The sequence below is a fragment of the Hyposmocoma kahamanoa genome, unplaced genomic scaffold (assembly GCF_003589595.1).
Source record: "Hyposmocoma kahamanoa isolate Upper Pololo Valley unplaced genomic scaffold, ASM358959v1 78, whole genome shotgun sequence".
Taxonomy (NCBI): Eukaryota; Metazoa; Arthropoda; class Insecta; order Lepidoptera; family Cosmopterigidae; genus Hyposmocoma; species Hyposmocoma kahamanoa.
This window is the reverse complement of record NW_020653945.1, coordinates 8,478,681-8,550,769: the sequence shown is the minus strand read 5'-3', so window position 1 is coordinate 8,550,769 and position 72,089 is coordinate 8,478,681. Positions and strand designations below refer to the sequence as shown.

At 35.6% G+C, this 72,089-nt stretch overlaps 5 protein-coding genes across 7 annotated transcripts in view; 2 read left to right on the top strand and 3 right to left on the bottom strand.

Annotated features, from left to right (window-relative positions):
* LOC113232855 (ATP-binding cassette sub-family F member 1) overlaps positions 1-1,450 on the top strand; it is a 29,447-nt gene extending 27,997 nt beyond the window's left edge. The window contains exon 19 of the mRNA XM_026467711.1: positions 527-1,450. Within this exon, the coding sequence (XP_026323496.1) occupies positions 527-628 (102 nt within the window). The 3' untranslated portion in view covers positions 629-1,450. The remainder of the gene's footprint in view (positions 1-526) is intronic.
* A 23,935-nt stretch (positions 1,451-25,385) lies between these two features.
* On the bottom strand, positions 25,386-31,781 carry LOC113233091 (dynein light chain 1, axonemal-like). The gene is made up of 4 exons (XM_026468074.1): positions 31,627-31,781; positions 30,975-31,086; positions 28,567-28,713; positions 25,386-25,797 (listed from the first exon to the last, which is right to left on the bottom strand). Exons 1-4 carry the CDS (start codon positions 31,779-31,781, stop codon positions 25,654-25,656), a joined length of 558 nt encoding a protein of 185 aa, XP_026323859.1. The 3' UTR covers positions 25,386-25,653.
* Positions 31,506-37,382, bottom strand: LOC113233090 (dynein light chain 1, axonemal-like). 2 transcript variants are annotated; one of them, XR_003310671.1, is made up of 5 exons: positions 36,817-37,382; positions 35,807-35,918; positions 35,584-35,730; positions 34,756-34,981; positions 31,506-31,768 (listed from the first exon to the last, which is right to left on the bottom strand). XR_003310671.1 is itself a non-coding variant. In XM_026468073.1 (4 exons), exons 1-4 carry the CDS (start codon positions 36,963-36,965, stop codon positions 34,832-34,834), a joined length of 558 nt encoding a protein of 185 aa, XP_026323858.1. In that variant the 5' UTR covers positions 36,966-37,382; the 3' UTR covers positions 34,567-34,831. The 2 variants fall into 2 exon arrangements, 1 of the variants encoding a protein (XP_026323858.1); XM_026468073.1 differs by lacking the exon at positions 31,506-31,768 and having other exon boundaries at positions 34,567-34,981.
* A 2,704-nt stretch (positions 37,383-40,086) lies between these two features.
* LOC113232978 (dynein light chain 1, axonemal-like) lies at positions 40,087-56,191 on the bottom strand. 2 transcript variants are annotated; one of them, XM_026467902.1, is made up of 5 exons: positions 55,895-56,191; positions 44,142-44,332; positions 42,875-42,986; positions 42,014-42,160; positions 40,087-40,823 (listed from the first exon to the last, which is right to left on the bottom strand). In XM_026467902.1, exons 2-5 carry the CDS (start codon positions 44,306-44,308, stop codon positions 40,665-40,667), a joined length of 585 nt encoding a protein of 194 aa, XP_026323687.1. In that variant the 5' UTR covers positions 44,309-44,332; positions 55,895-56,191; the 3' UTR covers positions 40,087-40,664. The 2 variants fall into 2 exon arrangements, with proteins under 2 accessions (XP_026323687.1, XP_026323688.1); XM_026467903.1 differs by lacking the exon at positions 55,895-56,191 and adding an exon at positions 55,416-55,846.
* LOC113233303 (probable ATP-dependent RNA helicase CG8611) lies at positions 47,083-63,715 on the top strand. The gene is made up of 13 exons (XM_026468381.1): positions 47,083-47,121; positions 47,194-47,729; positions 50,223-50,391; positions 51,448-51,605; positions 51,902-52,181; positions 52,350-52,605; positions 52,696-53,246; positions 53,449-53,622; positions 58,514-58,602; positions 58,737-58,838; positions 58,911-59,062; positions 62,739-62,958; positions 63,560-63,715. Exons 1-13 carry the CDS (start codon positions 47,083-47,085, stop codon positions 63,690-63,692), a joined length of 2,859 nt encoding a protein of 952 aa, XP_026324166.1. The 3' UTR covers positions 63,693-63,715.
* Positions 63,716-72,089: the final 8,374 nt, after the last annotated feature.

Here is a 72,089-nt window from a genome sequence, read left to right as displayed (position 1 = left end):
AAATACAAAGACACGACGCAAGCACATAGAAAAATTCGTGAGGTCCGCTGGTTCGTTCCGTGGCTTAGTTGGTACAGCGTCTGGAACGGTTAACTAGAAGACGTCGGTTCGAATCCGGCCGGATCGAAGGAATTTTTTGAAAAAAATAATTGAATATCAATTCAATAAAAATTTAAAATAGTGTTGTAGTTAATGACACATTATATTTAAAGATCGTTTTTGCAATTCGTTCATGTTTTATATCACCCTTTTTATAAAACCTTATAGCATATACTCATTTTAACTTTCACGTTACGTTATGTTAACATATCAAACCAGGAATAAATGCGATTGAACAATTCAATAGCTATTTTCACACCTACCTATCGGAGTATGACGTTTCGACCAGGTTGCACTGGTCGTGTTCACGGGCTGATTGGTGATGCCATGTTACGTCTCCGTCTCGACGGTCGAATCTTCATACACCTCCCCTTTATTTACTTATAAGAAGATGGTTGCTATATAATAAATTTTATCTCTTTAACAGTTGGAAGGAGATTTCGACGACTACAGAAAAGAACTTCTGGAAAGTCTGGGAGAGACCATTAACTCACCATCCATCATTGCTAACGCTGCTGTGCAGCAATAGACCTGTGTACCACGGTATTTATCCGGATTGTATTGTCGTATATAGTGTCGTCAAATTTCTGGTAAAGGACCGATTCGTGAAAATTTTCTATATGCACAAAAAACGGTGCACATTTTTTTTAAATTCACTAATAATGCACACTATACGACTGCGTACTGCCTTCTGTTTGTCCTATCAAAATAAATTCTAGTACAAACTACCAATGTTTATATTACTTAATGTTACTTCAAATATTTTTAGTAGTTAGACCATATGTTTAGGTACTTAACTAAATGTAAACAATCTTGGGATGTCTATTTAATGAAATATACATTCATCAACATCATCAACCTGTCGTAGTCCACTGCTGGACATAGGCCTTCCCCAATTTGCGCCATTTCGCCCGTGCCTCAGCTTGTCGCATCCATTTTCCGTTAGCAACCTTTCGCAGGTCGTCGCTCCACCTGGCCGGAAGGCGTCCTACACTACGTTTGCCGAGTCGCGATCTCCACTCTAGAACTCGTTTTCCCCATCGGTTATCGGTTCTTCGACAGATATGGCCAGCCTACTACCACTTCAGCTTGCTTATTGCACGATCTAAGTCGGTGACCTTGGTTCTCTGTCGGATGACCTCATTACCAATTTTATCATTCAGAGAAACTCCGAGCACAGTGGCTTTAAATTGGTGGACTAGCTGTATCGCGATTGTCTACGTCAAATCACGAAACATACATTTGTAAAATGATTTTTACTTACTTTCAAATACAAAATACAAATATTTAGCTTCTTATGAAATTTTATACCTATTGATTTGTAAAGCATATGTTTCATGTAAAAAGATGTAACAAGATTGTTTACATTTAGTTAAGTACTTAAACAAATGGACTATAGTCTATGTGAAACGGACCTTATCCAACAGAATGGTATTTTGAAATTGTTATATACAAGTAAGATAAATATTTTTAATAATACTTGTTTATAAAACGTTTGTATCGTTGAGTATTTTTACGAATCGAAGTCTTTAAAGAAATTGATAAATCTTGGTTATTTAGAAATAATTCAACGAATTTTAAAAATTACATTTTCACTAGTTTCTTTCTGTAATAAAATCGCCTAAAAATCTTGACTCATAATTTCGTTCCTCTCTTCTGTTACGAATAAATAGACAAGTTCTTTAAGGAAATATACATATTTGTTAATCTTTATTTATTTAGGGGCTTTGCTCGTCATTGAACATAGGAAATATATTTCAATTCAGCACTTCATATCATGTTGTCATCTGTCAATCTCATTTTTCTGTGGCTCGTGTCAAGTAATTCTATCAATGAATAATCATCCCATCGAGTATATATGATATACTCCCTTTGTGCATGTGCTGTGTAAATTTATATTTAAAAACATGGTTCTGTAGTCTGTGTAGGTTCTCTGTCGTTGTCTTAAGCTCAACTTACACTCACGGAATATCGATAATATGTTAGCTTACAAGAACAAGACTATCTCAAAATAATCGTTATCAACAATCATCAAAATATACTAATAAACAGGCAATTTAAAGTAACCAAAGCAAAATTCGGCAAGACTTATGAATAAACTACTTAAATGAGTCTAATTACATGAGATATTTGGGCTATTGTATGATTTATAGGCAGAAAAATAACACATGCCGTGTAATGTAACATTCGGTTGTATTCAGCTTTTTCTACTGGCGCACCCCTTAATGCTGCAACGATGCATTTTTACCAATACTCAATTGTTCTCACTGTCAATGTTTTCATTGACAACAATGACAATGTTCCCATTTCATTACAATTCATGCGAATAGTTCACTAAAATTGGTTTTGACATTTGATGTACTTCCCTTTGACAACCGAATACGGCTATCAAAGGGTACTACAAAAATGGCAAAATCAGTACAGTTGACATTTAAGGTGACGTTACGTATTTTCGATTCCCGTGTTTGACACAAATCAATGTAACGCTATCTCTTTTAGCTTACGACGGCACGCAGTAGTTAAACAAAGACTATAAAATCTTAAATGGCAATTGTGTTCATTTCGCAGTACATGAGGTACATGATACGGTTGTCAAAGGGAAATACATCCAATGTCAAAACAAATGTTTTTCCAAGTGTTTTATTGAATTATTTGCATGGATAGTAATAAAATGGACAAAAATATTGACAGTGAGAACAATTAGGTATTAATAAAAATGCGTTTTTATTATTATTTTTATTATTTCAAGTTTACCTACAAATGAAAAAGAAAAAAGAATGGTTGGAAATCATAGGAGTGCCGAATATAAACATTGGATCAAAGGCCATCTTCATTTATTCTTTTCATTTTGAAGAGTCAAATTTCAACAGAACTTTGAATGTAACTAGATTACATGATAATGCAATTCCATCATTAGGTTTATTGGTAAATAATTTTATATTTAGTTTAGATTCAACAAGACTCATTTACTAGGCATTCTCAGTTCCTGAAAATAGAATTATCCACTCGTTTCCGATTTTTTCCCACTGGCTGACAACTGTAATACTAAAAATTCTGTCTTTTAAAGCCAGCAATACAATGATATGTTTATCCAACGTTGCCGGGTGAAGGCCAATACCAACTATACATAGCCTATTTGTCTTGTCTTGTCATCGTTCGGTGTCACTCTAACTGCCTAGCTGACCGAGTGAAGGCGAGCGCCAACGTGTATAGAGCTCATTTGGCGCTTATCACAAATCAAAGGCGTTCGGCCAATAGTGTACACACGCTTGTTCGTGCGCATACGAAATGCATACTGGTTTTTTAATGCAATTAAAAAAAATTGCCACAATTAACACAAAACAAAGAAAGTACATATAAATTAACAAAATGTCATCTTGTTCTATTTCTGCGAATAATCAGGATCGATTATTCGTAGAAACAGAACAAGATATTCCCAAATGGAATATTGATCTACTTTAATCAAACGTTTTAATCATACTTTGATTACAGTAAACTAAAGAAACAAAAAAAAAACAGTCAACATTCAAGCGATACATTTGCATATCGATAATGATTTATCGATAGATTATGATACAACACTAAAGAAATCCGCTATTTGTAGCGTTCAATTTTTATTTAGATATGCACGTTCATTTTGTAATTAAGGCAGCTCCTTGCCTTTATTTTTGTCCATCCTATAAGAGATTTGTAGATTCTCCTCTCAGTGTCGAAATGCACTGGTCGATTTTTGAGTAAAAACGCATGGGGACCATAACATTTAAAAGAAAAAGAAGAAAAAGAATTATAGTCATTCTATAGTAAATAATAATAATGTGCTAGAAAATCACACCAATTACCTAGTCTCAAAGTGAAGAATTGTACAGACTGCAGCACATCAAGCTACACATTGACTGTTCGTGTTCCGTTTCACTGGCGGCGACTATTCGAACAAAAGTGTATAGCTTGATGTGCTGTTCAAAGTCAAAGATTATTTATTCCATAGGTAAAATAAATTTACACTTGAAAACGTCACATTTAAGCTACTGCTCGTTCACTACGCTGACCTCCCTGAGAAGAACGAGCAAGAAACTCTAGGGATTGCTCTTTTCAAATAAACTTAAATGCTATGGAATACACTTTGAATCAAATTTGTGTGGATTCTTGAGCCATGTCGTCTTTCCATACATCTGTATCTAACACGTAGTATTCAATTTTGTAATATGATTTTTCGGTCAAAATATTTTTAATGTAGTTTTTAAACTTAGGAAATGATAAACTTAATATATGCTCCGGAATCTTATTGTAAAAACGTATACAGTTCCCCATAAAGGAGTTGTTTACCTTGGTTAAACGAAATCGTGGTACCCGTGGGATATCTTCTTACTTATTGAAATTATGTATATTTTTACGGGCATATAAAATATTTGAGTAAATGTACTGTGATGCCACAGCCATGGTACCCGTCTCCTTAAACTTTCCTTTGAGAGAAACCCGAGAGCCTAGACGGTACACAGAACGAATCGCTCGTTTTTGCAATACAAATATGGTTTGATTATCTGTCGCTTTACCCCACATGAGAATCCCGTAGGACATTATACTATGGAAGTAACTAAACTAGTCTAGCAGTACTAACATCGGTAAGCTCACGTATGCTGCGTATGCAGCGGAGCTTAATCTGCTGGCCAGGGAAGATATATGTGGAAACCATTGAAGTTTAGTATCTAAGGTCACTCCCAAGAAGACTGCTTTATTAACAAAGTCTTGTTGACTGTACTGTGAGTACCAGAGCAACGGAATTTACACTGGGGCACTACCCAAAGCGCCCGAACCACAACTAATTTAGGAAAGTTCATTTTACAAATTGTTTCTACCGGGAATAGAATCTCCTATCCGTTGGGTCACCGATGGCATCAAAGATATAAAAAAGGTATAGTTACAACGATTAGTGTTAATAATGTGCCAGACAATAACACCAATTATCTGGTCCCAAATTAGGGAATTCCCTATTTCACGAGTTCTAGAGTAACGGCATTCACTCCGGGGTAAGTGCCCCAGAACACACAGACCATAACCAATATACATAGAACAGTTCATTTCTCTAATTGATCCTATCTCCTCATTCACCACAGACAGTGAAAACCGTTGAGCTAGTGCCGAATGTTTGCTTTTGAAAGCTGGGTAAAATATATATGATGATTTAAATCATTTATTTCTCACACACATTAATTACGTTGTATAGAAAACAAGATTATATAAAAAATATAAACAAATATTAAATTATTTGTGTATTTTACTCGATTACGATAAAAATGTCAACTAACGCACCCCTCGTGGAAGAATGGCATAAGTTGAGTTATGTCAAAAACGTTTAGTGCTTCATTAAATACAGAAAAATACAACCTACATCCTCTCCAATTCTTGTAACTCATCGACTAATATTATAGATAGAGTTACAAGAATACGAGAGAATGTGGATTATATTTTTCTGTATATTATGGAGCAATAAACATGTATGACGTAACTCCACTTATGCCATTCTTTCATGAGGGGAACATATGAGGAATGGAACGATATGATGCCATATGATATCGTTTGGTGACGCTTTGGTTGAAACCGAAACAGATTAGCGGGCAGTTACCATGTTTTGAGTCGAGGCGTAGGGTGAAATGGTGTATGTAACCTACAAAAATATTACAGGCTAATATTCAGTACAGTACGGATATACAGGATAATATTCAGCTCCGTTTTTTGTACCTAATTTCAGTGGCAATTTCTATTATTTCAAGATTCTAGAATCTTGTCATGAAGAATTATTTAATATTCGAGTGTAGTAGCCTGAAATATTATTATTTAATATTTCACAATAATATACTCAAATAATAAAAATTGCCACCGAAATTAGTAGACAAAACTAACGTGAAAATTATCCTGCAATGATTGTTCAATAGGTTTTTTTTTTCACTTTCGGCACTTTTTGCGTGTAACGTGAATATATATTTTAATTTCTTTCTATTTTCCATCATATAATAAATCTACAATACTAGTAGAAACATGTATATTATACATGTTCACAAAAGTGCCTGAATTTGTGTAAATAAAATATCAATTATATATTTCAATCAGTATGTATTAGGAATTATTATTGTCAGCTTGTAATTTATTAAAGTAAATATATATGTGTTGTTTACAAAACCTTATTTTATTACAAACTTCTGTTTATAATGTCTCATTCAGTCTACGCTATTTATTCGTAATTAATATAAATAGTGTACACGCTTAAAATTTCCATTATATTATTATTGATATAAAGATTGAGCAACATAAATATAATTTCTTTCGGTTGACTGGACTCAAACAAGCATCTGTTACGACACCTGAGCTACATAAGTTTTTTACAGTTCTTAAGTCCCTCACAGGTGGCGCAGGCGACTAAAAAGTCGTTGAAACTACGTTACCACGCAGTTGCCCCGGGTTCGATTACTGGGGCGGGAGAAATATTTGTGTGGTCTTCATTTATTTATCTCGTGAGTTTGGGTTTGATTTGTGGTTGTCTATGTGTGTCCATGGCACCTGCAATACAGGGTTTCCTAGTGCGGGGCTTTGAGTGTGTGTGTTATTATATTATACAAAGATCTGCAACAAACACATAGAAAAACTCGTAAAATTTGTTCTGTCTGTAGCTCAGTTAGTAAGAGCGGTTTGGCAACAGGCGCTGGTTCAGATTCGGTAAGATTGAAGGAATTTTTCTTTGTTTCTTCGATCTTTGCATAACGAAGTAGTGGAGTATTTTTACAAAAAATGTGAAATTTGTCCATTCTTCTCGAACTTCCATTATACTTGTAGTTAAAAATAAAGTTTTCACACTAAAATATCTGCACGAATTTCATTTATACATTGTTCTGTAATATAATCCTAGTCGAATAATTTTGTCGGTGCTAGTGTAACTGCTAGAATGTGTACTTCTAATTTTTTTTAATATAATTTGTATTTACTACAATCTGTGCCAGTGTTGGGCAAAATGTAATCGCAACTACAAAAGTTAGTTATTTTTTATTCTGCTTCTAATTTTTAGTATTTTAAGTAGTATGTAGTTAAATGTTCTCTTTAAATGCCTCAGCACTAAATTAGTACTAACGAACATACGAACTTAACGTCGTATAACTTACAGTGTATTTTTTAATGATATTAGTAAAGTGTATACCACACGGCTTTGAAACCACTTTAAATATTCAGTCTTCAGACGACGCAAATAGGCAATTTTCAGATTAGTTTTCTCAATCTAATTTCGGTGGCAATTTTTATTATTTAAATATTCTAGAATATTATCATAAAGTATTATTTAATATTTGAGTGTAGTATCCTGAAACGTTATTTAATATTCCACGACGAGTACTTAAATAATAAAAATTGCCACCGAAATTAGGTAGAGAAATGTAACTTGCAAATTGCTCAAATATGGTCTGGTGTTCAGGTTCATTAATCAACGGCAGTATTGGGCTAAATAAATGTAGTTGAACAACAAACCATTTCCGTACAATTAATGTAATCAAAAATAAAATCTTTTTATTATCATAAAAATAGACTTCAATTTATGGTCAAACATTTGATGCGTGCAGAAAGCTCTTCAAAAATATGCTGGAGAGAAACGGCAATATATGTATATGACGTCACCCTTTAGTGTCACCAAACAATACCCATCTCAACTCCACTCATTATTATGTGGTGTTACTTGGGGTGTTTAGGAACGAACTTCAAGTTCGATTGCAACATATTCATGTGATGTGATTATTGCGATAAAAAATCATGTAGTCTATTACATTATGCCCACACCGGTCTGCGCTAGACATTGTACTCCTCATAATATTTTATGTAAAAACAATTATTTATGTGAATAAATTTTGTTACAAAAGCATTTTTAATGTGATTTTAATTTGAATTATTTTTGTATCTTAGGTATTTTACAAAGCCGTGTTAGTCTGTTTCACCTACCTATTCTCAAGCAGAGGCCGTGGTTTCGAACCCGGGCGCACATTTGAGTTTCTCGGAATTTATCGTTTAAATATAATTATACATTTATTTCTCGGAATGTGCGAAATTGAATTTAAAACTTATGAGCTTTTTGAAGGAAAACATCGTGATGAAACATGCTCGTCGAAGAAGGAAAACGTGTGAAGTCCCCAACCCCCATTGGGCTAGCGTGGCGGAGGATGACCTAAACCCTCGCCTGAGAGGAGACCCGTGCCCAACTAAAAACGTATAAATGGATGATGGCGATGATTTTTGTTCGCTTTATTTGTGTTGTACTAGATTTTTTAAATAAAAATTCGTCGTGTATTGGAGTCACGTACAAGGATTCAATTTATACAATTTTGAACCTTGCGTCGTTGTTGTATGCAAAAGGAAATTGTGGTTTTTATTCTTTCTCGACTTTGCTCAAGCATTGACCGTTTCAAGTTTTTTCCTCAATTTCCCCGCAGCCTTTCGCCCCTCCATTACCAACTTCTCAGCTTCATTAGAGGATTTAAAACGCAAATTTCCTTTTCGATTGTAACTTTTTTCCACTTCTTGAAAGGAAGCTTCTTTTAAACTTAAAAGAAAATTAGTATCCTTCCCTTTGAGGGCGGCGTTTTTTTAAAAGGTTCGTTTGGATTCCCTGTTCAATCTGGTAGAATAATAATGTTTCCGCGTCTCTGTTTTACGTGGAACATGTTTTTTTAATGTCATAGACGAAAAGACGATGTAACCTACTGAATTGTTTAAAATAGATCTTTCCCTTGCCCTTGTCTTTCTTGAAAATCTCAATAAAGTTTAGTACAAGTTTAAAATTTTTTACCCATCCAGTCTAATTCTAATGCAAACAACAAAATTCGATCATCTAATAACAACGCAGTGCAGCCACCGCGAGATTTCAGCTCCACACAGTAAGTCTGTTAGCGAATAATTCCCTAACAAGCCAACAATGAGAGGTTTGCCTATCACCCTCGAGCCTATTACTCTATTAGTGTCTCGAGAGCAGCCCGCCCCTTCTTACGCCAACTCTGACCCTTGTTACCTTGTCACACTCACTGCGTTCGCAATCCGCCGCGATCAATAGGCACTATGAGAAATTCTCACTGCGACACAGTTCCAGCTTCCTAGTGCCATAATTCCGTACAATGTGTATACAATGGAAGCGATTACTCTCCCTCGCGACATGATTTTATTTGTGCAGTTATTGCGTCGGGAGAGATATTTAAATTTCATTAGGTTTGTTTTACACTTAATTTGTGAGGGGAGTGTATAGTAGGGGTGGAGCCCCGTTATTGCCTCGGGCTTCCAACTTGTTTCAAATTGCCCTTCGCATTACAATGCCGATTTGAATTTAAGTAGATCCACACATCAGATAGTCGCCCTATTATATCGTTATCGGGCTGTTGATCATTTTAAGGCTAAGATTAGTGGTAATGGCCACTATAGTTTCGTATATCATTGATTCAACGATCGAATACTGATTATAACTTTATATTTATTTTCGAAATAAAAGTTAATTAACAATAGTCGTATTTGATATCGTCTAATGCAGTGATTAATGGCACCCAGTTGCTATTTTTTGTAAGTGGAACGTGGCGTGTAAACAAAAGAAGATAAATGTAATAAATTGCTGAAAGGATCTCAGAGAATGGAGTGAGCTGACGTTGACAATATCGCGAGTATCGCCCAGGACAAGGCGTGTTCACACTGCGCTACGCCTCTAAGTGGGCATTTCGCCGACGCAGACTCCATTAGTGGTGTTCGCCGGACTGTCACAATCATTTTTCTTTCCCGCCGCCGCTAATTCTCGACCGCGCTTCGCTGAGCATGCAGTCTAGATAAAGGATCTTGGTCCTTTTTGGATTCAATGTAACTTTGTAATTCGCGTTTAAATAAATATCATTGAGGAAATGTTAAAAATTTTTCGCGACCTTCGGCAGCACGTGCATTCATCATCACAGCCATAATCATATCGTCTTTGTTCCATATGATATTCTATTGTTGGGCTATTTAGTAGCATTCAATGAACAAACAACGCGTGAAAGGAAGCGTATCGAACGTGTTCACTTTGTTCCATACATACAATCTTCTGCTTTCAGATATGAACCTACCAATCGAATTCAAATGCAGAAAAACTGCAAGTTATGTTGGTATAGGGGATATTAACTAAAAGTGCATGTTTATTTATAACTATTTTTATCGTGACTATGTTAAAGTATCAAGACAATTTCCCACAGGAGCAAACTTGCGAGGCTGATATCGACTTTTATTACATCGGAGGGGTTGGTCATTAGCGGGATAAAGCGGCTGCCACCTGATAAAGTGCGTTTTGTTGCTCGCTTACTTATTTCGCCTCTCTCAACTCGATCGCTTTTTTAATGAGTTTGCTGAATTTGTTTAAAGATGTTGATTGCATTTCGTCATTGAGTAGTTGCAGTTTACGCAAAATTCCTTGATTTGAGGATTCCTTGGGCAATATCTATACTCGTACATGTTAGCTTGCGTATGCTCCACGTCCTATACGTATTTAAAGTAGGTACCTACCTGTATTTAATATTCATGGATTTTGCAGTTTATGGATTGTAGTAGATACCTAATTATAAAGATGTTAATATCAGTTCACTTCGAAGTCTGGGTTTGCGAGTAGAAGGTTAGCTTTTAGGTTATCAATTAATAATTAGTTATTAATAATAATAACTTATTATATATGTTAGATAATAGAGGAAATCATTCGATCAGTAGGGCTAGCATGACAGGGCGCGACTTGTGCGCGAGCGACATAAAGCGCGAGATCTCTATGCGATATGCGATGCGACTTGCACGAGAGCGAAATAAAGGTCGCAAGGTCGCAAGGGCTAGCCTTACAGATCAAGATATAAGGCTTGGTATGGTTCATTGGTGTACAGTCACAGTTGTATATTGTAATTTTAAAACCGTCAACGGTCAAGAGGTAACAACATGATTATTATGTCATTCGTCGTTCTGCCGCATCAACCTTGTGACCAGTATGCAATACATTAATTTTTGTATGAACAAACCATCGATTACGTACCTTTGGTGTATATACCCACAAGTGATCATACGTCAACAGTGCTTTTACCGGAAAGTAATAAAAATAACACGAACTACTTACATGAAACTAATTATATCTACATAATATCGATCGATTGGATGGAATGAATTTTTCTCTGTGTTCGATATTTGTATAAATAATTATTATAACAAAATAATGGAGTAATTACACAAAAAAATAATTTAATCTCATGGTAGTACAACATCGTGATAGTCGTCAATAAACTTCATATATCTACATAAATGACAAATTATATAACTCTCCTGTTTTTTTAAACATAAACAGTTATCTACTAATTTCATTCCAAGAATTTTTAAATTTCTTTCCTGAAAAGAAGTCATTTTACAGATTGTTGCTGTAAAATACTTACCTGTATCTTCAATCTGATTTACTAAATGCCATTGCAAACAAATGTAAGATATATTAAGCAACAAACTAAGTACGCGTCGTAGGGTCGGTATAAATAATAAACAATAGAGCTAGCAACGATTATTAACACTTTACCCGAACCGCATGATTGATGGTTCACAGTGAGCCGTGCTCGAGTTCCCGCTCAATGACTAATAGAGTGCCACGAACATATGATATTCGTTACCGCTTCAAATGCCACACCGATATTATTATTGTTGCTCTGCTTTGAACAGTACAGTGTCATGTAGACGTAGACGATATATAAGAATAAGTAGGTACCTTCACCTGATGTATTTGCAATATTTAGATATCAAAGGGTAAAAATCTATTTGGGTAAAAATCCCACATCTGCAAAATGACACATTTTCGGGAAAGAAGTTATAATATTCCATTATATTGAAATTTTTATAGTCGATAATTTTTATGCTTAAATATGAGAGTCGTAAAATTGGACATATACATAATTTGTGATATTTGGTTCGTATTATTTTTATGACTTGATTAAAGAATTTTTGACGTTATAAGTACATGTTCAGGTATTTGTTATACCAAATTATGCGTATATTATTAATTAGTTATCATGTCGTATTACATTCATACAGGCTAATCCACTTGGCAGGGTCAGAGGTTATTAATATTGTTTCTTTAATATATTAAGTACAATCAAACAAGAAAATGATACAACTGGTAGCGATTTTATGATTGGCCTTAAAATTTAAGTTTATTTTAAGGGGAGTTTAAGCAGCGATGCAAGCGCGCGACTGCATCGATGCAAGCGCGCGACTGCGTCGATGCAAACGCGCGATTGCATCGAAACACTTGGGATTCAGAGGCGATGGCATCGATGCAATCGCGCATTTGTATCGATGCAGTCGCGCGTTTGCATTGATTTGAGATTTGAGATTTTATGATTGGCCTTAAAATTTAAGTTTTTTTTAAAGGGAGTTTAAGCAACGATGCAAACGCGCGTTCGTGAAACGCGCGATTACATCACTACATTTGCAATTTATAGGCGATTGCATCGATACAATCGCCTCTAAATCCCAAGTGTTTCGATCGCGTTTGCATCGATGCAGTCGCGAACTTGCATTGCTACTTAAAATCGCGCGCGTGTGTAAAGGTAGACGATTAGCGACTGCATCGCTTCTGCATGGCGTTTGCATCGCTGCTAAAAGTGGCCGTGTGTAATAGCTCTTACATTTGATTCTAAAATATTAGGGAGAACCCTGTGTCTGTAGGAATATTTAGGTTAATACCTACCTACAAGAAGTTTTGTTTACGGATTACCGTAATCCCTTTCCGTCAAAGTTGAATAAAAGTAAGTACAATGCATTACCAGTTCAGTGATGTGTATCAAGTTGTTTTCATGTGTACGTGAATAATAATAGTTTATCTGTCGTCGGGGACGGAGAGGGTATGTGCCGCCGGGCGCAAAATTCGGGGTTGGGCCATAAACGCGATTAGACAAACATTTCCTGGCGCGCGCCACTTTTTCCAAAACTTGCCGAATAAATCAGATTGGTGGTGCGTCGCAGCTTTCGCGTCGTCTTCCAAATTTATGTACCGATCGGCCCTTTCGTATGGAGATGTGGCCCGCTATTTACATATAAATACCTCGATTATTTGAATTATTCAATCGAGAGGGGGCGGCGCTGACAAATCGCTTCCTCGCGAGATGGCCCTAGTCGGTGGCTTGACTTCGTTTGACGTGAGGATACATGACTCCATCCAACTCCCTCTAAGTTTTTACGATCGCGTCTACTTACAATTCGTTGGTTTTGATTTACTTAACTTTAGGGTATCTATTGTTGAGGATTGTTTATTACACTATTTTATGGCATTCGTTATATCGTTGAGTTGGTGTATGAAAGTGATGAGATATCGAATTATCATAAAATCAAGTCTAATGTGGTTATAACAATAGCAATGTACTATTTGAATTACTCCGTAAAATATTACTGAAACGTTACAAAAAATAGAGACTATTCATAAGAATAAGATATTAAGAAATGTATTACGTATCACCTTTACTTCTAAAGAAACGTACTATAGAAAGCGAATTCTGACTCTAAAAGTTGGCGACCATTAAGATGAAGTTTATTGCGTCTACGTTGATGGTAATATCCGTGATTACGATTTACAACTATAACTCTATCTATTTGTTTCTCCGTTTTCGGTAGGCTAACCGTGTATAGAGCAAGACAGCCCGTGAAAGGAACCGTATCCGCTCCTAGTTATAAGCGACGCGTCTCGCCTGTCCGGCAATAAATATCATTTGCAATGCCACTCAGAGCTTTAAATTGATAAAGATCTGAGGGGCAATGCCACCGCGTCCGATGCCCATCACCATGAGACGTACGTTGACACGTCCCATGTGCGTGAAAATTCACCAGCAGTCCTATCCTTCAAAATCGGAATATTTTACTGCTTGACGGCAGAAATAAGTAAGGTAGGCAGTACTTCCCTGGACGAATATTTTCACAAGGAGCTCTACTGCTACTAAATGCTTATAATATACATAATATGCATTCTAGATACACATAAGTGTGTAATAAAGTACGTCATTTACGAAAGGATAGAGTAAAGTAAAATAATAAAACCGAATAGCTACAATAGGTGGAGGAGCGCCGGTCCGGGCGTAGTTTTCCCGCAGTTTTATGAGCTCTCACGTGCCATTTAGCCCGGGAAATAGAAGTTTTTGTATGGAAATCGGACGCACTAAACCTCCGCCCGCCCGGCCTATTGTTGTTATGTAACAACCTCATAAAAGTTTATCATTCGGATGCAAACCGAATTTGGATGTTTTTGCAAGAGGTAAAATTGTTACGGTTTACGTTAAAAGAAAATTTTTTGCGATCTCTAGTTGCGATATTCTTACTGAACTTTTACGTCTTTTTATTATTGAAAATCCTAGACAGTATCATATTATTGTGATAATTTAGACAGTACCTGGGTTTTGAAATTGCTGTGATAAATTAAAGCCTTACCGATTACTAAGTTATCGACGTTTAATAGCATTCTACAAAACTTTTGTTGCCTAGACAAATTAACAAAATGTTTAAACAATTCTCTTTTTGTTAATGATTCAATTCTTTTACAGCTCTATCTCAGGCATCACAGCACGAAAGCACCCTTCACACGATCGCACACGTGATATTGAATCATCAATCTGCAACAATCTGCATTAACGGTCTTGTTACTGTATTTATTTCTCTAATCGTGTTATTGTCTGTCTGGCCGGTGCCGGCGCAGTTTTGCATCTGATAAGGCGTGAAATGCTAATAGCTGGAACACTTGGTGAGAAGATTAGTCACTAAAATGAGAAGAATAAGTTCAGAATCGAGTTATAACTCGACTCGAAAACCTTAGAAGGTTTTCGCGATTGTTAAACATAGGAAATGAAGCTATTTTTCCGGATCTAAATAGCGAATATTTGTTCTTTCAAAAATACCAACGTTTCGGACCGTTTACAGGTCCTATGCTCACTGGCTGGTATATAGCTGAAATATGCAACTAAATAAACTTTACCATTGTTGTGCGAAGTAACAAATTTTGCCATGTGTACAAAATGCGAGTGTAATGCCCGCGACGAGTGACGAAAGGAATCGAAGCACGGTAAACTGTTTATAAATTGACTGGACGCTATTGTCAATCAAATACCTACTTACTTGGTAATTCATAAGGTTTAATTTGTTAGTTACAAGTTCTACGAAGTATTTATGACTGTTGAAGCCAAAAGTTAGAGTTATTTGTAGATTAAACTAAGTAAGTAATTGTTTTTTAGATGCTGTCGTAATGTTACATCATTAATAATAAAAGTTTTTTCAATAGATATTACAGACAACAGAATTTTAGAAAACTCTACGTTCATATTTTATCTGGATCAGATTGATACCTCCAATGAACACTACGCAAACTTAATTTTTTTTGTCATTTTCTGTTTTTATGTAAACAGCCTTATCTATTTACTGTATTAAGCTCCCCGGATTTTGTGTAAAAAAAAGAACGGAAATAAACAAAAGCAGAGAAGACCAAAAAATTATATTAGTATATTTTGTTAACAATCCGCGACAACAACCTCAAATGAAAGCCAAACAAAAGCTAAAAAACAAAAAAAACAAAAAGGTAGAATAGACGTGTCCGTGATTGGCCAAATACCGCTTATATTTTAACCAATCAGGAGGCAGTAAGTGGCGCGTTTTACTAGCGTCATATTTGATATTTTGTGTTGTTTTAAATAGTTCTTCTTAACCAAATGGCTACTACGCCTTTGTGCCTGTTATGTGTCATTTCGGGATATTATTTAATAAAATAATTTTAATTTTAATAAAACTCAATTCAAATAAGTTTAGGAACACAATGACGTATTTATGGAGACGTTTAATTAGCGTAACGTTCTTTTTAGTTCGACTCATAATAGTTCTGTATACAGAACTAAACTAAACAGAACTGAAATTTTTCAGCTCAGTATCATAGAAAATAGAATTTTAGTTCAGAACTATAAAGAGCGCCTTTGTGGCTATGTGTGTATGTGGATATGGTTTATGAAATTGTAATTGACAGATTGAACTACAGGTTTAGAAATAGTTATTTGTTTGTTGTGTGAAAAACAGTTGAACTATAACAAAATCAGTTTTTCATCACCGCTAGACTCAGACTCGCTCATGTTTTGTTTCTTTTCAATTTATTACAGTACAATTCAATCCAAAGTATTGATATTGATGTGATTAAAATGAAAATTTGAAAAAAATAAGTTTAGTTTTGGGTGCGTTCTGAATTTACACCACATACGTTATCTTTGTCTTTGTATTATAATTTTATGTGGTTAACGAAATTATTTTAGTTTTTCGACAAATTAAAATAATCCAATAAAACAAAATTAGTGTTATCATTGTCAATTTAATGTCAATAATAATAAGAGTAAATTATACCAACGGATTAATAATATATAAATACTTAATGTAATGTACTTATGACGGATCGCGTTGCGGAACTATTTACTTCACTATTTTTTTAGTCAAAAAAAAGTTTATCTTCGGATGCGTTCTGAATTTTCATCTCATCAATTTTTATTCTTGCTTGTACTTATAATTTTGTGTGATTATTGAAATTATTTTAGTTCTTCGATGAATTAAAATATTTAATAAACAAAATTAGTTATCGTGGTCAATTTAATGTCAACCATAATAAGAATAAAATATAGCAACGGATTTAAATTACATAAATAATGTACGCAAATCACGTAGTTGAACGTGTCATTATGATTTTTTTTCATCGAAGGAAAAAATTAGGTGGATCGCAGTCTATCGTCAGTTTCGAATTTGAAAAACCTTTTCCACGCTAGCGTGCAAAAACCGCTTTTGCGCGCAGATTTCTAATGAGAATGAAATCCTTTCCGAGCTAGTGAGGTGAAAAAATAATAAAGATAAGAATCTCAGCTACTCTTTTGGTTGATTGACATTAGTGATAGATCTATAGTTACTTACCACTGTAAGTTGACTTTTTTTATAATAATATAGCTCGCCTTATTTTAATAAAAACAAATAAATTTGCTAACGAAACAAAACTATTTTTTATACAAAAGAAGGATGTAGTTACATTATTTCTATATAAAGTTGTTTGTTAGTTCCATGGAAGAAAACATACTGTGCAACGATTAGAAGTACATAGACATCGTTGATACTGTATTTATTGTTCTGTGGTTAGTGCCCTTTACTACTTATTATTTTTTGTATCTTGATTTTATACTATGAATTTTATTTGGTTTTAAAGTTGTTATGGAAGTGAATAACATTTTTTATCTATCTATCTATCAATAATAAGAATCTTTCAACAGCTTTTAGTAAACAGCATGAAACGACCTATTTAGGAGGGTTTCTATCAAAAGCGTATAAACACAAGCAAAACGTGTGACGGGTGGAGTAGAGTTTGCAGATTAAGATGTTTATCGCGGCGCACCGTGCGATCATTTGATCATCAGTTAGCTGCTAATGCGGACTAATACCCCTTTTGTTACATTGTGCTGTTCTACGGTATTATTTCTACTTGGATAACGTATTCGCGCCATTTGGCGTTAGAGAGTATTGTTATTTCTGCTTCTGTACATGTGAATGTGTTACTTCTGGAAAAGCGAAATAATGTAACTCTCAAAGATGCGGTAAACATTTATTTGCATTTTAAGTTGATATGTACTTATGTCCACTTGCACTAAACTTAAGTACGTCTTAAACCAATGCTTGCAATGCAAAAGACTTTTAATACATTTAATACATTGTGTTAAGAGTGTCTCATCAATTTAAGCATTGGTTTAAGACGTACTTAAGTTTAGTGCAAGTGGACATTAGATTAGAGTTGTTCAAAACAAAACACTCGTAGAACGTTCGTAGACGTTACCGTAGCATTTCGTAGTAGGTACGTTGTGGTAGTGCTATTGGTAGTTTCTTGGTAAAATCCACGAAACTCTTACAGCTTCTTTCTGTTTTTCTGATATGACTCAACTTTTCACTCGCGTGTTTGTTCGATTATAGAAGCGCGAGCATTAAATGAATAAATAAGTGAATAATTTTGAGCAATAACTAATATTTAAATTTTCATTTGTCTTTCTACCTAGTAGTTGGCTACTAACCAAAATCGAAAAAATAGTGTAGCGTTCACAAGGGATTCCTATAAATTGATTGTCTGCGAGAGTCATCTAAACGTTTTCAAAGCGACTAGCGAATACATCCCATCAGAACGCATAAACTATTGATCACAAACGAATCTCTTGGCTACTTTTCCACCCTCTGTAGAGTAAATCGCATTTACAACGTTTCAACCTCGCTAACATGTTAAAACAGAACTAATGGACATTCGCTCCAGTCTCAGCTCGCAGGAGACGAATAATACAAGTAAAATGGTCCCATCTCCACGCTTCATTAATTTTATTGCCCCGAGGCGCTCCGGCTTGAGTCGGAGCGCCACGGCGAAAACACGCCATTATTCTATGTTGCCAGACTTAAATTAAATAAATACAAGGCATTATGCGTATTTCGGTATGCACATTCTTTTCTCTTCGACAACTGTCGACCTTTCGGTGTAATCCTTTACATGTAGATGTGTCATAATGAGGCAAGCGCGGGCGCAGCGGTTAGCTTTGGAGCACCAATGTAATGGAGATATTAGCGCGAGAGCGTAGCGGAATAATTCCGACATGGGTTTTTTGTGTGGCACGACACAATGGGATTATTCTCCATTGATCATTGCTTATTATAAGTAGATGCGGAGGGTGGGGTAACATGAAAACTAAATTTGGTTTATCGGCTATTATGGAAAGTAGGTGTTAATGTTGAAACAGTAATTTATGGTTAGATCGTGACTTCCGCGTTTTGGGTTAAGTTTCATGTTTTAAGTAGAGAGGGGTTAAGTTTGTTACGTAATTACTTCGTGTTTGCAACGGGGAATCTACTTTACAATAATATTAGAACATTATATTTAAATTGCTGCGTTGAGATTTTTCGAAGATATGGATTATAATTATAATTTACTAAGAAAGGACAGGAACGGAATTGATGTCCTGTAGTGAATAATTAGTTACAACGTTCCATAGTTATGTAAGGTGACAAATTAAAAGTAATTATGTCAGTGTTTATTACATTTCCACGGCCACTTTCCTTATTTACCCTCAGACAACAGAGTGCATGTAAAGAATTCTTTGTAAGGGACAAATATATCAAACAAACAAAAGGGTAAGTGGGGTAAAGTGGGAGTAATCTGGCCGTAACCTCTTAGGGCCGCGAAGGGCCACAAAGCAACTACTAATGTTTGCTCTACGCGTGACAAAAGGCCGGAACTATTGTTTGTTGGAAAAGCTTTATTTCGCTACCCTCCGCCCGCGACAATAGGTTACCCAACTTAAAAATATATTATCTTAGAGAACGTTGGAAATGTGTAGACGGTCATTTTCAATAATTAAAATTAATGTAAAATGAGAAACGAGGAGGAGAAAGATATATGCTAAGGTCAAATCCAGTGAACGGTTTCAATACCTTGTTGGCTCAACGGCAGCAGTAGTTTAGGTAAATGCATTTTCTACACTGGTTCTGATCTGAGTGTTCGGGTAGTACTGCAGGGTGAATTTTGTTGCTTTGGTACTTAATAATACAAAGAATTCTTTAGTTCGAGACAGGTAAATTGTGTGGTTGTCTGACATGTTAATATAATATTTGTCATTAATCGTATTCTTTGCAAGCCTCATAGGGTACACCGTGACCATTTTTTTTTATACATGACAGGCAAATGACTCCACTCCACCTGATGTTAAGTGGAAAGTGATATCCAAACGCGAAGGAACCTAGTGCAGCGATGAAACCCTCACTGCACTAGCCACCTCCACCCTGCCTGCCTACAATATGCCTCTTCACGCCTCGTTTGAAGGACCCCATATTTTATCAAATATAATATATTATGTATTTAAATAAATAATAACAACTGTTGGTGGTATTTTATATTGTGTGGGTGTTTATTTAGGTAGTAACTATTTCAAACTGATATATTTAAATGCTTTAGTGTCTCAACTAGTGTTTGTATAAATCGTCATCCACAGCCGTTCAACACCGTAAACTAATTACTGTGAAAGACATTACTTAATGAAAATTAAAGTTCGTTCCATAAAGTGGCTTGTTCTTATAATAAAACTAATTAACTTTCTCTAATAACAATATTCGGAGAGAAGAAAATTCAAGCAAGTCCATAGCCTTCCAACGTCCCCGTTGGGCGTGGCGAGAGCGCTGGAGAGTTGAAAATTATCCTTTTCACGAACGACCTTAAGCATAATAGAGAAAGCACTTAAGCCATTTTCTCCGCCTTTGAGTGTAAGCGTGCCCGTTTGCCGCGGCCACGTCTCGCGAGCTAGAAAATCAGCCATTACACTCAAGTAAGCCAAGTGAGCCTCAAGTGGCTTGTAGCCGCCGAGAGGGGAGGGGAGCAGAGTGTTTCAGCGTAATGTGGCCACTGGGCGGCGCTAACAGCAATTAGGCTACATTCGAGCAAATGGATTGTGCATTACCGACGACATGGATTGATTTATTGGCTTCCCCGGGTAAACACCCGATCGTGATCGGCTCTCCGCGTTGCAGTGTACATCTGGCCAATAGAGTCATTACATTACACAAACTATACCTCGACAAGTTTGAAAGGCGATTAATAGAAATGACCTGAAATTCGTTTTACCGACACTATTCCAGCAAACTATTGGTCATAACAAACCATAAAACAATTCTCTAAGAATTGAAATGAAAACTCATTTCCAGGTAAAATACCTATTTGTCACGCGATTGAACGGTTGGCTGTAACGTATCGGTCGATACCTCTTTTACATTTTTCCAATACGCCCGTAAATTGGATTCACAAGAGCTTAATATTAAATTCATGTCCCTTAGATCACTGCTCTTTATGCCGACATCATATTTTTTGATATTCCTTCACGTAAAAGATCACATCTGTTAGTGGCCGGGCATCTATGTACCGGTCTATGAATAATAAATGTGGCGAGCCAGCCGATTGGGGAAATTGAATTTTATAGTTCATAACACATACGAGGACAGATGTCACAAAATGGCCGCTCGCCGGCGGCTACGTAAGTCGTAATCGAAATGTCAAATAGAAATCAAAATTAGGTCGATTGTAGTGTTAATAATTAAATAACGATGGGCTAGGTGACGGCAGCATGTGTGCATTGTGCGGCATTAGCGAGGGAGCAGTGGCAGCGCGCCCACTGCCTGCCCAAACATAAGGCAGACGTCGGCTGCAGGCGGGGAAGGTGCGAACCTATTGTGATTAACAGAGTTACTTCTGTTTGGATGGACAATTATCGGTCCATTACGCAGAGTACACAATGACCGGCTTTCCATTAAATTATTCAATACCATTCAAATGTCACCATTCGTGTCGATATTATGTGGGCAGTGAGTATCACACGCCACGATACGCTTTTACCGTAATTTTGGAAATCAATTGTTTCGGAATGATTAACTACATCCATTTATTATTAGAACGACAATATTTGGTGGTAAATTACGTCGTATAATAGAATACGTGTTGCTTGAAGTATCTTTCGTTCAATAGAGCAATTCTAAGTGGAACTGTAGATGGGAAGGCTGGGAATATTTAATGATTTGCAATATTTTTCTAACATAAATTTAATTAAAATAACTCTATCGTATGATTACTAATACAAAAAAAATTTTGACCAGGTAGGACTTGAACCCGTGACTATGTCGCACCGTAGCATTGCTCTTACCAACTTGATTTCGATTTGTGGCTCAGTTGGTAAGAGTAATGGCTACGGCATGCATATGCAGCATGGTCGTGGGTTCAAGTCCCACCGGGTGGAAAAAAATTTTCTATGTGTTTGATCTTTATATTAATAATCGTAACAAAACTAGTGGAGGTTTTTTGTGAAGGAGTTATTACACAAAAATCCTCAATAACAACTCTACGTTATTTTTGCTTAAAAATAATTATTTTAATTGCCTGTGCAATGCAAGATAAAATCGGTTACTTATCTTCAATCTTCAAAAGTTGCAGCTCAAGGATATCGAATGACGAAACATTAAAAGTAACTCAATTTGCCTTTAACTGATATATTGTTGTTAATTGATTTCCCCTCAGTGAGTCTCGCTAACAGCAAGATAAATTCGTGCTATCCGTTTACATCATTAAATTTTATTAGTGGTAACACAATGGCTGGGCCATTCGCGCGTCGGCGGAGAGGAACTTTTCTGTCGATTGATGGCGTCCCCCCCACCAATTCGCATTTCCTTTTGGCGCGTATTAAGCAGGCTATTAAAACTGTTTTGAAATGTATGACGAATTGTAAAGCGGAATGGACAATGGTGACGCATTCACATGATGATTTTAGTGTTTTGCAATAAAACAAACCCATTTCATTTCCAATGAGCGCTTTTCTAGTTATAATAAACTAACTGTTTGCGGAAAAATAGAGTTGTCAAAACGCATAAATAATGATTTACTTAACAATCCAGTGTTATTTTTACATTAAATTATTGTGTATAAGTACACATACCAGATATCTGTAACTAATCATTTTTATTTGGAAATGAAGCTATTTATCGGATCAACGCACGTACTCAACATAACCCCGCACTAGGGAAACCCTATGTTGCGGGTGCCGTGGATACACACATAGACAACCACAAATTACACCCAAACTTACGAGATAAATAAATGTAGCTCATACAGATATTTCTCCCGACCCGGGAATCGAACCTGGGACCTCTGCGTGGCCACAGCCACGTAGGCAATTAAATATATAAAATATAATACTTATATATGATATAAAATCGCGAAAGTATTTGTTTTTTTTTCATACAAGAAAACGTTTCGGTCTCTTTACAGTCATGGCTGACTCACTGCATACGACCTGTCGAAAGTCGAAACGTTGGTTCGTTTGGAAAAATAAATATATGTTATTTCCAAAAATAACGGAAACCTTAGAACTTTCAATAAACAAGTTCTTTTATCTAATGAAAACAACATTGTTTAAAAAAGGTCGTTATTTGATAAGATATATGTTTTTAATTTAATAATTCTTTATGCTCTTCCATTATTAATGGCAATTACCAATATAACCAGAATATTAATGTTGGTAAAAACAGTGTTGCTGTAAGTTTTTTTTATGTCACATTGAGTTTTATTATGAGTGAATTATTCAAATGACATTAACAACAAGTTATGAAATTGAAAATAGAGAAAAACGTATTTGTACGTACAAGACGTAAATAGAATCCAGTTTAATATGTATTTTCAAATATTAGAGTTAAATAATAAAAAAACAAATATATTTCATTTTAAGGAAATTACAGATTTCTTAAAAAATATTTCTTCAGAATAATGGTCGGAATATTTATCATATTGTAGAGCAATAAAAGTTTAAAAAAATTCGGGCTCAGGCGTTGCAAATTGTACTTTTTTTATATAAATATAATTGCGCATTTGACCTCCATCTCACCTGATGAAAAGTGACGATGAGGTCGACGATGGAGCATGCACACCTAAATAATAATAATTCACTCTCGCCTTGAAAAGGTCCAAGTTATAGCGTTCAGGGAACAAGTCTCCAGGCAGGGAATTCCACTCCATACCCGTTCGCCATATACACGTAGAAGCGTAACGCTTCGTGCGAACTTTGGAATATCCAAAACATAGGGGTCCACCCCCACCCAAGCCTATGTCTAGTCCCCCTATGATGGAAACGGGAAGGCGGAATTAAATCGTGTAATTCCATCGCACACTCTCCGTGATATATCCTGTAAAATACCGATATGCAGGCAATTACTTCATATTTCGAGTTGCAACCGAGTCCGGACTTGACAGAATACAAATAAAATTTTATTAATTATGACAAAAAACCATTCCCGAAATGACACTCTCGTTATATGTTCCGGAACTCAGATTCAGATAAAAAACCGAAAGTACCGACGTCCATTTGTAGATAGATGAACTGCTTCCACTTTCTACGTTACTCTACTTTCATGCTTTACAGAATTATTGGAAACGTAAATTGTCAAGCCGTTCGTGATGAACCTCAAATAAATTAACACTAATACAGTGTAAAATCATTTATTACATTGCCCTTCCATTCGAATGATTATGGATACGATCTAATAAATTAAGTAATAAGCACACTCATAGATTAACTTGAATATCGAAAACGAGGTATTTTCAATCTGGCCATGGCAATCATTATTCGATTAAAAGAATTCAATCGCCACGATTATGTATGCGTTGTGTCACCTAATAGATAGATGGCGTGTGCAGCAGCTATTAGTGTTGCAAGACTCATAATATCTGTTATAAATGTCAAGCGAGGCGATGCGACGCGGCAGTTATTTCGTATATTATCGTCATTTCAATTTTGAGCCTAAACAAGTGGTCTCTATCTGCTATTATGGCTGTTAATGTCACGCGATCCCATCGCGCTGTAACAAGTTAACAATAATAGAAAAATTTGGGTTTGTTTCGTGAACAATATCTTTTTTGAGGTTCCGAAGTTTGATGTTTCTCCGTTTTTCATTTTAAATACAGAAAGAATGTAACAACAGATGGTAGTTCTGTGCTTGTACCACAAGACTGATAATCGCTCAAGATTATAAAATGTTGTATGGTAAACTGTACAGCGCTTCTGTTGGCCACAAGAAATAAAATTTTCCATACAAATGTTTTACACGGCCGCCAGCGACTATTGACACTTTTGACTACTGACAAACGAAATTAATAATTAATTAAGTTGTAGTCAATGTAGTGCCCTTACAGGGTTCAAGTCGACGACAGCAAAAAGTAATAATAGAGCATTTTAAAAGCGAAACTTGAGAGAATAATGATTTTCTGAATAATCGTCAGACATATTGCCTCATTACTCAAAATTTTAGGTAATTCGGTCTATTATATCAGAAAATATCAAATTTTTACTTTCAAAATGCTCTACTGTTGTGGATGTGTTGGAGTCTTTTATTACACTTAATTTTAACACCGTTGTCAATCCACATGAATTAATGAATTATGAATAAAATTCATTGTAGAGGTACATAGGTATAGAATATACTCGTCTACCTACATGTATGAGAACTCGGATAAGGACTCCAGATCTATGTAAAGTGGCCATAGATAAATGAATATATAATAATAATGATAAATCGTATACATTGTTTGCAGATAATTATAATTAATAATTATTTAATTACTATTTAACACAATTAATATTAAATGTTACTTTAAAAATAAAAATAACAATAACCGACGTTAAAATAGTACTCAATAACATTGATCACTGCAGAACTCCCATTTTTAAGGGCAAACATTAAGCTAATATCATTGGATACGAATCGACAAAACATAGTCGGCCGTGAACCTAGTAGCATGGTTTGCCAAGAACCCTGGGGTAAAATTAAACTGAGCTCCTATTAAATTTGTTGGTCAACGGATTCCTTTTCTCATCTAAGAGTCAACAGACTCCCGAGTCCTTGGACACTGTGGCGTAACCTTTAGGTCAAAACTATCGTGACGATGCTCCAAGATTCTAATTAATCTCTAATTATGGGAATACCGTCAAGTTTCGTGATTTGCTGTAATCTGTTCGAGGCTTGTGTGCGCCACGTATCTACGTCGGGCTGACTTTCCACTAACGGGTTCCCTATCATCACCAGGTCTCGTAGGGCTGGACACTCCTAGAAAAATGATTGAAATGAAATGAAATGAAATATTTATTGATACAAGAGCAAGTACATATACATCTCCCTATCTCCCAAACTAGGTGAACCTGTATCTTGGGAGACAGCACCTTCCCAATCAATGGTTACAATTCAAGTATGTATTATAACTAATATGACAGATGGTAGCAAATTCTGAGACTTAACCATTATTACTGTAATATTAGTAAACATGGCATTATCATTATTATTAGAGTATTGCTTTACGTATATTTTTTAATACTTATATTATTTGTTAGTTTATGTGCTCATATATGTGTGTGATTGTGTATGTATGCGCGTGTGTGTATGTGTGCATGTTGTGGTTTACCTACGCATTTGCCATTGTATTGGATGTAAAAGGTTTTCAGTTTGAGCATAGTTTAGTTTCGACAACATAAGTTTTACTGTTCTTTTTAATGAGATTCTATTCAATTTTATAATATCTACATTCTTGTTAAGGTTCTTTAACAGGAAGGACCTCTAAAGCTAAATTGTCTTTGCGCGATATTTGTTCTAAATATTGGAACAGGAATACGTGGTATTCTTTTGTATTCAGAAGTGGGTGGCAAAGTTGCGAGAGCAGATTTAATTAAGTTGTATTTTTGTGTAATATTGTATAATATATAAGACAGTTATACATATAACTGTTTTATATATTCGTGGCAGTCCGACATGGTAACTGTTAGGCTACAGATTCAGATTCAGATTCATTTATTTCTCAAATATAACATTACAGTATAAATTGCACTACATGTCAAAGTATAAGAAATTATATTGAGATCGTCAGACAAAAAGGAAAATTATAAGAAAAGCACACAATAATTAGAAAATTAACAATTCATTATATAATATTGTTGTCATTAAATTACATATCAGATATCATTCTCCATCAAGGATCGTCATAAGTTGATAATTATACAAGAGCGTGTTAATGCGGTAAAAATTAGAATAAAAATATAAAAATAGAAATTACTGAATTCGTTACAATTTAAAGTCCATAAATTCTTTTACAGAGTATATAGGATTTTTCAAGAAAGAGTCTTTCAGCCGGCGCCTAAATGTTTCGTCAGACGGTTCAAGTCTGAGAGTAGCGGGTAAACGCTCATAGTAAGTAGGTCCGATGACACGCGGGTTTTTCTCTGCAAGTGCCATGCGTCGAGGGACTGTTCTCAAATGACCGGTACGGCGTAGTGGGATGCCAGAAACATTTACAGTACCAAATGAAGACAGATTATTTCTAACGTACATTATAATTTCGTATAAGTAGAGTGAGTAGTGCGTCATTATGCGTTGCGCTACAAAGAGATTTCTGCAGGAATGTCTGTGTTTTACCCCAACCAATACGCGTACGGCACGTTTTTGCATTAGCATGACTCTATTGGCATCCGTGGAGTTACCCCATATGAGTGAACCGTACGACATCAGCGAGTGGAAATATGCAAAATAGACCTGTCTTAATGCAGAATCAGAAATGAGCAATTTCAGTTTACGCAACGCAAAGACTGCACCACTCAGTCTATCACACAGTCTGTCAACATGGCACTTCCGAGTCCAGAGTGAAGCCAAGGAACCTACTATGACTACGTTATTACGTTAGTTTTGATTATAGTGACCCTCCCTACCTACCCTTAGGGCATACGAGAAGGACACCATAACCTGTGCGCGTACAGGAACCTTACAAGTTCAGGTTCTGACCCCAGATCAGCCAGTGCACAGGGTTGTCACCGACCTCTGTCACTTGACTTCATCCGGTTCTTCGAGAGGCTAGTGCCTCGGGTGAGTCGCCCCGGGTGCACCTCCCTATTTTCCAGATAGGTACCGGAGCTGTAGGCACGCTCACTTCCCGTTGCGCATTGCACAAGTAGCAGTTGCCACCGCTAAGCCGTCGACTCTGAGTCCACTACCAAATATCCTCATTGGCGGCGGAGCAATAAGACACGCTCACTTCCCGATACCGAAAAAAAACGACGTCTCTCCAGTTCCCAATAACCTAAGCGGGTGGAGGGACCGGAGGGTATCTAGCTTATCCTCTACTAGCTCTCCGGGCTAGTGCCGGAGATGCCAGTCGCAGTGACTCCTGCGACAATGTCCGGACATAGCTTGCAACTTAAAGGGCAACTCACGTGCCCCGCGCGTCTCCTCGCATACAGGCCCTCAGCTAGACCGCTACTAAGGCGTGCTAGCTGCTCATGAGACACGACGCCCCGGCACAAGCAAAACCGGGGCAGGCAAACATGTCCGTCTCTGCAGCTAACCACAAACCCCAGCGAGTCCTTACCCAAGTCCGGGTCCGCCAGAGAAAGCCAGATACGCAAAGGCGTATCACTGGCTGAGGGCTTGGCCCGGACGCCCGCCGTACCCTGGTCTTGCCGTCGAGCCCGTAGTCTCTCCGGAAAACCCTATCTCTCAGGTCGGTAGAAAGGGACAAAGGCTACGACGGCAGTTATTAATTTAGTATACCTACCCCCATTGTGCCGAACGGTACCACGTGGATCTGCCATGCAGAGGTCTCGGGTTCGAATCCCGGGCCGAGAGAAATATTTGTATGTCTACATTTATTTCTCTCGTGAGGTTGGGAGTAATGTGGTTGACTACGTATGTGTACATGGCACCCGCGATACAGGGTTTCCCTAGGCGGGGCTATGAGTGTGTGTGTTATTATAATTCTACAAAACATTATGATGATAAAAATTATCGTGTAACTTTATGATGAAAAATAGTTTTTACATTTAGAAAAGTACATACTTGTAGTCTATTGAATTCTGCCCATTCTTTGATCAAGTTGTTAGAACAGTAGAAGACTTTGAGATTCTTGAGAGTACCGATTCCTTTAAATTTGTCTATTAAGTTGTAGCTAATCCACAGTTCGGTCAAAGAGTCGGCCACAGTTTCCTTGAAAAAGATGCTCATTATTAAATAGTAAACTAAATAAGACGTTTACTTCGTGGTGTGTATCATCATCATCAACCACTTTATACGTCTCACTGCTGGATATGGATCTCTTCCCAGGCGAGGGTTTAGATCAGTTCGCCACGTTGGCTTAATGCGGGTTGGGGACTTTACACGTTTGCCGAGGGTTGTGAACCCTCTTCGACGTGCAGATTTTCTTCATCACGATGTTTTCCTTCACCGAAAAGCTCTTGGTAAATTTCAAACTAAATTTCTCACAAATTCCGAGAAACTCAGAGGCATGAAACCGGATTCGAACCCACGACATTTGCTTCAAAGGCACTAGGTCAAATCATTAGGCCACCACGGCTTTGTATATATATTACATTTATATAGTTAATACATTATGTACAGATACGTGCGCTAACCAGATTCTCCACCTGGATAAAGCAAGGGATCTTCGTGCAACAACGTCCTTCAACAGTCGTGTGCAGGAATCATCTAATCGAAAATTAAGAAGAGGCGTAGGTACTATGTTTTCTTTTAACAAATAAATTTCTATTCCATACTACTATATAAGTAGATAGGTAACGTACAGGTTGAAAGCTCTTGTGATGTTGCATAGTATAATCATGACTGTACAAAAACATTATTAGTAGGAAGTGGGCGTTTGAACGAAATGCACGCTTATAATCTTATAAGCGTTTCAGCTTTCTTAGGTCTCAGGACAAACCCTGTCGCTCTCTCGTTACGTCCCGGTTATCTTTCCTTCCTTCAATTCTGGTTTTTAATCTCACTTCTTCACTGTTCATGCTGTCTGACTTTGGAACGCACTTCCTATTTCTTTCTATTCACGAGAGTACATCGTTAGGTAATTTTAAACACGTATTTATGAATTTGTATTTTCTAACACTAGTATAACTAACTATAACTAACTAACCAATATGGATGAAATCTGAATTAAAGTATATGAATTTGAATTTGAATTTAAATTTATTTACTGTTCCATCCATTTTACAGGTATTAAATTGTGAAATATGTACTTATCTATGTATTTATCTACTTTATAATAGTTTAATGTTATTTATTAATATTATATTACATAATTTTGTTGATTTTGTGCACGTAAGCCCCTTATTGTAGATATTTTGTCCTGTATTTAAGTCTGTTGGAAGAAATTTCTTATAGGAATAAGCAGTACCTTTTGTTTGTGTTTTCCTTTTTAAATGTAATCTGTGCTTTTTCCTGTGCAATAAATAACATAATAATAATAAACTTATAACATTATAATCTCAAGTTGCAAGCGTTGCTCAGTTTAATACTCAACAATTACATTTTTTCCCGCCATCTATGTTTCCTATATATATATACAAATTCGTCAATGTGAATAATAAATCAGTAATCGGAATTGAGGGAGTTAATCTATCTTAAGTATTAACGCCAAAAACAGTCTAAAGTATTTGAATACGTAAGTACCTGTGGAAACACAATTATAATATTATTTTTTGAGACAATAATTTATAACAAATACTTAAAAGGAAATAATAATTTGTCGCCAATTTATTCAAATTTCAATGAATAATACACTTATTCAAAGCTGAATAAACATACAGAATGTGTGTGTCACTCCCTTAATTAAACAGTGCTCCCTGGTATATCCCGCTTGTCCGAGTCAGATATACTTTGGCTGGGTGTGGTGCCACTGAGGAATATTCGAATATTATCATTACCGAGAAGTCTCGGGATTTTTAGAAGGGAATGTCCACGTTATTGTTTAGTTTAGCCAAATTCACTCCCTAAATTCCAAATATGATAATAATGCATACAATTAAAACTGGTTTCTTACAAATAAACATACTTATTTTAAAATCTTTAGTAGCCTACTCACGTTTTTCACAGTCATCACGATGTTGCAATTTTTTTTAAACATAATGTTTATGGGCCTGGACGTTTTTTTAAACAATTTTGTAAGCTTCAAACGTTTTGACGTTAAAAATTAATAAGCTGTGTTTTCTAAGTTAGAGACGAGGACCTGTAAATATCCCATATTTTACTCAGGTGGAGAACCTAGGAGTAGCACGATGCGGCGCATAATACATAGTAGGATAATACTACTTATGAATTCTGAAATGTGTCGCTAAAATGACCTTTTGGCATTGTGTTACCTGTAGAAAATAAATAGTTAATTAGCAGTTTGTAAGACGAAGAGCGAGCACATCTAATTTATCTGCGTTTATATATATAATTATTGAACAGAAACTTACTACTCCAGCCAAAGATTTGATGTAATTGCGTCCCAGGGAGAGAACTTTAAGATTTCTCATGCCCGCAATGCCCGCTATTTTGTCAATCATGTTTGAAGATAGACTTAGTTTCCTAGGAAACACGTATAAACATTAAATTAGAACAATAACTACATTAGAAGTAGAGTACGTTAGTGATACATATTCAAGGTACGTATTTCAGAATTATTTTTTTACAAACGAAATTAAAGCCATTTGAATAATGTGTAACGTAAATATACGTGTTCTATTTACATCAGTTGATATAAAAAAAGAAACATTGGTATATACAAACTACCTTTGGATACTGCGATTTTCTTGTAAAATTTCAATGTTTCTGTATTTTTTGAATCGTCAAAATTTTTAGAAATCAAACTCAATCACTCAATTATATATACAAAGTGATTGGTTCAACACTTTCGTTATGCGAACCAACCAATTTATGTCAACCAAAGTCACATAACTCATCATCATCATTATTTCAGCCCGATGACGTTCACTGCTGCATAGCCTACAGAGCGAGTGACCCGTAGCCACTCAGTTGAAATGTAAATACGTAATAGTGTTAATCTAACTCAAGAAAATTAGTACCAGTTAGCCGATACCATAGGCAGCAGGTACTTTAGTTACTTACTCGCAGTTTGTGAGTGTAGAGAGAGCGCCGTCCATTTTTTCTATCGGTGGCCATTGAAATTGCAGCTCTATTGTTAATGCCTCAGTTGCCGTTTCGCCTTTATCTTTCTCCCACTTGGCGATGGCTTCTTTGATTGTCATTCCTTTCATAGCCATGATGGAAAATAATATTACAGATTCAGGCTAACGCGAAAAATGTGTAGGAGATGGAAATCTTAATTAGGTTAATGGGAAAGTACTTATTTATATCGTTTTTAAACAGGGTCAATATTTTACGGCAAATGACTTTTATCCACTTGTTACTTCAATTCTGACATGAGGTGTACGAAATTTCGTTGACAGACTTTTTAAGCTGTCCTTAAAACTTCTATCATATTGTATGTAAGAAAGGAGATTTATTATGTTTACATATTTCCATATACATATAAATAAAAGTTTCCCCATAGTCTTTATTTAGAATAAAGTTTTTAAATTTACTCCAACGTAAATAGTGTAACATAAATGTACCCAACAAACAATAGCATAATGTATTAATTTAATTGTATATAAGTATTTATCGAGTTCTTAGGTTTTCGCGATTGTTACACATAGGAAATGGAACTATTTTTCCGGATTTAAATCGCGTATATTTGTTTTTTCAAATACAAATATACGCTATTCAAATCCGGAAAAATAGTTTCATTTCCTATATTTATTTATTTATTAATACGGTAACTGGTGCATATTTTTGGAAAAAATATAAAATGTCACTCACTGAACATTAAGAGTGGGTAGCATGACCGTACATTCTTTTCGCAAGTACATCAATTTAAACATTCACATTATTCATCATCACCCCATTTAAAAGGTTCTCCAAAAAATAAATGCCTTGCTGCTGCCTTAACGTTGGCGTTTTTGACCAATATTAACTGACTGTACTTTCCGAAACTGTTGATCATTGACCAATATTAACTGACTATATTGACTGACCCTAGTGGCCGCCATTAAGGAAATAAAAAAATTATATATCTCCCACTGTTGAGGCGAGTCTCTTCACCGGCGAGGGTTTGGCCTACCGTCCGCTACGTTGGCCCAATGCGACTTCACACGTTTTCCGAGAGTTGCAAACCTTCTTCGACGTACAGGTTTCATCATGATATTTTCTTTCACCGTAAAGCTCATGGTAAATTTTAAATTAAATTTCAAAGTCACAGGTGCGCGCCCGGATTTCAACCGACGGCTTGAGAGGCGATAGGTCAAACTATTAGGCTACCACAACTTTTTTTACAGTTTTAAGAGTACAAGAAGAAGAATTTTCGTTAATTCCATTTTTTCATTCATTCTATTGCGATAAAACTTCCGTGAGATATTGTGCCCACGCCCGCAAAAGTTTCTGAAAGATTAGATCCCAATGAGTGTTGGGCACGATATTTCTCTAGATCCCAATGAGTGTTGGGCACGATATTTCTCTAAGGGGAGGATTGAGATAAGACCATTTTTTACAGAGCTAAAAGACAAATAGCTGCAAAGGCACCTTGCTGAGTAACTTTTTTGTCACAGGTGGACTAACGGCGAAAAAAGCTGTTTAAAACTGTAAGAAACTCAAAGAAATTCGTAAGGTCTGCTGATTAGATCTGTAGTTCTTTTGATTAGGGGCGGTGCAGTCAGATCGAATGATTTTTCGTTGTTATCGATCTTTATGATATATGTATACTAGTTGGTGCACGCGACGTCGTCTGCGTAGAATAAGTACTTTGAATAGCCTACTGTTTTGTACTAATACTAATTTTCATTGCAAAAGGCAGAAATATGAATTTTGATTTGAGACATGATTGGTTTTCGATACAAAATTTCATCCTGTATTCCATCCACTTTAAGATTTATTTTTGTTTCAAAAAGTAGCCGATGTCTTTCTCCTAGATCTCATCTATCTACATACCAAAATTCATCAAATTTGGTTCTGTGGTTTAGGTGTGAAAACGTAACAGAGAGAATTGTTTTCACATTTGAATAAGTCAATGTTTGAATATTATAGTTTGAATGAATAACAAACTAATGGGGTATTTTCACCAAAAATATATGAAAATCATGTTAGTAAAACGTGTTGGTAGCCAATTTTTAATTTTTACTTTTTTTATCACACCACGCGACGCGACGAACAAGTCGTACGCCCGCTGGCAAGCGACACGCCTATCCATAATAGTTGCAGTGCCATTCAGAGCCTTAAATCGCAAAGATCTTATGGGCACCGCCACCGCGCCCGTCACCTCGAGACAAGTTCACAAGTCCCATGTGCCTGCAATTTCACCAGCACACTTACCTTTCTAATCGGAACGCAGTAATGCTCACATTACCGCTTGGCGGCAGAAATAGGCAGGGTGGCAGCACTTCTCTGGACGAACTCTTTCACAAGAAGCTCTACTGCTACTAAACGACGGTAAGTTATTATCTCAATGTATTTAGCAGTGCAACAGCCTGAAGTTTCGTTATTGCGTGACTTTTATATACTCATTTAATCGGTACTACAAGGTATAGGCTCAAGACAAGCTTGACACTTACCATTAAAATTCAATTCTATGCTGTTATACATAGTACTTGTATATTATGTTGTTAACAATAAGAACGGTCCAAAGTTCAAAATAGTGAAGCACGACCTAGAAGATCGGATCGTTACTAGTGCTTTCAAATTTTCTATGGAAATTATAATGGATTCGTAGTGTAAATATACTTCTTAAATATTTTAAAATTGAAGTTTTAAAGACATTAGTTACATACAGACTTACATTGTTTTGATAATTTATAGTAGTTCTAAATTAACACGAAATGAAGTTAAAAAATAATACTAACATACACATCGTCGTTATTTTAGCCGTAATGCGTCATCAGAGTCATACTTTTGGTTTTTTTGTTTACGTGTCTAAAATTTTTTAACCTAATTTTGTAAAACAATAGACATTTTTAATTTTATTCATATAAAAGATAAAAAACTTAAAAACAATAATACAACGGTTAAGAATAAAACGTTAAACCTAAGTAGGTCCGATAGAAAACAATCGTTAATTAAATTCATTAAAATATGTAGTATAAAGAATTTATAGAGCAGGCTATTAGATAGGTGTTTACTACGATCAAGATGCTAAGTTCAACCTACACGACTTTTGCATCGATCATTCAGTTATACACGGCGCTGTAAAATGTCATAGTAGACATATCCTTGTTGGCAGTTTCTAATCTTCTTCTCTGACGATGGGTATGCCATCAAGTTTAATTATGTTTTTTAACCTCGTTGTAACGTCCTTGCGCCATGAGTCAATGTCTGGTTGAGCCTCCATAATTGGATTTCCCATCAATACTACATCTTTAAGGTTCGGACATTCCTAAAATAAAGAGTTACCGCATTAGGCATTAATGCTTGATGTCCTGAAATAGCTACACTTAATGTTGTTTTTATTTTATTATTTTCATCGACACATAATTGACGACACAGATTTTAAAATCTTTAACAATGCGTAAAGAGGATTTAATTGTGCACATAATGGTGTAGAGAGATTTAATTTTATTTGTATTATATATACACACGTCAAAAAAAGTTTGCGATCAGTTTGAAAACTTAACATATTTTTAATATGTGGAAATATTATTAAGAAATATGTAATAAATAGTTTTTTTGTTAAAAGTACAACATTAAATAAATAATTAAAGTTAAAAACAAATAATAGTATCACTAAAGAGGTTTTTGAAATATTTTTAGAAATTAAATAATATTTCAAGTTTTAAAAGTGATCGCAAACTTTTTTTGATGTTATATATATATATATATCTATATAGATTATTTGTAAATACTTCATTGTACACAATTAAATTTTCAGAAAAAATTTAAAATATTAGAGAGACGATCTTATCCCATGAAGGGATTTCTTACAGCTAACCTTATTAATGTGTTTTGTATACCAATACTATGTAAATACTAAATACGTACCTGCAATCTAACCACTTCCGCCCACTCTTTGATAAGATTATTTGAGATATAAAATACTTTCAATTTTTGCATAACATTAATTCCTTTTAGTTTATCTATTAGATTGTAGCTGATCCACAGTTCTTCGAGTGTGGCAGCTACTGCCTCCTTTAAAGAAATAAGTTATTGGAAATACTTATGTAAAGAGCATTTAACATTTCAAAAGATGAAAAATAAAACATACAATTCCAGATAAACTTTTGATATTGTTGCGTGCCAAGGAGATAATCTTGAGGTTTTTCATACCACCAATTCCTGCTATTTTGTCTATCATGTTGGACGAAAGACTCAGTTTCCTACAAAAATAAAATATTTTTTTTGTCTTTCATAATATCCAGGGACGGGACGAACAAGCCTGCAGTGTCAATCGCAAAAACCTGAAAAGCACTGACACTATAAGAATAATATTCATTCATTGTATTTCGGACTCTGGGATCCATAGTGTTAGTAATAGTTTAACTTTATTTAATTTAATTTTAGAGACAATTGAGTTTATTTTTTTAGTAGAACAGCGCGTGGACAGCCATCTGCTTAAAGTCGTAGGCAGCTGCCTCCAGCGCTACAACTTCGGAGGGTCCCAACTGTCGGCAAGGGCGCTGCGGATACAGCGTAGCTGAGCCAGAAGTTAGGCACAATGCTTTTTTATTATATTAAAGAAGCAACCTGTACTCGCCTCAGCAAACATATTACAGAGACTACAGAAACTCGGCAATCTAAATAACACCTTAAATACAAACTTTACATCAGGGTGACTGTGCCCGTCACCATATAGTCACCCTGAGACAAAGTTGACAAGTCCCATGTTCCTATACTTTCACCAGTACTCCTATCCTTCGAAACAGGAACGCCGTAATGAAATAGGTAAGCTGGCAGTACTTCCCTGGACGAATTCTTTCACAAGGAGCTCTACTGCTACTAAATGCTTATAATATATATTGATACAATATGTATTCTAGATATACAAAAGTGTATAATAAAGTACGTCATTTGCGAAAGGATAGAGGGTAATAATAATACCGAATAGCTACAATAGGCGGAGGACGCCGGACAGGCGCAGTTTTTCGCTGAGCTCTTACGTGCCATTAACCCTAACTAACGTAGATAGATACGTATTACATAAGAAACAATAATAAGAGTATGTGCTTCACTGTGGCATAGCAGGTACCTATTCAAAGAAAATCTCTATATACTTACTCGCAATTGACAAGTGTAGAGAGAGCTCCATCCATCTTCGCTATTGGTGGAAATTGGAATTGAAGCTCTATGACTTTAGCTTCGATTGCCTGCTGATTATTGTTCTGCTCCCACCTGGCTATCGCTTCCTTGCAGCTTGTTGCAGCCATTTGTTCAAGTCATTGCCAGTTGGATATTGATAATAATAGTAGCATTACGTAGGCATTTGAGTTGATTTCAATTTGGGCGGAACAGCTTTTGCGCTCTGTACGTTCGTTGGAGTATGTGGTCTATAGTAATATACCTACAAGGGCACACTTCGTGACGCGCAAGCTCGGTTAAGCATATTGCTGACCAATATTGTGTTGTGGCACATGGTCATTTCTACCAATAGAAAACCCACTGTCTTATTCATGACAAAATGTACAACATTCTAAATACTGCTATGCAATAAGTAAAAAAATATCTAGTTTGGTTTGGGATGGAAATTGTACTCTTGAAAAGCACTGACTATGCTTTTTGTTAAAGTTTTTGTTATGTCAATAATACTCCATGGTTTATCTTTTTCTTCTTCTTTTAAATGTTATGGCCCCATCGAAATAATCAATGATTTTGCCAATGTCAAGTAAAAATAACTATGTACGGTTATAGTATTATTATAAAAATTATACAAAAAAATGACATAAATAAATAGTAAACCTCCATGGTTTATGTCTTTGATTTGATTTGTATGACATAAACGAAGTTGAACAAGTTTTTTAAAGTCATAACAACATTTTCTAAAGTCTATTACTTAAATAGATAGATAGTATGTTATATTCTTAGATCACCCAGCTTATACTTAGTCTGGCCATAAATACTGTTACACTTAAAAATAAAAAAATATTACATTTGAATTTGGAATCTGTCATTTTTAAACGATTGTTCATTGTGTTTTCTCATTTTGGCGCCAATACATTGTACAATATTTTGCGATATTAAAATGGAGTGGGGTGATAAAGAGAACCGAATCGCTGTGATTGCATTACACAAAGTAGGTATGGAGCCAAATGCAATTTTTAAAACTCTCTATACACTTGGTATTAGTAAAATGTTTGTGTACCGGGCTATTAATAGGTACAATGAGACTTCCTCTGTTTGTGACAGAAAAAGATCTGGCCGTCCACGTAGTGATCGTACGAAAAAGGTGGTCAAAGCAGTAAGGGAAAGAATTCGAAGAAATCCTGTCCGAAAGCAAAAGATTTTATCTCGGGAAATGAAGATAGCACCTAGAACCATGTCGCGTATTTTAAAAGATGACTTAGGACTTGCAGTATATAAGAGACGCACTGACCATTTCTTAACTGATAATTTAAAGAAGAATAGGGTGATAAAATCGAAACAACTACTCAAGCGGCACGCAAAGGGAGGTTACAGAAAAATTTTGTTTACGGATGAGAAAATTTTTACAATTGAGCAACATTTTAACAAACAAAATGACCGTATTTATGCTCAAAGCTCTAAGGAAGCTTCCCAATTAGTCGACAGAGTGCAACGTGGACATGATCCGACTTCAGTGATGGTTTGGTGGGTGTTAGCTATGAAGGAGTGACTGAGCCATATTTTTGTGAAAAAGGTATCAAAACATCGGCACAAGTGTATCAAGATACCATTCTTGAGAAGGTAGTTAAACCCCTTAACATCACCATGTTCAATAACCAAGTATGGTCCTTCCAGCAAGACTCAGCCCCGGGTCATAAAGCTCGGTCCACGCAGTCTTGGTTGGAAGCGAACGTTTCGGACTTCATCAGAGCTGAAGACTGGCCGTCGTCTAGTCCCGATCTTAATCCGCTGGATTATGATTTATGGTCAGTTTTAGAGAGTATAGCTTGCTCTAAACGCCATGATAATTTGGAGTCCCTAAAACAATCTATACGATTGGCAGAGAAGAATTTTCCCATGGAAAGAGTGCGTGCTTCTATTGATAACTGGCCTCAACGTTTAAAGGACTGTATTGCAGCCAATGGAGACCACTTCGAATAAGCTTTTTATATTTTTAATTGTTGTATATTTATGTATTAAACTGACACACTATAAAAGTAATAAATGTTATTTGCAGTTAAAAAAATATTTTTTTTCTTTATTACAATATTTATGGCAAGACTAGGTACATATAATAAATATCAGCTTTTTATACTCTTACATAGTTTATAAACGTGTAGGTAATGGACAGGGAATATTTGAAACATTTTCCTTTATAGGCACGGAATAAAGTTGTTACGTGTTTTTTAGATTTATTTATTCATGTAAGAATATAATCATGATAGGATTACTTACCATAAAATATTTTACTGTATTAATATCCTAATCTAATGTCCTATCCTAAAAAAATGTTTGTGTAAGGGCAATATGTGTATAAAATTCGTATATAGTGAGTATTTGTTACACGTTACAAGTGCAAATACTAACATTTGTTAAAATTTGTTTTCAAGTTTATCCTGTAAGTTAGAGGTTACTTGGAAATAATAGAGATAGAAGAGAGAGCTATCTAGCAATAAGGCCTCCTGTTATACATGTGTTTTGTTTTTTCTTTATATACTTGTTTGTATTATTGTTGTGTATTTGTATTGTATTCTTTTTTCTTTTCTATCGTTTTGTACACACTCATAGCTTCACTAGAGAAAACCCTGTATTGCGGGCGCCGTGGAAAACATTTCTCCCGACCTGGGAATCGAACCCGGGACCTATTACAGTATTCTATTGAAGGATGAGAATATGTTCTACCTACAGTTTTATTTGTTGCAATTGTTATACTTACGATTAATATTGATTTATTACATCGCTTGTATCGCATCAAATATATCGTCCACTGTTTGTACAGAGGGAGTGTGAAGAGGGGTTTTGGTGCTAGGGTCGTGCCGGTTGGATTCGGACAATCACGTTTCGCCCTCACACCTCCGCCTTCCAGCCCTCTCGGACCCTTGCCATTCTACACGATCGTCTTGCTTACCTATTCAGTTTTCAGCACACGAACTCGCAAGGAATCTTTGATTTTTTTTTATTGTAGTGATTGAATGTTGAGGGTAAACTGTATACGAAAAGTAAAAGGGGTGGGGTTTTTGAAAAAATAATTCTTTTATTATTTACTACTATTACCATTTAAAATAAAATAACTATTTAATTAATTAGTAAATTAAAAATATTTCATTAAAAGTAATAAATTATTTAACTGATAAAACACCCAAACTAAATGCCTCTACAAAAAAAATACAAAAAAAAATAAAAAATAATAAAAAAAATATGTATAATGTGTAGTAAAATACCGACTCTTCGTAACAATAACATTATACTTTATAATTTATGCTCACTGCGTCTTAATATCAATTGAAAATGACACCCTCATAACGCTATGTTTTTATATATTATATTTCATCAGTTTGAGTTAAAATGTCATTCATTCGTCATTTTCCATGTTTTTAAACAAAAACGTGTGGTAAAATAATAGGCAAAATTAACCTACCAAGGCTCCGTGTATTTCAAAATATATATAATAATACGAAATGATTCAGACACAGACAATATTATGTATACGGTCACGTAAACGTACAGTGTATATAATAATGAAATAGCGTATTCACATTGAACGCTATACTGTATTCTATAGTATATGAACGTAGAGTATCTAGAAAAGTACGTTTTTAATAAAAAGAACTCAAGGCATACGTGCTTGGCCCTGAAGCATGTAATTCTATTAAGTACATTTAAATGTATTCGGCGTTTAGCGCTTTTCGCCTACTACTAGACCAACAACATGTATGCCAGAGACGCTATGACATAAATTACAAAATAACATTACTGTACGCCTTATGAATTAGCCGGGTGGGTAATTATTACCCTTCAAAATCCTCTACTCTCACGATGGGCACACCATCGATCTTGCTGACTTGCTTCAGGCGATTCTGCACCTGATTGCGCCAGGTTTCTGCGTCAGCTTGCGTATCCATCACAGGATTCCCGAACAACACGAGGTCTCGCAAGTTGGGACAATCCTGTAAGCAGCACTTCGATAACAGTGTTTGCTTTTTTTATAATAATACCAACTGACGGAATGAACAAGTCGTACGCTTGGTGTTAAACGATACGCTTGTCCATAACAGTTGCAGTCCCATTCAGAGCTTAAATTGCAAAGATCTGAGGGGCACTGCCACTGCGCCCATCACCTTAAGCTTAAGTTGATAAATCCCATGTGCCTGTAATTTCACCAGCACCCTTATCCTTCAAAACCGGAACGCTGTAATGCTCATATTACCGCTTGGCGGTAGAAATAGATAAGGTGGCAGTACTACCCTGGATAAACTCTTCACAAGGAGCACTTCTGCTACTAAAATTTGCTTGCTACCAATCCAGTTTATTGGTCCGACATTGTGCGTGATTTATTCCCTTGGTTTTGTATTTATATCATGGAATAGAATATGGACCAGATTGCTCTTAATCTCAAGATTTAATTTCAATTCTAAGCTACCTACTATAAGAATCCATGGTAGCATAATGGTTTGACCTACTGCCTCTCAAGCAGCAGCAGTAGGTTCAAATCCGGCCACACACCTTAGTTTTTTCTTAGAAGTACTTCCACCTTACCTATTTCTGCCACCAAGCAGTAATGTTAGCATTACTGCGTTCCTGTTTTGAAGGGTAAGGGTGCTGGTGAAATTACAGGCTCATGGGACTTGTCAATTTATGTCTCCGGGTGACGGGCGCTGTGCGGTCTTTGCGATTTGAAGCTCTGAGTGGCACTGCAACTGTTATGGACAGGCATGTAGCTTACCATCAGGCGCACGACTTGTTCGTCCCGTCACTTGATATTATAAAAAAAAGGAAAAAAAAGTTTTTCGGAAGTGATGTGCGAAATTTAATTTCAAAATTTACCATGAGTTTTTCGATGAAGGAAAATATCATGAGGAAACCTGCACGTCGAAGAAGGTTCACAACACTCTATAAACGTGTGAAGTCGCCAACCCACATGTGCCCTGCAGTGGGGCATATAAACGGGTTGACGATATCCGTGCTATCTACGATAAGATTGTGTTAATTACATTGCACAAATACTGAAATCGAATTATTGTGAAATATAGAAACAATAGGTAATTAACTTCACTTTCATCGATGACAGTAATGAAGCGTGAGACACGATTTGTACGAAAAAAAGTTTGTTGTTGAAATATATATATGTAATTGGTACCTGTAATCTATTTACTTCTGCCCATTCTCTGATATTGTTATTTGCTATGTAAAAAACTTTCAAATTTTTCATGGCAGTCATCACTTTCAGTTTGTCGATGCCATTGTAACTGATCCACAGTTCTTCAAGAGTTTCCGCAACCGTTTCCTGTAAAAAAATAAGTTACGTTTATATTAATTTCACCACATTACCATTGTTTGGGAAACCAGTTAACTTTCAGTTCGTGTTTTCTCAATTCTAAAATTTTAAGTTACGACAATATTTAGTTTTGTGTATTGATTAGAAGTCAGTTAAAAGAGTTACTAGTAACTAGAGAATCAATACATAGGTAATATTTCTATCATTTAGGTTAGGTAACTTATCTCTGATGTTCTAATATATAGTATATTTGACTTGCCGCAACGTTATTACTGCGGTTTGATTCTTGATTCGGTTCCTAAAGTTGTATAAAGATAGAGTAATTAAATTTTCAAATATATTACCGATGACCTGGTAAAAGTTGCCAGACTCCTTTGGATGCGAGAAGTTCATGACCGATAGTCAAGTCGTGCGCCTTGTGCTAAGCGACACGCCTGTCTATAACAGTTGCAGTGCTACTCAGAGCTTTAAACAGCAAAGATCTGAGGGGCACTGCCACTGCGCCCGTCACTCTCCGACATAATGTGACAAGTCCTGAGTGCTTGTAATTTCATCCCCTTTTACCCTGCAAAACCGGAACGCCGTAACGCTCACATTACCGCTTGCCGGCAGAAATCGGTAAGATGGCAGTACTTCCCTGGGCGAACTCTTTCACAAGGAGGAAATGATGTTGATGACGATGATTTACTATTCTACTTCGCTGTTATTAAAATGAACGCTTACGATTCCAGACAATGTCTTAATATTGTTGCGACCAAGCGAAAGAATTTTCAGATTCCTCATGCCAGCAATGCCTGCGATTTTGTCAATAATGTTTGAGGAGAGACTTAGTTTTCTGCAACGAAAATACGTCGGCCTTACAAAAGTAAGAGTTATCACATTGATAACACCAAACACCCGACTTAAAATGAACTCTTCTAGTCCAACTACTAATGTCGATCAAAGTTTACAATAAATTACCAAGTGCGTTAGTAGATGAGAAAAGCGACATAATATTTATAAAACAAAGTTAAGAGACTGCTAATAGAAAAATGTTATTATGCTGTTTCAGAATTTATTCAAATGTTATTCAATGATTTAAAAGATTAATTTATTATTATAAGCATGTCCTCCTCTCCAGTTTGCTGTGCCCTATTCAGGGTCTACAATGATCTGTTAAATATTAAACCTACCACCTACCCTGTAAAACATTGTAGAAAATGCACTAAAGTATAGATTGATTGATTGATTATCATCGATTATCTTAGTGTTTGTTTATAATAATTAATAACGTATATTGCAAAACATAGCAACCAATTCGGATTAGCAAAAAAAAAAATTTAAAAACACATTTTTAATGACTATAAAACAGAGAAATTATGTTTCCTGTTGTCGTTACATATTTATTTATTAATTCATTTTATGCAAGTTACACTTGAAATCATACTCAAGTCCCTTCCATTAGGGTCGTATTTCCAGTGCTTTTGTTTCCAGTGCAATCCTGACTTGAGCATTGAGTAGAATTCTAGAATACGACTCTTAGTAAGTCAACACGTATGCCATAGTCTAAGGATTAAATTTATTAACGCCCGAAGTATATTTAGAGATTTATTCTCGAAAATAAAGAATTTTTAGACAATTTCCAAGTACGTAGTTTTCAGTTTGTTAAAGGTCATTTAGACAGAGTCACGATCTTTAATTATTGTTTATTGAATAACAATAAATAATTACATTTGAGAAAATCCAGAAACACACGTTACACAGCAAAACAATAGGGTGGCAGTTTAAACCTTTAGTATGAATTTCACTATCTTCACTACACTGATATCGCTGATCTTCACTATTACTTTTGTGTGTAGTTAGTAAAGTATTTATATAGTTAAGTTTTGTCTATATGTTCAATTATGTTTATCATACATAATAATTATAACTCTAATGTAAAAAATTGATAAAAAATAATGGAAACCAAGAAAAAACACACTCAAATAGCAGCAAAATTTCAAAGACTTACTCGCAGTTGACAAGCGTAGAGAGAGCTCCGTCCATCTTTTCTATCGGAGGCCACTGAAACTGCATCTCTATGACTGTAGCCTCAGATGCGACTTCGCCCTTTTCCTTTTCCCATCTGGTGATGGCTTCTTTACACGTCAACGGTTTTAGGGCTTGATTTAGTAGCATCACGTTTCGTTGGAAGGGGTCGAACTTCGAAGAGAAAGTATATTGTAAGGTATTTACAACTTGTAGGTACGATAGACACTGTAAATTGCATGGATTTATGCGTGTTCGTATCTAACGGTGGAATTGGGTTAGATTATGTGTTGGATATTTTTATACATATACAGGCTGTATATTTGAAAGTGAGACATACTTATAGAGTGCGTTATATTCCTGATTCTGAACTCAAAAAAAATAAAGTTTAAGTTCATCACTTAAACTTTACAAAAAAAAAATTTTTTTTTATCAACTACTACTTGTGAACAACATTACTTATCGAAATCTATGCACACCATATATATTATTGATTACATATTATTGCTCCAATAGACGCAGCGGCGAGAGGCGCGGCGTCACGGCGGCGAAAAACAAAACACAGGTCGGCACTGTTTGCAGAGACAGTGCACGCGCGACCTTGGCCTAGCGAAGACACGTAAATTATTTGTACTTCCGCTCGCCCGAACACTGCGCCAGTGGCGAACGCGCCACTCGCCTGCAAAATGGATATTTATCCTACCGTCGAATTGACTGAGATGGTGCGACTTTACGCAATAGGTGGTGATAGTGTGAGGCGAGCTATTGAAATGTTCCCAAATTGGAGTTTACGCGGAGGAGGTGAACAGTGTCGAAGTTGTGGCATGGGAGTATTATGTCAGCATTTTATACTGTGAGACAAAATGTGTATGTGTTGATAAATTTAAAACAAAATTTACTACGACGTCCTAGACTATACATTGTGGAAAACGGTGGACATTTTGAACACTTGCCACTTACCACGTAAGTGTAAATAAACTGTAAATAACTAAAAAATCAATCATTGTAAATAATTTGATTTCACATTTTTAACTACGCCAAAATTCTTAATTCTTATTAAATGATAACTTAATTATCTTTTTTAGTACGTAAAACATTTCGATGATAGTTCATAAGTAAAAAATAATTAACATAAACTAAAACGTAATCATTTCGATAACAGGTTTTTCATCATAACATAAATGAGTAGGTGAGAGAGAGATGTGAAATCATTGTTATTGTTGCTGTCTCACTCGGTGCTCGCTTGGTAGTATTCCCAATGCACTCGAAATCAAGCGTAAAGGGAAACGGTTTATTCCTATGTACACTCCAAAACAAATTTATTTTTTGTTCTATCCCATATCCTAATTTTATTTTAGTCTATGTTAAGTTGTAACATGATTTACTATGACATGCATGAATATGTCTCACTTTCAAATATATATATAGCCTGTATATTTTTCACTAATTAACTGCCTCCGTGGCCGAACAGTTACCAAGCCGGACTGCCACGCAGAGGTCCCAGGTTCGATTCTCGGGCCGAGACAAATATTTGTATGGCTTACATATATGTCTCTCGTGAGTTTGGGTGTAATTTGTGGTTGTGTATGTATGTGTCCATGGCATCCGCGACTCAGGGTTTCCCTAATGCGGGGTGATGTTGAGTGTGTGTGTTATTATTATTATTATTATTATTATTATTATCATCTCTATTTAAATGTTTTAAAATGAATGTTGAGCACAGTAATAATTGGGCACAGATATGCCTGTTGTATTAATTTTTAAGTGTTTTTGTTTTCCTCATTTTCTGTATCTGATGTCTGTACATTGTGCCAAAAAAAAAAAAAAAAAATAGTGTTTTTTTTATTTATTTTTAACATACATACAAAAAAATTAAATTGATAACCTCCTCCTTTTTTTGAAATCGGTTAAAAATAGGTTCTCCTGAAAAGAGATGGTATTGCGCAAGTTGCAACAAATGCCATTGCGCCAAATAGGTACCTACAACAAGGTACCTACCGTGGCAAGACTATGGAAACTTTATTTAATTGGAGTGATTATTCGCGTTGTAATTATTATTACGGTATTAATTAGTCCTTTATTAGAATTATACTACAGTAAGAATATAATCCCTAATGTGACCACTTTTACCAACAATAATCTCACGATCAATGTTGCTCTTGCGTCTAATAGCCCTATTCATAATCAGTTGACAGAGGGCTTACTACTTATAAACATGATTTTTTGAAGTGCATACAAATATTTATTCCAGTCCATAGCGTTGGAAAGATATTACTCGTGGCCACGTGCCGACACGTGTGTGCTCTCAAATTCGTATCCTCAACGCGTGACCTTAAAGCTCTACATTTAGATAATAAACCAATACACATTAATAGCTAAAGTTTTAGTAATTCCTACTTATCTGCTCTAACGTAACAAAATATACATAAATTTTATAAATATAAAAGGTATACAGATATATATGAATTGCATTTTGTTATTTTTATGACGCTCTTTCAAATAACACTAAATATTTATTAGACGATCTCCGTGGCCAGGTCACTTGACTCAAGTGGCTTGCACACTGGGTTTCATGGTGTCGCCATCTCTCAGGTTCCGGGTTTGTTCCCCGGGAGGGTCAGTATATAAGTTATTAACTTTTTTATAATGTCTTAGGTCTGGATGTTTGTGGTATCGTCGTTGCTTACGATTTCTATACACAATTAAGTGCTTTAGTTACTTTCTTTGGGGTCAGGGAAATGTGTGCGATGTGGGAAAATATGCGAGATACAGTAGAAAGAAAAAATATCACAAAGATTGGCTGTATGGTTTTAAACCTTTGCCTTGTCCTTCACGGAAAGAATTGAAAAAAAAAAAAAAAAATTGTCATAACAAGTGTGCGTCTAACCTCAAATGTGTAATGATATACGTGTTATTTTAACGAAATGGAGGAGTTACAATTAAATATTTCAGTTTCCAAGAAGGTACGCAGTATTTTCTTTTATAAAATTTGTTATATGTGTACGTCATTAATTTTCATGCAATGTTTTTTGTAGAGTAACAAAAAGTTGGAAGCGCCGAAGAAAGATGCCCCAGAATACAAGTTTTTAACGAAACCTAAATTTACTGGTACGACGATAGCCAGGAAGAGACCTCAATGTTTATCTCAGAAGGGAATAACCCTTGGAAACAACGACGGAGATCCTCCGAAAAAAGTGTCAAAACAAGTTGCTTCACCGCAAACAAAGAAGGGTGATTTGGCTTCAAATTTGCGTGATTTAAGTGAGAATAAGGGCAAGTTTCAAGGTAAAAATTATCAGGACCTTTCTGACGATATAAAAATAAAGCAAAAACCACGAAGCAGTGGCTGGATTTCATCGTTATTCAAGAACAACCCTGATGTTCCTCGCATGGGCCAGAGAGCAGTAAAACCAATTGTAGAAAAAGTGTTTTCTGGCACAACATTTGCTGATTTAGATATTCATCCACATTGTGTAGCTAGTTTACAACAGACCTTGAATATAAAGGATCTTATGACTGTTCAGCAAAATGCTATACCTGTTATTTTACAAGGCCGTGATGTGCTGATCAGGTGAGTTAATCTACTGTATTATGGCCATATATTTTATATTATATATATTTTATATTATAATTTACTGTATCTTATTTCTGTCCCGCTCAATGCAACATCTGTCATTAGATGTGCATCTTGTCAAAACACCCTTATCTATGTAAATTTGACATGCAATTGATGTTACAAATGTAATTGAATCTAGTAAATAAAAAAAAATACTCCAATATGATTATTAATACGAAGATCGCACAATTAAAAAAAATTCCTTTGATCCAGCTGGATTCGAATTAACATCTTCTAGAAAACCGTGCCAGATGCTGTGTATCGTTGTATTTGTTTTTTTCAACATTTTAGCCGTAAATTCAAAATTCAAAATTCAAAATAATCTTCAAAATTAAAAATAATCTTTATTTCATAGGTAAGCATTATTACACTTGAAATCGTCACAATAGTTAAACTCTACCGCTCATTCGTAAGGCAGATTTCCCTGAGAAGAATGAGCAAGAAACTCTAGGGTTTGCTCTTTGTAAATAACATTTACAATATTTTTTTTATATTTGAAACATCAGAGATCGAGACTACCTCCATGAGCTAAACGGCTTACTACCATAGATTTTTGTCATCCAAGTACGCAGAAGTTGTATAATAACCTTTAGTATAAAGTTTTTGTTTCACTATAGTTTTAAACCTTGTGAAAGGCAAATTTTGCATATCAACCGGAATCTTGTTATAGAAGCGTATACATTGCCCCTTAAATGATTTTTTGACTTTGTGAAGACGACTATCATGTTATGTCTGTCACTATTATTCATAAATAAATTACTATTCCTTTTAACATAAATTACATTTTCATAAATGTACTGTGAGGCTAGTGTAAGAATGTTAATTTCCTTAAACTTATCTCTCAAAGATACTTTGGGGCCCAGATTGTAAATTGCCCTAACTGCACGTTTCTGCAGGACAAAGATTCTATTGATATCGGCGGCATTACCCCAAAGCAAAATGCCGTATGTCATTAGACTGTGAAAGTAGCTGAAGTAAACCAATCTAGCGGTTTCGACGTCTGAAAGTTTCCTTATTTTTTTAATCGCGTACACTGCAGAGCCGAGCCGTTTTGATAACTTACTTATATGGGGACCCCATTGCAATTTAGCATCTAACGTTATACCTAGAAATACAACTGTATCCACAAGATTCAATTTTTCGTTTCTAACTACAATGTTTGTAACCGTCTCTCTAACATTGGGTAATGTAACTTTCACACAATTTGTTTTTTTCTCATTAAGAAGTAGGTTATTAACAGCAAACCAATCAACTACTTTAGATATAGCATTGTAGTATTGTGTAAAGGTATCTAACAGCTGGCTGGTAGCTGTAAAGGTATCTAACTGGGTGACAAAATACTTTCAAAGATTTCTCATAGGTGGCGCTAAGTCTAAAAAGTTGTTGAAAAACTAAATACAGAGATATGACAACAAGCACATAGAAACATTTGTAAGGTCTGCTGGTTCGTTCTGTGGCTTAGTTGACATAGTGTCTGGCACGGTTTGCTAGAAGACATCGGTTTGAATCCAGCCAAATCGAAGGAATTTTTTCCAAGTGTTCGATCGTTGTATTAATAATTATAACCAACCAGTCGAGTCATTTCACAATAAAAAAATTGAATTCATCAATCATCAATTCAATAAAAATTTAAAGATATGATTTAAACAAAGTCTTAAGGGTGCAGGAAAGAAACCTCCCAGCACAATATACCATCTCTTTTCTGTAGGTCTGACGCACCCTGGGCAACAATCAGCAAGTAGCTCATGCTGATTGGCAAATCCTTTCATCAAGATTACTATTAAATTAAATTAAATTAAATAAGACTTTATTCATCAAACACACATATATAAATAGAGAATAACAAGTACAATAATTAACTATGAACTAAACTAATCCATCCATAATATATAATGTTGATGAAAAGGACGAAGCCTCAGCAAAGTGCTGTTTTTCAGTCTCCGCCTGTGTTCTCTGTCGGACACTGATTACATTGCATTACAATGTATGCCATCAAGACAATAATAAGAAGTTCTTAATAAATATGAAATACATATTGTCACTTAGCAAACAACACTGCTGAAGTTGAAAATAGGAGGTATCTACTTTTGAAAATACACAAGTGAAAATAAAACTATAATATCAATAAATATAATATAACCAACACACATGCAATATTGTTATCAATAAATAGACCACATATTACACAACAGCTTCAAAAATCTTGTACACAACAGAAATGATTATGTATGATGATATAGTTTTTTTCGCTCTCCTTTAGAATTGCGATTCGAAATTATTTGAGTGGTGTTGTTTGCTATGAGACGATATGCATTTAACAATTATAATGTTAGTACATTAAAAAGGCATCATGTTGTAATCAAATATGTAAAAGTGGAAAATAGTGAAAAAAAGAGATTTTCATTTGAAGCTGAAGTTCTCAATATTGCAATGTTCTTTCATTAACAGGTCTCAAACAGGCTCAGGAAAAACACTAGCCTATGCTTTACCCGTCATAGAAGGTCTGCAAGCAATAAGGCCTAAGATCAGTAGGCATGATGGGATCCGAGCTGTTGTAGTAGTGCCTACTAGAGAACTGGCCGTTCAGACATATGAGCTCTTTGTAAAACTAGTTAAGGTATAAATAATTTAAATGTAATTATATAGTTAACGAGCCCGGCGGGGTCGGGCTTGGCCTGCGGCGCGTGGTCGCTTTCAGATTACGGCGTGTGCTTTTGCTCTTCGGTGGCACAGTGATTAGTACAAAGGGTGCTTGATGAGGAGGTTCCAGATTCTTATTTGAGCCAATTATGAAAAAAACATTTTTAAGTTGGTCCTGATCAGGGTATTCTGCTTCGGCCGCCATTTTGAAATCGCCATCTTGAATTTTTTTAACCCATATGACATTCCTTCGAGCATCTCCTACCTATCTCTAATAGTTTCCGTGATAGACTTTGAAATTTGTATTTTTTACTTCCCGCGGAAATTTACCAGGATGTATCTCATAAAAATGCACAAAAATTCCCCCATCTCCCCCCCATGTATTATAGTTTTTGCAGGCCGTTGATCACTCGTTTAAATTTTTCACATTCAGGTCTTCTCATATTTGATATTTTGCCTTGGAGCCTATCCGCGTACAACGGTATAAATATCTTTTCCACCATATCGGGAAGTATGCGTTCTATTTTTCTAAGTGAGTCTAAACTTGTAGCTTTATATTTATATATATAATAGATTTAGATGTTACTATGTGGAAACCAATGTTAATAAAAATCGAGCTTTTCGCTACGCCGTGAGCCCAGTCAAGGTTATGTTGTGCATAATTGCTGCTCTGGTCATGCAATCAATTTTCTCATCCTCCCTCTGCAGTAAATTAATAAAACAAATAACATAAGCGCAATTACAGTCACAAACACCAACATCAAAAATATACTCAGTATTTAATGTAATTTAATGTAAAATGTAAGTTATTGTGAGTTGTTTGTATTAGGTTGCAATTTTAAAATGTAGTCTGTTTCTCATATGCAATCACATAAACAGAGATTTTTCAACCCGTTTGACCATTTGTTCTTTTCAATTAATTTGAATAAAATTTTTATAACCCGAATTAGACTTATTGTATATGTTTCTAGGAACTATTATACTCTTTGATTAAATTTTTTTTATGCTCAGTAAGTTTTGAGTTGCATTTTAGCCATTCACGTGGGTTGTGCCTGGTCTATTAAGTGGAGGTCAGAAGAGAAAAGCAGAGAAAGCAAGATTGAGAAAAGGTCTTAGCGTTTTAGTTGGTACGCCAGGCAGAATTAATGACCATTTGAGACACACTAAATCTTTGAACTTTGCTAAGACTGGGTAAGTTTTATTTTAGTATGTATGTATTATTATTCAATTCAAATCCTGTTTGTTACTATTCTATCCCCATTGCCGTAAAAGCAATTTCACTGACTCTAAACCTTAAAATTAATAGTTAAATTATTAAGTAATCATTATTAACATGTCACGAGGTAATTAGCTAATAGATTTGTTTAACATATCATTGAATATTTAAATTGAAATACAATATTTAAAATTTCCAATATTCTACTGATCCATTTATTAAGCCAAAGTTAAAATAATAGACACCATCATAGTGAGGATTTCTTTTATAGATGTTTAGTACTGGATGAAGCTGATCGTCTACTAGACATGGGCTACGAAAAAGATGTAGCAGCTATTGTCAAAGCTATTGAAGATCACAAAAAAGCAGCAACTTATGATCCGATAGCTCTTATGAAACAGAATGTAAAAAAGAAAATAGCTAGTGATGACGAGGTTGAGGAATCTGACCAAAAAGTGACTGAGGAAATAACGCATGTGAAACATGCAATAACAGAAGTAATGCTTTCCAAAAGACGTCAAACTATTTTGCTGTCTGCAACATTGACTAAAGTAAGTGTTATTTATGCTTTTTTTTTAAATAATGTAGATTGAATTAGATAGAATTAGAATTGATGATCTAGCATTGTGTTTTTGGGGATCATACAAAAAAATGTTCAGGATAATCTTGCAAATTGCAGAATTTCATGTGAATAAATTGTTATTTTATGTATTTCTTAGGCAGTTGAAAATTTAGCCGGGATCACTATGGTGGATCCTGTATTCATAGATACGTCAGAAGGCAGAGCAGTTGTAGCTGATTCGTTAAAACCTCAAGTTCAAAAGGAATTCGAAAAAGTCGGAAAGGAAGAACCAGTGAATGAGGAAAAGGGAAAAAATAAAAATAAATCCAAAGCTAAAATAAATACTGAGGAAGTTGATGATGAAAGTAACAGTTCTGATTTTCAAGAAGACAGACGGGTAGAAGTCAAGAAAGGTAAGTGAAATGTGTATGGACGTAATGAATATAAATTATTTGTGAATTTTAAAACACAATTAAAGAAACGCATTTCATCCTCTTTTGTAGGATTAACAGCGTTTAGTGGAATAAAACACTCAGACTTATTTAAAAACGACGACGATGATGATGACAACGTTGTGGCAACTAGTTCAAAAGTAGATGATGTCAAAAGCACTAGAGAAGAAAGCGACAGTGACTCTGATTACGAATACTTCAAAGTACAAAAAGAACTAGAAGTCAAGAAACCCGCTGCCATGGAAAGTGATGACGAAACAGAACCATCATATGTGGCTAATACGTTTGCAGATGCTCTCAAAACAGCTATAGTTGAAGATGAATTAGTTTTGCCAGCAACAGTAAATCAGACATTCCTTATAGTGCCAATGAAACTGAGATTAGTTACACTTTGTTCTTTGATCGTCGAACATTGTGTGTTGAATAAAAAAGGTGGCAAGATGATAATATTCATGGCGACTCTAGAAATGGTGGAATACCATTCGGACTTGATAGAAACAGTACTAACAAAAAAGGACGTAAAAGTGAAGAAGAAAGATAAGAGGAAAGAAAGGATATCAAAAGCTAAGAGGAGAAAAACAGATGGTATCGACAGTGAAGAGGTATTAACATATTATCGATTTATGAATTTGAAATGATGATTATTTTCTCTTTTCTTTGTAATTCCGTTATTATTTACTGTTAGCTAATTTAATGTAGGTCATTTAATCGTAATGTGAGTGCATCACATTACGACGACTTTTTCGTTTAATTTTTTATTAAGTAGAATTTATTGTTTGAAAACAACATAAGTTTGAATTTTAGAACGAATCTTCGGAAGACTCTGAGTTTGAAATAGACTACGAAGGTCCAACTGAGGGCGGCCTAGTGCCCGTCGCTTTTGAGGCTTACAGTCTGCACGGATCCATGCCCCATGAACAGCGGATGGAGGTGTTTCGGCAGTTTCGGAAGGCTAAGAACGGTGTGCTCATCTGTACTGTAAGTGCACTCTCCATTTATAAACTATTTTAGAATCCATTATTTGTACACATTCTATGCGATCTTATGCTCATTAACTTTTTTCTTTTTCATTTCATTAGAATGGAACTCTATTTTCGGATGATCTAAACTGCGTGTTTTCTTAGGCAATCAGCGCTCTTAATATATCTATTGTACTAAGTTCTGTCTAGTCTAGTGTTGGCGGTGTCAATAGTGATCATAACTTGAAGATTTGAAATGAAATCTCTATTAAAACCATAGAACAATAAGTATAGTAGAAATGCTTAGTGGACGTGGTACGTGTGCCAACAGTATGCGGAATTCCGCATACTTGCGTTCAGTCCGCCACTTTTGCTTTGTACGTTTTGATCGTGTCAAATATCCCGCGCAAAACCTCTAAAATCGTGGATTTGGAAGTGCAAAAATTCTATTTGCACCTCTAATATTATTATCCATGGTGGTGATTCATTATCATCTTTAAGTTTTATTTGATTTTAATACATACATTTTTCATTTTCTGTTTATCGAATAGGTTTTTTGTTATAAGAAACGAAAGTAAACCTTATATCGCTTCGATGTGGTCGACTTTTTTTATTTTTGGAAAACGTTAATAGTCGTAAATCATTCGTCGTCTTTCAGCCATTGCCACTAGATGGCAGCACATTTAATGAAATTTCATGATATAATCAAAACGTCGTAACTTGCAATGACAGGTATTGAACTTTCAATGATATGCCAACTTCGTACATTTAAATATATGAACAGCCCACAATTTGTTAAATCTTAAATTTGAAATTACGACCAAGCATTATCAAGATTTCATAGTGTTTATCATTTGTTTGTGTGCGTTTAGGCGATAGCGGTTCTAATAGTAATCGAGGCTTATTAAGGCACTTCCACTGTTTTTTTCTTCCGCGGTTAAAACTTTTTTTTTTAATATCAAGTGACGGGACGAACAAATCGTGTGCTTGGTGGTAAGCTACACGCCTGTCCGTAACAGTTGCAGTGCCACTTTTGATAGCAAAGATCTGAGGGACACTGCCACTGCGCCTGTCACCCTGACACGTAAGTTAACAAGATTCATGTGCCTATAACGTCACCAACACCCTTACCCTTCAAAACCGGAACGCAGTAATGCTCAAATTAATGCTTGGCGGCAGAAATAGGTGAGGTGGCAGTACTTCCTTGGACGAACTCTATTACAAGGAGCTTCACTGCTAAAAAATTTTCATTTACGTAAATGAAAATTTTTCGGACTTACATATATTATATGTATTTGTTATTTCAGACAAACCAACTTTTCGGGTTCTTTACAGACTCCATGGTCACGGGTGATTCTGCCCTCGTAACGAAAAAAGCACAACTACATGCGCATTTTATACGACAATTGTGCTCTGTTTCGCTCCAAGTTCAGTATTCTGAGACGTAGTTACCAAAATTATTATTTTAAGTACTTTTTTTACTAAATATGTGTTCCAATTTGCGCTTCATGCGATTTGCGAAATATTTTATTTTATGTTATTATTAGTTTTCGTTCGTGCTTCGTAATTACGAAATTACTTTATAACAGTTCGATGTTTTTGTGTTCAGTTAAAACTCTTACTCCGGATTTGTTGGTCAAAATCGATACCTACCAAATTCCAAATATATATGAATAATAATAATTTATTTAGTATCGTATTTCCAATAACAGAATTTTATATTGTTTGATTATTCCATCAACGTTTCACATAAAGCTTTTCTCTTCATCGGTAAACTTAACGGCAACTATCACACAGATATTTAATACTTACAGTAGCATTGTAAAGTGATGTCTACAGACGTCATCACATACCGCTGGCTGCATCATCGTCTGTAATCCACCAACAATGGCGGGATTCCTACCGCTTACTTTATACACGCACGGTTAATTGCTGCGCCACTGGACGGCAATTGACTGCATTCAGCTCTTGAATTTTGATTTAATTAATATTTCAAGCCGAAAAACCAATATTGAGTTTCGCATTTATAAACTGAGTTATGATGATAAGGCCAGAGGCCGGCTTACAGACAATCGCATCTACTGTTTTATTCTTTATTTTTATGTGCTTCTTGTTTGGGCAGAACGAAGATAAAACATTTTCAAAAACACGATTAGAACAGCACAGGTCACACAACCATTATATTTTTATGGTTCTCATCAAACGTAGCACACTAATTTCCACTTACAAAGTAACGATTCCGCCCACTGGGACAAATCAATTACTGACGCGGTTGAGAGAATAATACATACCCTACTAGAGTAGAAAAATTTTCGTCCTTCGGGAGAGGCTAAGGCCCCTAAACCTTATTGCCAGGTCTTTAGAGTACTCTACTAGAGCTTTTGTCGTTTCCTAGAATGACGAACACAATATTTCATAAAAACAAGTGGGCCAGGCACGATAAGTAACTGTGACTGAATATTCAGTGACAAACGTCTAATATTGCATCAGTAATAATGTCATTGAACGCAATTTAAAAGTACCGTATCTATAAACTTACAATATCACTGGTTCTACTGCTCCCGCCGCCACAATACGCCTCGATTAGCCACCATTATCTGTATTTATTACATCTACGCGCTACGCCTTTGATATAGAGAATGATTTAGATCGTCATAATTGGTATTGAATACGGAACTATTTCTTTCATTCGTGTATCGGTATTCGAGCTTCTGTGTGAGCCGTGATGATGACTTGCTGGGGCTACTTTTCGTATACATAGGAGTGGTCAATGTTAAGAAAAAAGGGCGACGCATTGATCGCGGGATACACAGACCAAGATACATTACACGACCATATCGAACCATTCTCGACCCTTAATAACTTAAAATCTATTTAATAATACATTCTTGTAATCTGATTTGTCTAGTAAAGGTCCCAATTGTCCAGATTTCCCAATTTTATTTAAAATGGGTCAATTAATTCTTATAGTATTATCGATGCTTAAAATACTCATCGAAAAGATGGTTATCAAAACTCTATACCAATTCAAGTTGACTTTAAAATTTAGCACGGAGTTAGGCCATTGGACAGAAATAAAAAAAAACAGAAAACAAAGTTAAGTCCAAATTGATGACTAACAATTACATATTTACTTTACCTACGTTAAATCTTTTATATACTTGGTAAATAAGCCAGCACTTCCCTGTATAATATTTAGTTACACTTCTAAGTTTACGTAACGATTATTACAAGTTGTTATCATTTGCGAGCAGGATCTGTTCACGAGTTTACCCGTCTTTCTGAATAATGAGACAAACAGTTACATAAGGCAAATCATGTAGTAGCAGTAGAGTTCCTTGTGAAAGAATTCGTCCAGGGAATTACTTCCACCTTACCTATTTCTGCCGCCAAGCAGTAAAGTGAACATTATTGCGTTCCAGTTTTGAAGTAAGGTAGGTAAGGTGAAATTGCAGGCACATGGGACTTGTCAACTTATATCTAAGGCCGATGGGTACTGTGGCATTACCCCTCAGAACTTTGCGAACACGATTTGCTCGTCCCGTCACTTGGTACCATATAAAAAAAAACTTATCATTATTAAAATACGCACAGTGCGTCCAAAGCAATTGTACTAAATCTGTAACAAATTCATAACATTAAAATTTAACATCCTTTTGTATGTTGTTCACGAGATGGTATATGTAGCAGCGGGCGGTCGGCTAACTCATTACCACTAATGTGCACTTAATAAAGCTTCCGTGGAGAATGTTGATGTATGAATTAAATTATGCTCACTTGTGTTATTGTAATTCTATTATTGCGCAATTGATTTTTGTAATTTGTGACAGGATTTAGGATCTAGAATTTATTAAACGCATATACTATTTTTTAAATATGAGAATATGATTTGGCCTTAGAAGAGTTGTACACACTATATAATTTGCTTTCTGTGGGTTAAAATCTTTTGGAATTTTTTTTGTATATTTTGAGTCAAAAATAAAATATAAGGTTCGTTTATAAGGTAACGTTGTTTTTAAGTTCTTTCCGATAAGTTAGAAGAAGCTTAAAAACAACGTCACAAGGGACAGTCTGATTCATAAACAACATATCGCACAGTATTGGGTTTCTTGTGCGGTCATAGGAAACCAAATACTGTCGTAATTCAAAAGTAATAACGTCTATAGATACATGTATAGATTAGAGTTGTTAAAACCACAAAATATTAATTAATTACTTTTTCGAATTCCGGATTTCCGGAAATGGTTTTACTGCATCGTAAGACAAAACTACTGACCTAGGAAGTCGAAGTTGGATTTTAAAGTAATTCTAATGGTGCCATCTAAAAAATGCAGTTGATAGAAGGTCATCCAAAGCAGAGAATAAAAAAGTAATAAGAATGGTCACTCTCCGCCCATCCCTAGCTTTAGATACGGCACTGCGCCCCGCATATTGACGGTCACATTGACGGAACAGCAACAAAGCTGCCAACATGGGATCATTAGAATTACTTTTTAATTGAATTTCGATTTCCTAGGTCAGTAGTTTGTCCTACTATGCAGTAAAACAATGGTTTTGCTGCATCCAGAAAAGGCGAAAATCCGGAATTCGAAGTAGTAATTAATTAATGTTTGGTGGTTTTAACAAATCTATGTCGCCCCTTGTAGCTAGCTATGTCTATACTGTAGGTGATGACATTGTGAAAACGCGATTTGAAACTGAATTACTGAATGTAACCAATAAATTTATATTCTCGTTTATAAGTAGATAACTAATTATTATATAAAAATAAAAATAATGACATTATTGACAATAAGATTCGTTCAGTTTCCAAAAAAACGTTTTTTCTCAATTCCATCATTTTTGAATTACAACAGTATCGGGTTTCATGTGCGCTATTTCAAATTATCTTAATATTATTTTACGTTTAGGACGTGGCAGCAAGAGGGTTGGATATACCACGTGTCGACATGGTTCTGCAGTACTGTGCTCCTGCATCTGCCACTGATTATGTCCACAGGTTGGTGCGTCTATTAACAATTACTTTTAGTCCAGTAACTTTTAAGGAATTGGATTCTTTACCTTTTAACCTTAATATAATAAACTTTGTTATAACCTCTTAAACTACAATACTCGTGTAAAATTTGACTTTAGGGTAGGTCGTACAGGGCGCGCCACGCAAGTAGGCGCAGCGATGATGTTCTTGCTACCGAGCGAAGCAGAGTTCGTGAGATATCTCGAACAAAAGCGAATTAGGTAAGATTGTTACTTTTATACAATGTTGGTAGTGCACAAACTAGTTTGAGTCATTGTACTTGTATTTACTAGACTACGTCAAGCAAACGAAAAGCAAGCTCTGGAAGCGTTGCGAACAGTGGCGCCAGCGGCTGCGAATCCAGCCAGAGCTGCCATTGCAGTACAGACACGGTTAGAACAGGTTGCACACAGTAACCGAGAGTGGCTAGCGAGGGCTAGTAGAGGTCAGTATCTATTATTTTTCAACAGGGTAAAAAATTACTTATCAAAGTTATTAACCAAAGACGGGGTGTTCCTAATGAGTTGATAAATGTCTACATATAGATACAAGGAGTGACATAGTGTCGTTAAAACCACTAAATATTAATTAATTACTTTTTCGAATTTCTGATTTCCGGTAATAGTTTTACAGCATCGTAGGATAAAACTGTTTACCTGGAAAGCTGAAGTTGGTTTTTAAAGAATTCTAGTAGCAGCATGCAAAAAAATGCAGTGACTAACCTAACTAATCTTTCTCCGAAATTTTTTTTAACATTGCAAAAGCTTGTTTTAACTAATGCGGATATTGTCGATATTTTTATACTTATGGATTCCAAACCACACCCTGCCCCAAAATCATCTCAAGTACGATCTCTGGCGCCTGTATTGGTAACACGGAGCGAACAATGCGGTAAAACTATTTCCCGAAATCCGGAATTCGAAAAAGTAATTAATTTATACTTGGTGGTTTTAACCACTCTATGTCACACCTTGTATTTATAGGTACCTTCTTAGTCGGAATACCCTATTCCAACCATTGGCTATTAACTACGACTTTACCGCATTATTTTATAAAGTGTACTACTTTCATTATTTGCAATTTTATTATAGTAAGCCAGACACAGCGATCGACTGTACGTTCCACGACCAAGAATGTAGTTTACGCCAACTTAAAAGAAAAGAAAAAATATAATGTTTATTCCCGGACAGAAAATCGTTATTAATGAATTAAACAATGGTTTGACTGATCAAAAACTATTCTGCCGTCCACTAACTAAAACGCGGCTAAGCAAATGGTCAAATAACCGTTTTAAATAGCAAAAAATAGAGCACAAAATTCTCTTTTAAAAAAAGTTAAAATTGGTTAACGTGTTCGACATATCGGAACTTACCCTAGCAATGCATTGCAGAGACATCATTAAACAAACGATTTCAATATTCTAAAACGGGTATGGTTTTTTATGATACCTCAAACAATTATCTTGTGACTTAACTGCCTTTCACTTAGCGGATGGCAGTATTTTAAAAATTTGTAAAACTGGGAATTTTTTTTCTTCGATGATAACATTTTTGTATTCTAGCCCTTCAAGAATTAAAGTGAAAGGTGGCTCACATTATTCCACCTCTAAGGGTGGCAAATTAGTGGATGAATCTGGTTTATTAGATTTCACAGACGTGCCGTTACGATTTCAATAAAACTTGGCAAATAGATGTGATTCCACAAACTTTTGAGGTCGGCTTTTTGTTAAAAGCTATAATTATTCTTCCGCTATTTTGTCCATGCAAATCGGAACGTAATAAACAAAAGAGTGTCATTAATTTAGAAATAAGAATGAACAATGAATGCGTCATAATAGTGGTTAGTTTTGTTTTTAAATTCGAAATTGGTAAAAGAGATTACTTTTGAGCCCCCCTTCTCATGTGTTCGGAAGTGTATATTTTTTTTTTACTAATTATTAGCTTGAATCTGACCAGAATCTCACCTGATGGCAACTGACGATGTAGTCGATGATGGAATATGCCTGCCTATGAGTCGCTAGTTCTTGCTTATGTTGTATTTGTCAGGAACATCTACGTAGGCAATTCTTTTTTGTCTATTTAAAATGATGCTTTATACAATCGTAAATCGTTTGTCGAGTTTATTCCATTTCCCCGTGGCAAAATCAGTATGGCAATCTAGATTGGCCATGAGATAGGTTCCAAATTTCAGACCGGAAATCGCGATAGTTTCCGGAAGCCTTTCTAGGTGCATTTATTGTCGAGGAACATAAATAATTTAATGTTATTACTAGAAATATAGTTTTAAATTTATTACACTACACTATTAAGTTAGTCTCAATCTTTGTCGTTTTAAATAAATATTGTAAATGTTAAATGTGTACAATTGTATGTTTACAAAGAGCAACCCTATAGAGTTTCTTGCTCATTCTTCTTAGGGGAATCTGGCTTACGAATGAGCAGTGGAGTTTAATCCATGAACCGCACACAAAACTGTCAGTACTTTTCTTGCCGTAGTACTTATGGTGAGGCAATATAAAATGTTCAATGTATGTAATTATAGAGTTTTGTCAGTACGTTATTGATACTTCTCTATAGAAAAGCAGTAGGCGGCAACTACACAGAAAGCGCTTGGAAATCGTACTGTAGTTGATTTTTTAACCGATTTAAAAAAAGGAAGAGGTTCACAATTCGATTGTATTTTTTTGTATGTATGTTACGCGTTAATCCGTAATTTGTGAATCGATTTTGGTGATTTCTTTTTTGTTGGACAGAGGATACCTCAGTATTGGTCCCATTTAAATTTGAAGAAATGTTCCACCTCTAAGGGTGGTAAACTAGGAGATGATCCGGTATCGTGCATTTTCCGGTAGCCGATTAAAAAAAAACTTGGCAAATATTTCCACGAACTTTTGAGGTCGGTTTTTTTTATAAAAGAGTTCTAATTGAGATCCATATAGCGAAACCCGTACTAACATATTGTAATATTTAATTTTACGGAAAACAGTGTTACTGTTCATGAGTGTTAGGGTAGCCTGGTCTGAGATGACCCATCCGATAAGAGTACGCAATGTAGATTGCCGAGAAGTTATTTACTATACGCAACTAAGTTCAGTGTGATTTTGTAGCGCTAGGAAGTGGAGATTATTGTGTGGAAAAAACATCAAAAATTATTGAAAACCAAGAAACTACCTACGTCTGAACATTTTTATGTATTTGCATAAAACTTTTTGGGTATTTTCAAATTGTTACTGAGACTAAATTAAGCATGTTTTTTTAAACTAACTTTGTATCAAATCGCCCAAAACCTCGTCTAGAGGTCAAACTGCAAATGATTCTGGTCACTTGCAACATATGGGGTTAGTAGAGTTTTATTCTGAAATGGCTGAAGTGTGTAAGAGTACGCGACTCGACGTGTTGCAAGAGTACGCGCGTAGTCTCATACCATTTTTTTAGAATAGTGTACTTCTGAATAAAATTTCTGTCGTTATGGCTCGTTCTAAATCAACTGAGTCTAGTATTTTTAAAGGACAGACCTGAGGCATGTGCTCCGAATGTGTCTGAAACATCGGCTGCAAGTGCGCCTGGAGCACCACCACCACTCTAACTGAGGTATGTCCGTGCCGCAAGTAGACTCTACTCAGTTCTCCATGAGCAAAGGCCGATACATACCGAGAAAAAGAATCACATTACCAGAAAAATATGGAGGTGATTCGTGCAACCGATAAACGAAGTCCTATCAAAAAAGATGTTGCGTACTCTTGCCGACCCACATGCGTACTCTTACCCATGGTACAGTGTAAGAGCACGCAAATCCCATTTTGCACTTTTTTATCAATTACAACCACACTATTAAATATAACTACTTTTCACGTTAGTATGTAACAGTCTGATAAGTAGACTATAAAATAAAATAATAGCTGATTTTCTAACACTTTTTGTTTTCGTTCTACACGGCCTCAAACCTTTAGTGCGTCGTCTTAAACCAGGCTACCCTAATCAATATGGTGATTTCAAGTGCAATTTGTTTACATATCAAATGAAGATTATTTGAGTTTGAATAAAGATTAGTTGAGTTTGACGCGTTCCAAAAATATCTAATTCAAATAAACAAATCACATTAAGTTTTTGTATGTTCTATAGCATACACGTCATGGGTACGTTTCTACTCGGGCTACCCGCGCGAGGTACGGTCGTACCTGGATGCAAAGCAACTGCACCTCGGCCACGCGGCCAAGGCCTTCGCTCTTAGAGACACTCCGGCGGCTTTAGTAAAACGAGCTAAAGGCCACCCCGGCCTGAAGCAGGAACGACCTAGTAATAGACTTACTGTACACGAGGAGGAGGAAAAGAAGAGGCCAGGGTGAGTATTTATTTAAGAATAAATTGTAAAATAAGAAACTTTTAAGAAGGCTTCGACACAGACAATTCGAGATTAGAATTGTGCAATTTTCCAATAATCGTAGTACACTTTTCTTTACATGAGATGAGAAAAGATGACAGTGTGACTTATTTACTGAAAAAATATAAATAAAGTAAGAAAACTTCGAAGAATTCACAGACATATGATTCATATTTGATTATTATTTTTGAACTTACGGGCTATTAAAAACACTACTCTTATTGAAGCCAATGTTTAAATTGAGGCTATGAGCGCAATAGTGGTGTAAACCACATTCGCTTTATTTCCTACAATATTACTTTCAATGATACTAATGTATATAATTATTTATTCTTATGCAATTTTGATATATGTACATATAGGTATGTTACATTTTTTTACGAAACTGAAAATAGTATCTGAATATATAAAATAATTATGTATGTACTTTAGTATTATTTAAAGTAATATTATGGAAAAAAATTAACGTGGGTGACACCACTTTAGCCTCAATTAAATGGTTAGTAATATGTCATTAAAAAAATCATCGTCCTATAGGTTTTACCTACAATGTTTTGCGTAGGTTCCCGAAAGTGAAAATGGGTGCACCAGGTAGAATAGTGAACAAACAAAGCTCCATGCACACAGCCAGCGAGTTTGACAGCGGTTTACCGCCCGTCGAACACGCAAAGAAGAAGAAAAAGAAGATTAAATAACAAAACACGATTGTAAATTATGTACTTAGGCAACGTTCATTTGTAAATAAGATTTTTTTTAAATCTGAAGTTGTAGTTTCCTTCGGGCCCGGTAATCGTAAACGGCTTTTCTGATGAAGACAAATAAAAGATGGACCAAGTCCAAAATTCTAATCGCGAGTCTCGGATTAATGGAAGCGAGGCCGATGGCTACCGTTTTCGTTTCTGACTCACGAGTGCCTCGAATGAAAAATGATTTTAAACCATTACCGTGCCCCGTCCGGCCTTTTGATATTTAAATTTTTTTCAAGCGGCCGTCATTATGGCGGGATGATTTGCGAATTTCGCCCCAGCCCGCGGTTTTTGTCAGACTCTGAACGAGTTTTTTGTCGTTCTCATTTACCATGTTTTTATTGCTCCGTAATGACAAATTAAAAGAGTATTGTAGGCCGCTTTCATGCTGTAATCTCCGGCCTTTTCAAGGTTGAAGAGCTTTTCTTGCGGAGACAGTTTTGGATGACTTAATCGTGACGCGTATAAATTGTACGAGCTTAACGAAGCTCTTCATACTTTGTAATGAATTCGCATCTGAATAAGGTCATCAGTTTCTTTAGAATTTTCGTGCACTATTTTTCATATTGAAACTGCTTATGAATCTTCCTTATGAATATCAAGCTCTTAATTTTAAGCGCTTGAAAATTATCATATCATTTTAGTGTAAATATTTTATTGAATCAAATTTGAAATATTGGAGTAGTGCTAAAAATTCACATAATTATTTGCTGCTTTTCAAGAATGGTTATGATTCATTTAATTGTGAAAACATAGGTTGTGTAAAAGTTGACTTGTAGCATTGACTTACAATTATATGGACGTCGGGTCCGCGCTAAAAAGTGTCCGCACTTGTAAGGCGCTAAAATCGTATACAGAGCGCGACACTGCGCTTTAGTCTTCATTTGTTCTACTGACAGCGCGATACTGCGATGACATTACAATTTAAATTTCGAATAGGTTGACTTGGGACATTTTTTTCGTGGTTTTTGTATTAGACCCGTCGTCCATTTATTTGTAAGTCAATGACTTGTAGCAAAATAAATACAGTATCACTGTATCCAGCTAGACATTAGGCATACAAACATATTGAAGGTATATTATACAATCATTTAGTCACATGCACTTCAACAGATTGAAGTAGATGTAACTTGTTTTTTAATAATATCACACAGCCTTGCGCATATGGGTTTAATAAGTCAGTCAGTAATTTAAATTTTAAAAATTAAAACGAAACCAAAAAATTTGGTGAAATTTAGGCACACGGGGCTAGTCAAATTATATCTGAGATACATACGTTGACAAGTCCCATGTGCATGTAATTTCTCCAACACCCTTCAAAATCGGAACGCAGTAATGTTCACATTACTGCATGGCGGCAGAAATAGATAAGGTGGCAGCAATTCTCTGGGCAAACTCTTTCACAAGGAGCTCTAATGATGTTACTAAAAAATTATAACGCGATAGCCGGCCGACTTGCCGACTTTAGACACCAGTACTCGTCAATTTTCAAAACTATTTTTGTTATATTCTATAAAAAAAATGTTATTTACAATTAAATTGAACACATCTACTACCATAATCTTATAGGTTTCTCAACAAGTTAGTTATACTACACATTGTTTGTATTTACTGTGGCTGCAAAGTTTAAGTGATGACTGGTAACATATCCAACTATTTATAGGTATCTATTATTCGTAATATAGTTGTGTGGTGCGGCTTCGCGCGTCATTAGGCCTGCATTTGCATACCGCCAAACCTCGTGTAAATGCCCTTTCATTAGCATCAGCTCTACTGAAAAATTGTTCTGCCAAACATCAAGTTATATATTGGCATAAAAATTTGTCCGGTTGCTGGGTTACATTTTATTTTTAACCGACTTGAAAAACAGGAGGAGGTTCTCAATTCGACTGTATTTTTTTGTATGTACGTTCCATGGCCCTCTGTGTTTACAGAAGGCCATGGAATCAACCTTGTAGGTCGAGTTTCGAACATTGAGATCCGACGACGGATGAAAGGTCAAGATGCTGGAACTCGGATCATGGAACTCAAATGGGGTTGGGCGGGACACGTAGCAAGGCAATGTGATGACAGGTGGAGCAAGACGTCGACTGATTGGTGGCCGAGGATGGGCAAAAGAAGAGTCGGGCGCCCAGTTGCAATTGCAGTTTAAAACCGGAACACAGTAATGCTGACATTACTGCTTGGCTGCTTAACACAAAAAATCACAAGGAAAAAAATTATATGTATATAGTTGTAGTTTACATAGATAATTCAGGTTTTTTTTTTCAAATGCTCCCTCTGGTAGCACCCCCTGGACAGCATCAACGCTTTGCTTTCGAGGCGTCTACCGCCTTAGGACTCTTCAGCGCCTGCTGGTTTCCCAAAGTGGTCCATATTGTAGGTAGTGTGGAGTCCTTAGTCCTTAAAATGAATATTGATTTTATTTCTGAAGAGCTGAAAGGCCTGAAGGTTTACATTGTGGGCGCTGTATGCGGAGGTCCCGAGTTCGATTCCCGGTAGGACCAATTTGGGAAATGAATTTTTCTAAATTGGTTCTGATTTGGTTGCTCAGGGAAATGCCCCATATTGAATTCCGTTGCTCTGGTACTCATAGTACAGGGAATTCCCTAGTTTGAGACCAGTTGGTGTGGTTGCCTGACACACAAAAAAAATCTGCGTGTCCGATCGACTTGTAATATGGTATACTATGAAAACATTTTACATTACAATAAAAATATAATAGAATAGATATTTATTGCAATGCCACAACACATGGATACAAAAAACGAACACGACTTGCTCGATATTATAAAAAAAATGGATAATATAATAAGTAATGTACGTAAACAGGGAATAGGCTGTATGTAAAAGTTTCAAAAAGGCCAGACACGAACAGCGAAACCCTGTAAGGAACAACACGTTGCGAGATAATGAAGCACTTAGATTTCTGGTTCGCAAACCTGCCGGCTACACAATAAAACAACAACAATTTCTGCCATTTGATTTCTGTTACTAAAGGGACTACTACGTGGGTAAGAAATATGTAGGTACGTGTTCGGTAGAATATAGGTAACAATGATATTTAATTGAAAAGCGATATGAAATACTTTACATCGCTTTTTTAGACATTGTAGTACACTCTGAAAGTACATGTCAGTTATAACACGGTTTCTTTAATTTATCATTTTTCCGCACGTGTGGCTGAAGTTAATCTAAATTTAATCTACCGTCCTCACAATGGCAGATAACATTAATTTTCGCCTATAATTCGCCACCGACCGATTCAGTACGTGAGCGGTGAGCTCCATGATTGATGTACAAGGAAATGTATCAGATTAAATAAATTTATGCCGGCATAGTGGCTGCTTTCACGGCGAAGAGTTCTTTTCAAAGAGGCGAGTCAATTCGGTAGTACAATGAGCGCCGGGCTTGGTGGCCTAGAGTCATGGATAAACAGGAACTCGGTAGATGTGTTAAGTCTACCCATTCGCTGATGTACTCTAAGAGGCTGTTGTTGGTTACTAGTAATTCTAGCTATAGTGAGGATAGTTACGAAAGTTTAACGCACGTGGTGTGCATACACACTCATTTAATGCACACAAATTAAAACTATAGAGTTTGAACTTTTAGAAGTTTCAAGCAAAACTTTCATTTTTTTATTTATTTTTTTTATTGAAAAACTTTAATTTTTTTTTGCCAACCCAAAAACCAACTTTCCTCTCAGTTTTTCAAAGGTTACAGGGAAGAAATTATGGGATAAGCTCGCCTTTGTACACTAATATTTCAATTGTTTCTTAAAATTTGTAATTTACTTTGTGGTACAATAAGTAAATTACAAATTACAAAAGTGCTTAAATCATGTTTAAATAAATAAACAAATGAAAAAAAATCTCTATATTAGTCAATAAAATATGCCTACTTCTTAAATAAATATTAATTTATTTTTTATTTCAATTTTATTGCACTTAAAGCAGCACAAATGGCGAACTTAATGTCGTTAGGATTCTCTGCCAGTTGTAGAGCTGGATTCAGAATAATTAACAGGTGGTGAATAACACGATTAGAAACACTTAGAATCGACATTTATAAATTAATGATTATTATTAGGATTCATAAATAACTAAGAAATACCTTGTATTTTTATAGATATGTTGTACATATCACGGAGTATTACGCAAGGGCAACGCCTAGTCCCTGAAATACTTAGTTAAGGTTAATATCGGAGACTAATTCACCGTGTAACATGTCTGCGCGTTTCACTTAGAACAGTTGGTCTATGCGTTGGCCGCCGAGAGCAAAGGCGCCGCGTCACGACGCACCGAATTACGAGCACAAAGCGCCGTTGATACCGAATATTCCATATAAATATTGAGCTAATCGCCCTTTCAATGAAGCGGCCCGCTTTTTATTAATAATTGATCGCGGACCGGCGAGTCATGCGCCGTATTGTGTGCGAGCGAAGGAACATATTTTTTGCTGTTGCCCAACTCATTAATGAGAGCTCCAATGGTTCCACTGCCCAATGTTGAACACTCAAACTGGCTAATGCCCCACCGAAGTTCTCCTCACACATGGCGTCCGGCTCGTGAACTTATCCGAAACGAATTTTCGATGATCCCAGGATACATGTTAAATGATACGGATCTAATCTTTGTTTATGTTACCGATAACCGATTATTTTTTAATTAACCTTTCGTCGTTGATGGCGTTTTAACCCTTTTGCGGAAGAAAAAGCCGAACTGGAGAAGTTATAAAAGTTATTAACAACTGTGGCCTTTATATTTAAATAGGTACATGTCACATTAACTGTGCAATTAATTGCAATAAAAACATGTCATGTGACCCTAAACATTTTAAAAGCCTTTGTTTTCAACAAAGTTGTTGGACATGGTTAACAATGAAACAGCTTTAATTACAAATGTAATACAGCACAGTTTATTCTTAGAAATCTGCGCAGACATTAGACCAGCTACAAGGCTGCTTGTTCGAGTGTGTATGTACCTAATTAATTTTCATTGCCTAATCAGCTTGGGAACTTCTTTACGCAATAAATATTATAATCTCATTATGTGACTCGTTTTTTTTTGTATCACATTCGTGTCGTCACTTTCATTGGCTATAGTGTACTTAATTCCGTTTATCCCATTTATTTAATTAGGCATTCTCACACGTTTCATACAACAATAACTTTTAATTTTAAATTATTATGAGTGCACCGCTTAGAGGCAGTTAGGTTAACAGTAACATTCCGTGTGAAGTCGGCTAAAATTCTGCGATCACTACACGTCTGTCTCAATCCCGGACATTATCTTTTAACTCATCTTTCAATCAACATTGGTTACACTGTGAATCAACATACATTTCCTTTTAATGTGATAAGACTAGAGATATGCACTGATCGCAAAATCGTCGACGAAGCGGCATTTGATAATTTTTCCACCAGCGGTGGTGTCATCGCCGTAAAAGCGGTGTGGCATATATTTTTCGGGAGCTTAAAAAAACATAAATATTGTTTTAATCACTCTTTGTATTCATTTTACACCTGCGACATAAAGAATGTTTGTAAAAGAACAATTACATATAAATAAACGTTCTTAATTTAAATCTAGTAAGAATAGGATGTGTACTTAGATGTTCCGATTGAAATATAGTAAATAGACTAGCAAAGAAGCTTCTCAATCATAAAAATAAAATAAGCTTTCACGTGACTAGTTAGGATATTGCTAATCCTGGTTTATAACATTTGTGACTAATTATAATATACCAAAGTAAAATAGGTCTAAATTCTTGTTTTTAAATAGAATAACGAACATAAATAGTCCAGTTTTCCTTAAAAGCAACTAGAGGTGCCAATGCACACTTCTCGCCAATGCTAACCCGTGAAGCCTCCTTCGAATAGACCTTTGTAAAGTGGATAATACTAGATAAATCTGCTCAGCCACTTTAGGGTGTTGTTCTTTATAACACCTTTTGCGATTAATGAAAATTTTGTCAATCATAAATTTATGGTCACCCTTACCAATGCGCGGTGTCATTGTTCGCAAGATGTAACTGATTATCATTGTTCCGAGGAGAGCACTCTATTTGATATAATCGAGTGAACAGGAAACTTATCAATTAAGTATATTGTTACCCCGTGGGTACTTAATATTCCCATCAAAAAATTAAGTGTTTTTAATGTTTTGCATATAAAATACCTCACGTGACCATATGATCCGGTTTTCAGCTTCATGTCCTACTGTTCCCAAAGTACTTAAAAATGTCCCGCTTTGACTAAACAGAACACTTGTGACAATAAATTTAAGAAAATAGCGCGAAAGCGTAGCAGCAAGTAAGCTATGTCGCCCGCGCCTTTTAGTTGTGTGTCTGTACTGCGCGTACATTGTTTTTGGCGGGAATGAATGGATGGTTTGATGCTGCCATGGAACGAATTTAAAAATTAAACCTGATATATTGAAGCAAATTTGCTCATTTGAAAAACATAAAGCCAGCCCACCAGACTACACAAGATTAGTTCTTGCTTTACATTTTTGATTACTAAACATTTCTAGTTCTTTTTAAAATATTTGTTAATCAGTAAACATTTCGTAACTATCGTAAACGTGTGTTTTATTTTTAAAACAATAAAGGTACAGGCGTCCCGTTCTGAGGAAAAAATAAGGGTCAGGATAAAATACCAAAAGTTTCTACCCATAAGTGTATGAAGAGAAAGAAGATACGTTAACATTGCGTCAATTAAGTCAAAACGCAAACTAACGATAATTTATGTTTAGTGCATCTGTCTTCTTCGTTACTAGTAAGAAACGGACAAAAGGTTTCATTTAGCTTAGGAGAATTAGTCGACGCCCATAAATTATCTCATAACATAAATGGCCTGTATTTGTACGAGTATCACGGTTAATTTATAAGGAGCTTTGACAACTGTAAATTACAATTAAATCTCTTAGCCTTTTCTTACAAAATCACTTTAAATCAAATTTAGTTTGCCCGAAGTCAATTATGCTCTATGAGTTTGTTTAATGTCATATCTATCAGGAAAGTTTTATTCGTATCTAAGTTTTGTCATTGGTTTTGCGTATTATGAAAATTAATTATTAAAATTGTTTTGCGCACGTTTAACTGCTTTTTTACATTGTTGTTAGACAAACATTGTACGTACCTAAGTGTTTTATTGAATGTCAGGATGTCTCACCAACATGACATTCAATTATTGTTTGTGAAATTACTCCACTAGTTTCTTATAATTATTAATACAAAGATCGAAGACTTAGAAAAAATCCTTCGATCCGGCCGGATTCGAACCGATGTCTTCTAGCAAACCGTGCCAGACGCTGTGCTAACTAAGTCACGGAATGAACCAGCGGACCTCACGAATTCTTCTATGTGCTTGTGGTCGGATCTTTGTATTTGCTTTTAAACTACTTTTAGCCGTAGCGCCATCTATGAGAAATCTGTGGAAGTATTTGGTCAGCCAGTTAGGCGCCTTTACAGATCCAGCCCTCGCTAGAGATGTCGCTATTCACTTAGTTTGCATAGCGGCACGGTTCGGTAGAAGACGTCGATTCGAATCCGGCCAGATCGAAGGAATTTTTTCTATGTGTTCGATCTTTGTGTTAATAATTATAACAAACATTGTACTTTTTACCAGCTTTTAGAATATCGATACCTTTCGAACGGCGGCCAATTTAAAACTGGAAGATGGTTTGTGTATGGCGTGCAATTCCAACAAATCGTATACCAGTCCAATATCGTCATGTGATCGTTTTAGCCAATGCCAAAGCTCCATGTTATTAATTACTATAAAATGAACAGAATTTGAATACAGCTGTGTAATAATCTATAAATGACTATTTTGCTTTGGACTACTTTTCTTGCAAAGCAGCGATATCAGCATTCCGTATAAAAAGAGAAACATTTTCCTGCATTAGCATCTGCGTAAGTAGATTCTATATTAAAAAAAAATTTGCATAACAGTTATGCAAACATAAATCAAATTCATTGTATGTTTTGTCTAAAGACTGGATATCTATGAATAGGGCGATTAACTCAATTAGACGTTTCTCAGCTTATTAAACGTACCTCTCATTAAATAACTCGGCTATTATAAATTAATTAACTTTCAGAATTTACGAGCATCTCGCGTGGTGTGGTTTCCAGGAACATTCGCACGCTGAATCGCTTTGTGTGATTTCGTAATCTTTGTATTAAGCCTCGCAACTACCTAATTGGAATGTTCCACATATGAAAACAGTGTTAGGCTGTGGTTAGGCTCATCTCACCCTGGCGCAGAGTCGACGCATATTCATCTCTATTTTCCTATTGTTAAGGTAAAAATTTGTGTTACGCAAATATGGCCGTGTGTTA

What these genes read in the sequence shown, in the direction of transcription:
- LOC113233090 (XM_026468073.1), bottom strand. Translation starts at nt 36,965, where the DNA reads ATGGCTGCAACAAGCTGCAAGGAAGCGATAGCCAGGTGGGAGCAGAAC. An exon ending in TCTACACTTGTCAATTGCGA is followed by an intron (nt 35,919 to 36,816) that starts GTAAGTATATAG and finishes TTATTTTTGTAG; the next exon opens with GAAACTGAGTCTTTCGTCCA. An exon ending in CGGAAGTGGTTAGATTGCAG is followed by an intron (nt 34,982 to 35,583) that starts GTACGTATTTAG and finishes TCTTTATTTTAG; the next exon opens with GAATGTCCGAACCTTAAAGA.
- LOC113232978 (XM_026467902.1), bottom strand. Translation starts at nt 44,308, where the DNA reads ATGCTACTAAATCAAGCCCTAAAACCGTTGACGTGTAAAGAAGCCATC. An exon ending in TTAAGACATTGTCTGGAATC is followed by an intron (nt 42,161 to 42,874) that starts GTAAGCGTTCAT and finishes ATTTTTTTACAG; the next exon opens with GAAACGGTTGCGGAAACTCT. An exon ending in CAGAAGTAAATAGATTACAG is followed by an intron (nt 40,824 to 42,013) that starts GTACCAATTACA and finishes TGCTGCTTACAG; the next exon opens with GATTGTCCCAACTTGCGAGA.
- LOC113233091 (XM_026468074.1), bottom strand. Translation starts at nt 31,781, where the DNA reads ATGGCTATGAAAGGAATGACAATCAAAGAAGCCATCGCCAAGTGGGAG. An exon ending in TCTACACTCACAAACTGCGA is followed by an intron (nt 31,087 to 31,626) that starts GTAAGTAACTAA and finishes CGTGTTTCCTAG; the next exon opens with GAAACTAAGTCTATCTTCAA. An exon ending in CAGAATTCAATAGACTACAA is followed by an intron (nt 25,798 to 28,566) that starts GTATGTACTTTT and finishes TCATTTTTCTAG; the next exon opens with GAGTGTCCAGCCCTACGAGA.
- LOC113233303 (XM_026468381.1), top strand. Translation starts at nt 47,083, where the DNA reads ATGGAGGAGTTACAATTAAATATTTCAGTTTCCAAGAAG. An exon ending in TTGAACTTTGCTAAGACTGG is followed by an intron (nt 51,606 to 51,901) that starts GTAAGTTTTATT and finishes TTTCTTTTATAG; the next exon opens with ATGTTTAGTACTGGATGAAG. An exon ending in GAGGAAAAGAAGAGGCCAGG is followed by an intron (nt 62,959 to 63,559) that starts GTGAGTATTTAT and finishes TGTTTTGCGTAG; the next exon opens with GTTCCCGAAAGTGAAAATGG.